The sequence below is a fragment of the Leptodactylus fuscus genome, chromosome 5, assembly GCF_031893055.1.
Source record: "Leptodactylus fuscus isolate aLepFus1 chromosome 5, aLepFus1.hap2, whole genome shotgun sequence".
In the NCBI taxonomy this organism is placed as follows: domain Eukaryota; kingdom Metazoa; phylum Chordata; class Amphibia; order Anura; family Leptodactylidae; genus Leptodactylus; species Leptodactylus fuscus.
The window spans coordinates 31,645,471-31,717,559 of NC_134269.1; the positions used below are offsets into that span (position 1 = coordinate 31,645,471).

Below are 72,089 nucleotides of genomic sequence, written 5' to 3' on the forward strand. Positions count from 1 at the left end.
CTTCATATTCAATCCTTTGATTCTGAAGGATGCTATGCTGCTGCCCAAAGGATCTAGAATCAGCTTTCTCCCATTATCAAATACACGCACACTCAGGCAAACCAACTACGAGGATGTCAGGGGAGCGAGAGATCAGTCGACAGCTACTTCATGTACAATGCATTGAGAAAGACTTGAGACTCACTTTTTTTCTTTCCACATTTGGTTATACCACATGGTTTGAAGAAATAGAATTGGGGCTTTTCTGATAACCCCTCAACCTCCGTCAGGTTGGATAGAGACTATCCATGGACAGCCATTTTCAGGTCTCTCCAGAGATGTTCGATTGGATTGAAGTTAGGGGGGCTCTGGCTGTACCACTCAAGAACATAAAAAGTCGTCCATAAGCCACTCCTATGTTGTTTTATCTGTGTTCTTAGGGACAGTGTCTTGTTTGGATGCTTTAAACTTTGGACCAGCAAGATGCTGCCACCATTATCTTCACTGTAGGTATGGTATTGGACAGATGATGAGCAGTGCTTGGTTTCCTTCCGTCATGACAATTAGAACGGACACCAAAGATTTTTTTTTTTTAATTAAAAAAAATAAATATATGAACGCTTGAGGGTCTGAAGCCTATCCAAAAGCACTGTATGTAGCCAGCGTTAGGAGTAAGAAGATCTACGATGTGGAGATAGATGGAGTCTTGTTGTACATACAGATGTTCATACACAGTCCAGACATCTTAATGTGACCAGCGCCTACTTTTGACAACGTTAATAACCAATCACAGAAGGCACGTGTCATCAGCCATCTGGGTGCACTCATCATTGTGGAAGGCTGGATGGATCAACACAAGTATGCATCTATCCTTGCGGTCCATGTTCACCCCTACATGCTATTTGTTTTTCCCTCAGGATGATGGCATCTACCAGCAGGACAATGTGACGTGTCATAAAGCTCGCAGTGTACGTGCGTGGTTCGAGGAGCACCAGGATGAGTTTACCGTACTCCCTTGGCCAGTAAATTCCCCGGACTTGAACCCAATTGAGAATCTGTGGGACCACCTCGATCAGGTTGTTCACGCCATGGATGCTCAACCGCGTAACCTAGCATAGCTGGCCACGGCACTGGAGTCGGCATGGCTCAACATCCCAGTGACCATCATCACAACATCCCCTCTCTTCCTGCACGTCTTGCAGCGGTCCGCTCTGCCAAAGGGGGTTATTCTGGATTTTGACAGGTGGTCACATTAATATGACTGGACTGTGTATTTACTGATATACAGTGTTGGCCAAAAGCATTGGCACCCCTGCAATTCTGTCAGATAATACTCAGTTTCTTCCAGAAAATGATTGCAAGCACAAACTCTTTGGTATTAATATCTTCATTTATTTTGCTTGCAATGAAAAAACACAAAAGAGAATGAAAAAAAAAAAAAAGTCAAATCATTGATCATTTTACACAAAACTCCAAAAATGGGCCAGACAGAAGTATTGGCCCCCTCAGCCTAATACTTGGTAGCACAACCTTTAGACACAATAACTGCGCACAACCGCTTCCGGTAACCAGCAATGAGTTTCTTACAAGGCTCTGCTGGAATTTTAGACCATTCTTCTTTGGCAAACTGCTCCAGGTCCCCCCTGAGATGTGAAGGGGGCCTTCTCCAAACTGCCATCAAGAGATCTCTCCACAGGTGTTCTATGGGATTCAGGGCTGGACTCATTGCTGCCACTTTACAAGTCTCCAGTGCTTTCTCTCACCACCATTTTCTAGTGCTGACCTGAAGTGTGTTTTGGGTCATTGTCCTGCTGGAAGACCCCTGACCTCTGAGGGAGACCCAGCTTTCTCACACTGGGCCCTACATTATGCTGCACAATGTGTTGGTAGTCTTCAGACTTCATAATGCCATGCACACGGTCAAGCAGTCCAGTGCCAGAGGCAGCAAAGCAACCCCAAAACATCAGGGACCCTCCGCCATGTCTGACTGTAGGGACCGTGTTCTTTTCTTTGAAGGCCTCTTTTTTTCCCCCTGTAAACTCTATGTTGATGCCTTTTCCTACTTTTGTCTCATCTGACCAGAGAACATTCTTCCAGAACGTTTTTGGCTTTCTCAGGTAAGTTTTGGCAAACTCCAGCCTGGCTTTTTTATGTCTCTGGGTAAGAAGTGGGGTCTTCCTGGGTCTCCTACCATACAGTCCCTTCTCATTCAGACGCTGACGGATAGTACGGGGTGACACTGTCGTACCCTCGGACTGCAGGGCAGCTTGAACTTGTTTGGATGTTAGTCGAGGTTCTTTATCCACCATCCGCACAATCTTGCGTTGAAATCTCTAGTCAGTGTTTCTTTTCCGTCCACATCTAGGGAGGTTAGCCACAGTGCCATGGGCTTTACACTTCTTGATGACACTGCGCACGGTAGACACAGGAACATTCAGGTCTTTGGAGATGGACTTGTAGCCTTGAGATTGCTCATGCTTCCTCACAATTTTGCTTCTCAAGTCCTCAGACAGTTCTTTGGTCTTCTTTCTTTTCTCCATGCTCAATGTGGTACACACAAGGACACAGGTTGAGTCAACTTTAATTCATTTCAACTGGCTGCAAGTGTGATTTAGTTATTGCCACCACCTGTTAGGTGCCTCAGATAAGTAACAGGTGCTGTTAATTACACAAATTAGACAAGCATCACATGGTTTTTCAAACAGTGCCAATATTTTTGTCCACCCCCTTTTTTATGTTTGCTGTGGAATTATATCCAATTTGGCTTTTTGACAATTCTTTTTGTAGGTTTCCATTGAAGACAAATTAAATGAAGATAATAATACCAAAGAATTTGTGATTGTAATCATTTTCTGGAAGAAACCGAGTATTATCTGACAGAATTGAAGGGGTGCCAATACTTTTGGCCAACACTGTATAGCATAAATATAGATATAATAACCCCTTTAGGATTGCAATCAGTTAGTTGCCACAAACTCACCAGGAACATCCTCTTTGTGCAGAAAGCTGTAGCAGGCCCCGTACACTGCAAAAGGACTATCTGCAGCTCCCTGTATAGCAAAGGAAAACCAGCAAAGAGAACATAGTGATATACAAACACCGCTTCCCTGCTCAGGTTTAGTAGGTTAACAAAAAGGTCAGATCCCCACTATTGGGGAACAGAGGCGCCCACTTCGTGCTCTATGCAGTGTATAGTACAGAGAACAGATGCACCTCTGAACAGCTGATTCGTGTATTTATGATGGGAAGATCCTTTAAGGAAGTAAACCGTTTTATCACCAAGGACACGAGAGATTCTTGTTTTATGCCGTCACTGAAGTATTTGCCATTTACATACATGAGGGCTTATGTTTTCCTCAAGACTAGTTGTGCATTTCTGAACTTATCCGGCCATCAGTCACATTTAGGATGTAAACACAGATAGGACATCCACACGTGATCGATGGGGATCCAACACCAGAGATCCGTGCAGATCAGCTGTGAAGAGGCCACGACACTTACCACAGCGATGGCCCATTCTTAGGACGGGGCATCAATACCATAACTCTAGACATCCTTGCCAAATTACTGGTTAAGCACTGAGACATCTTCAATGGTTCACACGGCTGCGTACACGTCATTGCAGCTGATCAGCGGATGTGTGACAGCCGACCCACCACCATTCTAATATTTAACCACTTTTTTTTTTTAAATACATTTTTATATCATGCTCAAAAACAAAAAATGTGCTCTATCCCCTTACGTGTTTTTTTCTTAAACTGGTCTGCCCAGTCATACGCATGAACTCCCACACATTTCCTTAAGTGTTGCTAGCACGGGTGCAAGGTAGAGAATCAGCACAGAGTAACATACAAACCATTCAAAAACGAAATTTTTAATGGGGTTCCTCCCCCTCATCATTGTGGAACATAAGTGCTCTCAGCTCGGCGGCGGCATCATCGTCATTACATGCAACCAAATCAATTCATACGCCGAAGCCATAATACATACAGCGCGGCTGCGGCAGACGAGTCCGAACAGAAAAAAGGCAAACGCAAAGTAATCCCCCTGGGATGTCTATGGCAAGTGCGGACACATACAGTGTCATCGTCCACTCAGGTCAGTACTCATCCAAGGTGTCTGCTCTAGGAATAGACAGGCCTCGCTCCTTCAGGGCCTGCACCTTCACCTTCTCGGCCTCCTGTTTGCTTTGCTGCTCCACACGCTGCTCCTCTAAGATCTCCTCGATGGAGACTTGAAGTAACTGTGTGTCGCTCTCCTTCTCCAGGTCCTGTAGGGACAGAAGTGTAGGGATTTACACCTGGCCTTTCTGTTAAAGGGGAACCCCTACAGGTCATGAGTCAAAGAAAAACTCAAGACAGTCCAACACTCAAAAGGAACAAATACCAAATCAGAGGTAAACTTCATGGTTACATACAGTCTCACTGGTTACCAATAACTTGCTTGGGCCTTGAAGCGTGTCACCGGACTGTAGACGTTTACCTCCATCCCTCATCAAAAACTGGGAATGGGGTGGTAGTGAACAAGTATGAGCACCACTCCATACCCTTCTATGGGGCTGATCGAGGTATCCAAGTACAGTACCACAGAAGTGAATGGAGCAGAGGTCATCCATGTACACTCCCAGTCCTGGGACCTTCATTCTTAGGCTTACTTGTTGTCTGCGCAATGGAACCTTTATTCCCTATCCGTAAAGAGATTGTATTAAAAGATCTAGATTTTACCTGGAAAAGATCACCAACTTTTCAGCTCAGTCTGTTTCATAGAGCATGTGATTTTAGACCAAAATGTGATGCACTTCAAATAAAAAGGGCTGCTGTTTTCTGCCTGTAATACCTCTCTAAAGTTCATGCCACTAGGTGTCTCACTTCCAGCCAACTTTCTGTTTACTGCCTGTTACTAGAGAAGGTCCATCCATAGTTATAAAAAAACACAAGACTGGCTCACAGCTTCTACACTGTACAAAAGCTGATCACAGATCAAAGTGGGTATATACAGTGCCTACAAGTAGTATTCAACCCCCTGCAGATTTAGCAGGTTTACACATTTGGAATTAACTTGGCATTGTGACATTTGGACTGTAGATCAGCCTGGAAGTGTGAAATGCACTGCAGCAAAAAAGAATGTTATTTCTTTGTTTAATTTTTTTTTTAAATTGTGAAAAGTTTATTCAGAGGGTCGTTTATTATTCAACCCCTCAAACCACCAGAATTCTGTTTGGTTCCCCTAAAGTATTAAGAAGTAGTTCAGGCACAAAGAACAATGAGCTTCACATGTTTGGATTAATTATCTCTTCTTCCAGCCTTTTCTGACTATTTAAGACCCTCCCCAAACTTGTGAACAGCACTCATACATGGTCAACATGGGAAAGACAAAGGAGCATTCCAAGGCCATCAGAGACAAGATCGTGGAGGGTCACAAGGCTGGCAAGGGGTACAAAACACTTTCCAAGGAGTTGGGCCTACCTGTCTCCACTGTTGGGAGCATCATCCGGAAGTGGAAGGCTTATGGAACTACTGTTAGCTTTCCACGGCCTGGACAGCCTTTGAAAGTTTCCTCCCGTGCCGAGGCCAGGCTTGTCCGAAGAGTCAAGGCTAACCCAAGGACAACAAGGAAGGAGCTCCGGGAAGATCTCATGGCAGTGGGGACATTGGTTTCAGTCAATACCATAAGTAACGTACTCCACCGCAATGGCCTCCGTTCCAGACGAGCCTGTAAGGTACCTTTACTTTCAAAGCGTCATGTCAAGGCTCAGCTACAGTTTGCTCATGATCACTTGGAGGACTCTGAGACAGACTGGTTCAAGGTTCTCTGGTCTGATGAGACCAAGATTGAGATCTTTGGTGCCAACCACACACGTGACGTTTGGAGACTGGATGGCACTGCATACAACCCCAAGAATACCATCCCTACAGTCAAGCATGGTGGTGGCAGCATCATGCTGTGGGGCTGCTTCTCAGCCAAGGGGCCTGGCCATCTGGTCCGCATTCATGGGAAGATGGATACCACGGCCTACCTGGAGATTTTGGCCAAGAACCTCCGCTCCTCCATCAAGGATCTTAAGATGGGTCGTCATTTCATCTTCCAACAAGACAACGACCCAAAGCACACAGCCAAGAAAACCAAGGCCTGGTTCAAGAGGGAAAAAATCAAGGTGTTGCAGTGGCCTAGTCAGTCTCCTGACCTTAACCCAATTGAAAACTTGTGGAAGGAGCTCAAGATTAAAGTCCACATGAGACACCCAAAGAACCTAGATAACTTGGAGAAGATCTGCATGGAGGAGTGGGCCAAGATAACTCCAGAGACCTGTGCCGGCCTGATCAGGTCTTATAAAAGACGATTATTAGCTGTAATTGCAAACAAGGGTTATTCCACAAAATATTAAACCTAGGGGTTGAATAATAATTGACCCACACTTTTATGTTTAAAATTTATTAAAATTTAACTGAGCAACATAACTTTTTGGTTTGTAAGATTTATGCATCTGTTAATAAATCCTGCTCTTGTTTGAAGGCTCTAACTTATTTGCATCTAATCAAACCTGCTAAATCTGCAGGGGGTTGAATACTACTTGTAGGCACTGTATATATGTCTGGCTAGCTGCTTGAGTTGTTGATGGGATGTTAGTCATAGGCAGTAAGGGGCTTTGCCTATTCAGGCTCATTTGTTTTCTGGGTTAGGGATCATATTAAGTTATATCATAGCCTGTACTTGCAGCCCAGTGTCCCTGGATCTCCTATATTATGGACATTTATTTGTTTGCCATTATATAGTTCTATCTGGCAGAATGACATGCAAGTAAACCAGTTACTACCAGTAGTAGTAGTAGTAATAGGGGGAAACAAAATGTGCTGCAGTCATAATGGGGCTATTAGTAACAGAAAATGTTAGCACACCATGTATGAAAGCTTATACAGCCAGAGAACAGACTGTCCTGCAAATATTACAACTTCTGATGAAAGCTCAGGTACCCTTTAAGGCCTTCACTATGAAAAATATGGCAAGAGATGACACAAAGCTGAAGCAACATCACTACTTACAGGGGTGGTTTTACACTATTTTCTTTAATGTATAACTCCCATTTTTTGCTAGTGTATTGGGGGTGTTTCGTGACCATTTATAACAATGTATTCTGTAATTTTCTCCCCAGCGACCCTCTAACTGAGCTGGGGAAAGTCCATACACATTTGTATTGCGAATATGCAAAGCTGAAGCATTCACCAAAGGGTATGGTAAGCTCAAATGGCTTTATCTCTGGTTTTATAACTCCTAGAAAAATGGTTTGGACATCACAAGAAAGAAGAGATCCTCAGCCATAATGTTATATGCAGCATGAGCTGATTTAGCTACAAATACAGAGAATTGTTGTATGATTATTATGAGCTGAATTAAGTTGAAATTCCCTTTTTTTTAAAAAAAAAAAAAAAAAAAAATTAGTAATGTCTCCGGTTCTAGTTCTCAAACCTTAAAGCTGAGAATCTTTCTTTTGATACCTGAACCATTTTTCTAGGTGATGTAAAACTGAATATATAGCCATACTTCTTGTATCCCAGCTCTACCCCACCACCAGTCATGACTGCAAGAGGGTGAAGCAGACTAAGTATAGCCCTTATACCATTTCTATAGGGTCACTGTGCAGAGTGTGACTGAGCATGTGTGTCCACGGCACTCCGCTCAGATGATGGACATACATTACTACACACTGAACACCAGGTGGTGCTGTACTATGCAGGTAGGGGTCATAATTAAATGGAGCAATTTTTCATGCAAGTAAATTGCAAATCCTCTTCAGATTTAGGAGTGGTGCAATAAACCTATTTAGGTGTAGTGTAATTTTTTTTTAGCCACATTGCTTACTTACTATTTCTCCAAGGAGGACCACATTTTCTCCTCGTACAACAAATATTCCCCTGGGAATATCTCCATATTTCTTCCCGACGTGTATCCTTTCCACAGTCTGGTGCAGGACAAGATTAGCTAAAGGGAGGTAAAAACACAGTAAGGATCAGACTGCCTATAGCCCCACATTTTGTACCTCAGCCTCTTACATAGTCCATGCCCACGTGCTGTACAAGAGCAGTTTTTAGAAAATCCTAGGTCCTCTCTATTTGACCGCCACTTATGTGCATGGGCTTCACCTGACAATGCAGTCTAGCCCCATTCATTATAACACTAGGCATGGCGCATGGACAAGGTGGTCCCATTCACAAGCTTTATGGGAGGATATTTAGCTGGAACAGTCATATTACCCATCAGCTTACCTGGCATGTTTGCTTTAGTAAATTTTTGCATACCATGATATTCTGGTATAGGATAATCTTATAATACAACTGGTCCTTTGTTACTCCTCCTGGAAGTGTATGAATAAACTGACAGAGGATACAGCTCCACTTTCATCACTGACGACCCAGATAAAGTATATAATCTGATTGGGAACAGACAAGGTCTCACGGTATGTTCATCCAGCTACTGTCATATAGAAATATCAGACATATCCACGGCTGCCCCTCTGAGGTCTCCCACTGATCCGCAGTCTGATACCTGGCAAATCCGGATGCATTCAATGGAGCGAACCCATGTGTGGTAACCCTTTGTAGGGTCTACTTCCAAATTGTAAGAAATTCCACAACTATATTAAGACGACACACAGTCATTGAAAACAATTCAGGGCAAAAAGTGCCAAAATCTGCATAAAACTGTGTTGTGTGAACATGCTCCTAAGACTGGGCACAACCACCACCTGTAGTGTAAAACAGACACACTCAGTCTGCAATCTGTAGAAAGTCACGCATACGTCACCAGGTATGAAGTAGGGCGGCTGGGCGATTACCACAATCGGGCATTTTCCCTGATTACAATTAATGGCATGCCTCTTATACCACACCCCTTTTACAGTCAGAGTATGTGCTGGGTCACAAAAAAACCCCCAAAACCTGAACCGGTAGAGCTGCTATTATACTGTGCAGTCTCTTCACACCCCAAAGTATAATGATCGGAGGCCCAGCAGAGGTGATCAAATATAAAGGATAGTGTTACTCACCTCTCCTGGGCTCTGGGGTTTCTGCCTCACGTCAGGGACCACTAAAGTCTGTGATTGGACTCAGTCACATGGGTCATGCGTCAAGACGCCACATTACAGTCCCTGACATCAGGTAGAAGTGCCAAAGAGAACAGGAAGCTGCACCAGAGCCTAGGAGAGGTGAGTAACTTATGTTTGATCACCTCCCTTGGGCCTCTGTTTACTATACTCGGGGGTCTGAAGAGAACCCCAAGTATAATAATAGCAGGTCCAAATGAAACTGCAGGTAGGACTTCACAAATATTGTAATAAGTGAACCAGAATAACAGACGTGAGCAACATCACACCTGTTAGGGCGGGTTCACACCAGCGCCCGATCTTCGTTTTGAGGTTTCCGTGTTCTGCCGACAGGAGACGGAAACCGGCATTCAGTGTCCGCCCATGAGCATCTCTCCATAGCAAAACAGTTTTGTATTTTTTTTTTTAACCGGGCACAGAGTCCTGCATGTCCAACTTTGTGTCCGGTTATAAAAAAAAAACAACAAAAAAACGGTTTCGCGGTGGAGACCAGAAGACGCTCACGGACAGACACTCTGCAAACCCTTTCAAATGAATGGGTTTGAAAAGTGACCACCGGTTTCAGTCTCCTGTCCAGTTTCTCGGGCAGAAGACGGAAACCTGAAAGCGGTGACCGGGCGCTGGTGTGAACCCGCCCTTGTCCGGGTTGATGGTCAGTTATTTTTCAATCAATTGCCTCAGACCTAGACAGAAAATTGAGAGGACATACATCATCTGATCGGCACGGTCACCTTCAGCATTTTGGGGTTTTATTTATCCAAACACGTGAGCACAATAGTGTATGCGACCAAGAGAAACCAGAGTGTCACCACCCACTTGGCTAATATACCCTAATCTTCATTGACAATGAAAGGGATTATATCTTTGGAACGGCTGAATAGATTCAGATAAACCAAACACCAAACCGCTCATTGATGATGGATGCCACCGGACTTTCCAGACCTGGTAACAGGTCATCTTTAAGTCTGAGGCTCCACATTGCTGAAACTCCGCTTTTTTTGTTGCAAATTTTTGAGCCAAAACCAAGACTAGCTACAAAAGGAATGGAAAATCTATATAAGCTCTTATACTTCTGCCTTCTGCTCAATCCACTCCTGGCTTTGGCTCAAACGGAAGCAAAATCTGCAACACAAAAAAGAAAAAAGAAAAAAAAAAGCTGCATTTCTGCAAAGTGGGGCTTTCACTTAAAGGGGATGTCCAGGCCTCTTTACAACTTACCAAGCCCCATTCCTAAGAAATCAGCGCTGTTAGGCAGATTAACATATTGAGTGCTGAAACTGTCAGGTGGGGGTTTCTGGGCTGGAGCAGACAGGGACCGCCCACTTGACAGTACATGGTATAATTAGCATATTGGGTGTTGATATTAACAACATATATTTCTCAGGAACGGCGGGGGCTAGAGAAAGAATTCCAAATGTGCCAGAATCAGTGGAGTGGGGTCTATTAAAGGACGCAAAGAGCTGGAGACGGTGGAAGGTCCTCTCTAATGGTACTTGTTATAAAGGCTTATGTAAAAATGCGGCATCCTCTGGAGAAGCCATCAGTGTGCAGGAGGCCATTTGCTTGTATAAATGGAGGGGGGGGGCTATTTGCATGACAAATGTTTCTGTTTTCTGTGAGAACAACAATTTCCCTACAGATATTTGACTAACAGCCAGATCACAGGAACAGCTTTCAAGTAAAGATGCCGCTCACGGTGACCAGGAAATAGTCGGGGCAGTGGTCATTCCAGGATATAGATATTGATGAACCAGATTGGTAGGGGTCTGACTCCTCTCAAACCCCCCACTGATCAGCTATCTGATAGCAGGAGCCATGGTGACAGGAGTAGCAATGTACAGCCCTATAGCGCCATACCGTGTATAGTGGTTGTTCCTGGTTACTGCACCCCCATTCAAGCGAGCCGCAGTAACAGGGTAAGGCCACTATATGGATGGTCAAGGCTCCCAATACTATTTAGTGCTCACATCCCCACTGATCTGACATTAGTCACCTATCCTAAGGCTAAACTAGGCATTCACACAACCGCAGGGCAAAAACATCCGATTCCTGTCCCCCATACAATAACATTACTCACCTCTCCTGGGCCCCAGCTTATGTCTCTGCTGTCTTCAACCCTCCTCAGTGACATAATAGACGTGGTTTACGTCGGCATTGTTATGTGTCGTGACACTGGTCTGACCGACGTGACATCTGTCATGTCATTGAAGAGGCCCAAAACCAGCAGGGAGTTGCATTGGAGCCCAGGGGAGGGGAGTAACCTTGTTTAGGTTTGTCACCTTCCCTGGGCCTCTGATCATTATACTCTAGGCTCTCAGAAGACCCCACAGTATAATAGCAGCAGTTTCAGTTTGGAAGTGACCGGTCCACACGGAAACACCAGGCGATCCTTGCAAGACTAATCTCATTAGGTTCACCTAACAAATAATCTTGCAGTGGGGCCTACTTGTCAATCTCTTTCGCTCCTTCATTTCTACTTCTGCCCTCCAGGGGGCCTCATGTGCTGCATATTGTTGCTGTTAGTGATCTAATAAGAGACTCACAGGGCCCCCTGGATGGCTGAATTGGAAGTGGCGGCGTCCAGGACCAGCACGGGGATTGGTATGTTAACAGGGCCTGCTGGAGTAATGGCCTAAAACAAAAAAAAAAAAACAACCAAACAGCAGCAGCCACAGTCAGCACCCGAGTGAGCCCCTCAAGAGCTTGGGGCCCCACACTCGCCCAGGTTCTGAAGGCGATGAACTTAGGATAGAAGTGCTTGACTTATGAATGCACAAAGTTTATTAAATATTGTGTGACATTTGGAGCAAACTACAGCCGCTTCTGTCCTTGGTGGTTTTCTAATAATTCACAACAGAGCAGTGTCTGGATTATGGAAAGAAAGGAATCACCTCACATTTTATAGCTCATCGTGAGGTCGCAAGTTGGAAACTTGTAGCAGGCACACTGCTGCCACCTAGTGAGAGTAAGATGCAGCACATGAGCTGGCCTTGTAAAAGCTGAATGACAGCGAGCAAGCAAAATATTTATTGCCTATCCCAGGCTTTCCAGGAAATGTACTCGAAAAAGAGCAGAACATAAATTAACCCCCTAATGACACCGGGTAGTTTGCACATTAAAGGGATCCTATCACTTAGACATGATTTTTTTCTAAGTACCACGTCCGAATAGCCTTAAGAAAGGCTATTCTTCTCCTACCTTTTGTCGTCTTCTCCGCACTGCCGTTTGCCTACAATCCCAGTTCTTATTGGTATGCTAATGAGCTCTCTCGCAGCACTGAGGACGTGCCCCAGCGCTCAGACAGCACTGGGGGCGTCCCCAATGCTGCAAGAGAACTCTCTCCAGTGCCGCCTCCTCCTATTCTTCAGCAGCGTCACCTTCAGCCTTCACCTTCAGCCACCTTCTTCCGGCGGTGGCTTGTAACTTCTAAGGCTTCGGGCCTTGGGCAGAGCAAACTGCACATGCCCACAGGCCACGAGAAAATGGCTGCTTGCACAGTATTGGAAGCGGCCATTTTCTCGTGGCCTGTGGGCATCTGCAGTCTGCTCTGCCCAAAGCCCGAGGTCTAGAAGTAAGAAGACGCCGCCGGAAGGAATGGCTTAACATGATGCTGCCAAAGAAGAGGAGGCGGCACTCGAGAGAGTTGTCTAGCAGCACTGGGGACGCCCCCCAGTGCTGTCTGAGCACCAGGGCCTGCCCCCAGTGCTGCGAGAGAGCTCATTAGCATACCGACAAAAACCGGGATGGTAGGCGAACGGCGGCACGGAGAAGACGAATAGCCTTTCTTAAGGCTAGCCCGACGTTGTACTTAGAAAAAAGTCATGTCTGAGTGATAGGATCCCTTTAAAGTTTGAAGACCTGTATCATATTTTCTCTCTCTGCCTTCCAAAGTTCACTTTTTATTTTTCTATTGACAGTTATGTGAGGGCTTATTTTTTGCGTGACGAGTTGTACTTTCATTTACCACCATTTTGGGGTACATATGTTTTGATAAGCTTTTCTTTACTTTTTTTTCAAGGGATCCATGTGAAATAATACAGAATTCTATTATAATTTTTTACATTTTGCTTTCACGCGTTCACTCTGCAATAATAATGACATGGCAGCTTGTTCGGGCAGTCTAAGATTACAGAAATACCAGATTTATATCCATAACTTACTGATCACTTTTTATTGATATTTTTTTGGGAAAATAAAGTGACTAAAATACATTTGCCTGCATGTGCATTGTGGTATATATTTTTTTATGGCGTTCACCAAATAGCGCTATGTTTAGGTGAACTTTTTTTTCCCCTCGAATCCCCAGTGCAATGGAGAACATCACATATAGGCCTTTTATAGGGGAATCCAAGGGGTGGCAGGAGGGGTTGCTATTGATCACGGCCTCCAGGGCCGATCTACCAAAACTCTGATAGGTGGTTCCGGCCCTTGGATGCCTAACAAAGTCGACTGTTGAAGGATTTTTCGAGTATAATCGTACATTGCAGCGGCCACATTTGGACAATCCCCATTCCCCTATACAGGTGGTTTGTTAAAGGGGTTGTCCCATAACAAGGATCCTACCTATACTGCTAGTTTATGTGGATATAAGACTTTTTCTAAATACATTGCTTTATCAAAACTGCTTTGTTTGGCTGCTATCTTAATTTATTCACTTCAGTGTTTACATGCGTTTCTATGACCACAGCGCCAGACCAGGGCTTATCTGCTCAGTCCCCCAGTGACATAGCTGCCTGCTCTCAGGGGGGGAGGGAAGGGCTGAGTGTTCGGCAGCAGCTGAGTTGTGTATGTCTCTGCCACAGACAAGTAATGGAGCTCCTCAGATAGGGGAGGGGGAGGTGAATTCTTATCTCCTGCTCTTCCACTTAGTCGGTTTAATTGAATTTGGCTGATAAGGGCTGAATATAAGAAGTCCGTTACCTCTATATGTATTACAAACTGACTCAAATCCAGCTCTGCTACATCAGCTTCATACTGTGGTAATTCATTTACAAGCAATCCCTCATTACTAACTGCAAACATAGCAGAGCAAGTGAATCCCTGCCCACCAATGTGCCGAGAAAACCAGGAAGTGAAGAGAGCAGACAGCCTGCAGGTTGGTGAACAAGCATGATGGGAATACCCCTTTAACCTGACCACATGACTTTGCTGACAACACCTTGACATGGCCATGATTGTTAATGGCAGAGTAGTACTAATAAAACTACGGTATTAACAGCAAAGACTTGCACGGTAGGATTCTGCCTACATGTGTGCATACCATTACCGTCATACTCAGACAGGGTCACCAACCTGCAGCCCTATAGCCATTGTACAACTACAACGTCCAGAGCATCTAAGAGCTCCTCTTTTTGGAGATTCCTGTTTAAAGGAAAGGAAAGCAACCAAGACGTGAAACTCACCAAACTGGTCAATGCTTCTCAAGTATCCAATAAGAGTTCTCCCATCTCTGAGTAGGACCAAATGTTTCTCTAAAACAAAAACAAAAAGTTATGGTCAAGACGGGACCGCCAAGTAACATGAAGCGGTCCGAGATCAAACCACCAGAATGACAGGTTCCCTTTAGGCCGAGGCCCAACACAGCTTTTTTTTGTTGCAGTTTTTTGAGCCAAAGCCAAGAATGGCAGCAAAAGCAATGAGAAATATCTAGGAAGTTCTTATACTTCTACTTACTCAATCCACTCCTGGCTTTGGCTCAAAAAACTGCAATACAAGTGGATACATAAAGCCGTACAAGGTTGCAATATCATATTTTCATATGACATATCACGTTTCATATGGTGAGACTGAGGTTATATTTCTAAGGACGGAATGGCGGTGTTTTATTATGATATTGCAACCTTGTATGGCTTTATGTATCCACTTGATTGTATTATTAGGAGTTCACTCTTTTGGCTATACTTGTTAGCATATAGATACATTTATATCACCACCTGTGTCCTTGTATCATGTTAATGTTTCTACTTCGCCATATGTGATGTATTACGGCAACATCGGCCAACCCCTTTCCTTGTTTGTTCCTTTTACTATTTTTGTCATGTCATTTTATCAATATCATTAATAAATTTATACTGTTTTATAATTGGTGGTTCTGTCTTTTGACTATGTAGTTTCTTGTTAGTATTGAATACACCATACAGATACGTTTGTAGCCTCCTAGCATCCGTGTACTTTTTTCTCCCCTGTGTTATGCAGCGGAGACAATGCCCGGAATTAGTGTCAGTATTAACCATACTGATAGCGGCGATCTGTTGCTATGACAGGCTCCCAGGCTTGTTCCCAACCGAGTTCTATTACTGGCAGCCCCCAATAGAGGTCTATGTACATTAACATACATTGCACAGTATTAGTGATCAACCCCATGGGATACAAGACCCCTTGGGGGGGGAGGGGTGTCTAAAAATAAAGTCAAAAAAGGGAAATATATAAATAAAAACAAAGAAATTTAAAAAGTTTAACCCCTTCTGGACCGCCCATAGACTAAACGGCCGGAAGGTGGTTGCCTTCTTCTGACAGGACGTACCGGTACGTCCAGTCAGAACACAGCAGCTGCACAGAGATTGTGCAGCTGCAGATACAGGGAGACTGCTGTAACTTCAGCCGGAGCTCCCAGAGAGGAGGCAGGGAAGGTTTATTCCCTCCCCTGCCTTCTCGATCGCTGTATATACAGCACTCAATGAGCACTGTATACACAGCTATGGGCGCTGCCGTGTGCAGCCGCCCTCTGACCCTGCAGTCACATGATCCGCCGGAGTCAGCATGTTACAAGAGCTGCTGGGTCCTACAGGACCCAGATCAGCTCTGTAAGTCTAAAAAACAGCATGCAGGGGGCTAATGTACCAGCCCCAGATACAGGGGAAATCAGCCACCCTAACAAAGGAAAAAGTGATCAGATGTCCTCAAAGGACTTTTATGACTTTATGGGGACACAATCTGAAAATAATAATAATAGGTTAAAAAATGTAAATAAAATAATCAAAAACATAATAAGCCAATAAACGCCATTATTAAAGGTTATAGCCCCACCCCCACATCATACAAAATAAAAATTACCATAACGGAGAGGAAAAACTATTTTATAAAGTTTTCAATAGCACTTTGTGTTAATGAAAAAAAAAAAAAAAAAAGAATGAAAGCCAGACAATTTCCCTCCTATTTTGTTTATATTTTCCCGTATATTTAAAAAAAAAAAATAAAAAAAAATTAAATCCTATTCGAAAATAAAGACAAAAATAAAGCCCTATGTGCCCCCTCCCCCCCAAAAAAGACACAAAAATTAGTTCAATGAGACATATGAGAAAAACGTTACAGCCCTCACTGAGCATACAAAAAACCCAAAAAACTAAAATGTGTCTGGTCCTGGGCGACAAATTGGCCCAGGACTGAAGTGGTTAAATCAGATATAACAATAAAGTCACGTTAGATATCCCTGTATCCAAAAATGACCAATCAATAAACTTATAGAAATATTTCCCCATATACAGAACACTAAAGTGGGAAAATAAAAATAAAGCCAAACTGAATTTATTTTTTTTTTTATCGTCCTTAGTCGTCAACCTTTGGCACTCCAACAACTCCCAGCAAGTATGTATACTGGGAGTCACAGCATCACAACATCTGGAGCACCGAAGGTTGTCGACCCCTGGGATAGGCCAGAAATATTACATTGGTGACGGGCTGACCTCTGTCCCTGGCTCAGATAGGCAGTTTGGGAGTATGTACAGTCCTCGTACTATATAGTGCACAGAGAAGGAAGCTGGTAGCTCTGTGCTCAGGGGCCGCTACTTCAGATCTGCTCCCCATTGATGGGACATAGGCCATAACAAAACATAAAAACAAAAAAACAAGATCTTAGTAGAGATGAGCGAACAGTGAAATATTTGAGATTCGATATTCATTCTCGATCGAATACCAATATAGTCTATGGGAAAAAAATGCTCGTTTCAGGGGAAACCACTATTCGACTAAAGGAGAGTCACCAAGTCCACGAGTAGCAGGAGGAGAGTATTTAGGAGGAGCGCTGTGCGGTTAAAGCGCATGGACCCAATTATAGTCTATGGGGTCTGTGCGCTTTAACTGCACAGCGCTTGCAGTTGCGCTGATAAAAAGTAAGCTCCCTCGTAACCGCAAGCTGCCAGCTCTTCCGACTAGCAAAGATGGGCCTGCTGCAAATCAACACTGGTTCTGCAGCAGGCTTGTCCTCGCTAGTCAGGAGAGCTGGCAGCTTGCGGTTACGAGGGAGCTTACTTTTTCTCATAGGAATGAATTGACCAGCATTGATTGGCCAGTGTACAGCATTTGGCCAATCAACGCTGGTTCTGCTGGAGGCTCGTCTGTGAGGAGGCAGAGTCTAAGATCAGACCACAATGGAGACAAAATGCGCCTCCCATTATTTTCCAAGGGAAGCGGAGATCAAAGCACGACGCCAAAAAATAAGTGTCTTACTCAATCTGGCCATAAATGCCTAAGCGGATTCAGCCACAGAACCTGCGGCACAAGACTCTTGGCTGATCAGTCGCAGTCATGTGACCTAATCAGCGGGTAAAAGCTGCAACGGAAAACAAGCTCTACTTTAGCTTTTCCCTGCGGGAAGAAAGAAGGGTGGAAAGTGGCGAGGAATCTGAGGTGTCCTGATCCATCTCCACAGCCGAGGACACTGCTCCATCCGTCCTGTAGAAGAAACTGGTCAGTGGTCACAGACGTACAGTTACATACTAATCGTTAAAGGGGTGTCAAACATATTTTAGTATTGTGGCAGGAGGCTGGGGACACACACTTACCGGTCCCCGATTCTACTGGGGCTGAGGCCAATCAAGGGCCTGACACCAGGACACAGAACATTACAGGTTAACGTCCCACTTCCTCTCCTTAGGTCTCTAATAGACTTTAGTGGTCACTCGTTGCAGGGACTTCACTGGAAAACTGCCAGGGCGCCACTGGTCTGGACCGCGGATTGTGTCCCCACCACCTTCCTCAGCCTCCTGCCACAATACTAAAATATCATGGACAACCCCTTTAAGAGGTCCAGCATCATGTATATGGGCACCATACTGCTAAAGGAAGACAGCACGATAATCGCCTACATCCATAGGGGGCAGCATAGAACCAAGCACTGTATAGGTCTGCTTCCCTACCCCTAAAATCACATCCAGCAGGGGGTGACAGCGAGCACAGGCAATAAGTCTGCTCATGGGAAAGAGGTCACTCCCATTATCCCAGGGTAAGACATGACAGACAACACAGACATAGGAGACAGGGCGAGGACCAAGCCTGCAGTGTAAGTTAGAAACTAGACTAAGACAGCCACAAGTTTGCTAATGGCAACTGCCCGACACAACATAGGACTCTATACTGACTGTCAATATCCTCTATGAGGCTGGCGGTCCCCGGCATATAATTCATTCTCTCTCCCGCCCCCTTTTTGGGGCAAATCCTCACACCGGACACCGCGTCAACAAGCCAACAGGAAATGTCGCCATTTTGGTTAAAAAATCACTTCCGGCACATTGGTCGCGGAATATAAACGTCACCATGACGTCATACTGTGTCAGTCCGTGGAGTGGGCGTGGTTACACAGCTGTCAGCTATTACTGCGCCGATTGGAGAGCAGGCACCAATGTGTCCTAAATGGGCGTGGTTAGTCTTTGACTCCTGATTGGCTAACAAAAATCCGAGTGGGCGCGGCCAGGAAATTATTTGCTAGAATACGCATGTGCAGCTTTTAAAGACACTGATTGGATAAAAGGAGCCTGACGCAACGCCATCCTTTACTCCTGATTGGCTAGAATACTTAGAAAGGACAAGCGAAGGCGGTAACTTATGGACGAAGTGACAGACAATTCTCCTTACTCTCTATTGGATATTTGAAACTGTAGTGGGCGTGTCACAAAGCGCACGCCCGAGTCTGATTGGTGGATGGTTATTCTCTCCCGGTGTGATTGGCGGACTGTCGGTTGCCATGCTGCATATTGCGCTTGCGCAGTACTAGTGCGTTTACGCGGCTGGTTGTATACTCAGCTACTTTCATGTCGACTACGCACAGACCCGGGGATGGCAGCGGATATTATCCAACCGGGGACGTGCTGGCTCGGCAGCGGCAGGGGGAGGCCGCCTCGGGCTGGGGCTCCGGGTATTATCCTCAGGAGACTGCAAGAAGCTGGGCCGGAGGCGGAGAGATGGGAGGGGCTAGCGGAGGCCAGGTATAGCTTGTGTCATCTACTACACTACACGTCATCTGGGGTCTATGTAGTCTGTTACTATACATGCACACCCCTATCCGATCCTGGGAAAGCTGGATGACCTCCATTATGGCTGCCAGGTCACACTAGCTTTCCCAGGCTCCTGAGCGGCACTGTACAAGCAAGAGACTTGTCCCTGATGACTTAAGGAAAGCTGGGTGACGGCCGATATGGCCACTGATATAATAACCCAGCTTTCCCAGGTTCCATAGAAGCCGGAGCACGTATTATTGCAGGACTGTGGCCGGTAATGGTGACATTTGTGGTTGTCAGGACCAGCCCTGGTCACGTCGGCTGCTTGTCACATGGCGGTGATGTGCTGCACCTTTATGTGACTGCTGGTGTGCCGAATATATGTAGGTGTCACCCCTGAGGCCAGCGATTGGCTGCAGCAGTCATATACATATACGGCGTGTCATTGTATCATGTGACCTGATATACATCTAGTGTCGTGTATTATAGCGGTACATTGTTATGTTTACTGCCCAGCTGGCAATGTATAGGCCCTGTAGTGTGACCACTACTATATTGTGAGTGCCTGATAGGGGTAGGTCAGGTGGCAGTGTAGGTATCCCGACCTCTGGGACCCCCACCCATTGTGAGAATAAGGAGCTATTAGTAAATGGTAAAACATTGTGTCCCTTTCCCAGTGGCGCCTGACCTGGCTGTGTATGGAACTGCAGCTAACCCCATTCTCCTAAATAGGGCTGTGTTACAGTTCTCTGGTCAGGGTGTTTTCAGACAGTCGCCTGCTTCTGGCTCAGTACACTGTGCAGAACACTGATGAATGAAGGTTTCCAAGTAAAAGATCCCCTCTAATCATTGATGGCCCGTCCTAAGGTGTCGGTTCTTTAAAAGGATTTTCCAGGCTAAATAATCAATAACCTATCCTATCCCTGTGACTGAATTGCAATCAGACCATGTGGAAGATGATGCCGCATAGCCTGCAAAGCGGAAGGAGCGCAAAGAGAGGCTGATCTGCAGGGATCCCTGATGTTGAACCACCAATCTTCAAAAACTCCAGGAAAACCTCTTTTAATAGAAAGTCTTGGAGAACTCCTTTAAATGGGTTGTCCAGTTTGTAATATTGATGGCTTATTCTTAGGTTAGGTCGTCAATATTAGATCTGTGAGAGTCCAACACCCTGGACCCCTGCAGATTTGTTCAGGCACAACGTGGCTCCTGGTAATATTTATGTGCCAGTTTAGGACCTGAGCCAGCACCATGTTTAAAGACCCCACTGTGCATGTACTGTCAATGTCAGGAAGGGGTTAAAGAGGAACTTTCACCTCCCCTGAGGTCTGAATAAATCATTATCTGGCAGTACCATTCCTCATATTGTAGGAACGTGACTGGCACTGACTGGAAGGTGTCAGAAGTCTGCAGAGGTGCCCTGGGCTAGTGATAGAGTTATCAGTTTATTCATAAATGTCCAAGAGGAACAACAGAGACCCAGCACAATAGTGTTATAAGAAAAGACAATTCAGATACAGTATTTCAGAGGATACATGGATTTACTAAAATAGACATGTCAGGAGAATTGATAAATCTTCCTTAGATTGTATGGACCTGTCATTCTGATAGGATAACATTTCATCCATAGTCTGTACTTGCAGATTCAGCTTAGCCCTATGCGATGCTATGTGATAGGCCATTAACTGTCGCTGCTCTGCCTCTGAGCGAGTCTAGGGTGGCTTTGATGGCTAATGTAGGTAGTACAGGTTGTCTCATTGGTCAGTGGGCATCCGAGCTTTTCCGATCCCTACAGGCTTACTGGTATTGCTTCTCCATTCTTATAATAGGCCATTGATTTATAATTCTTCTTCTGACTCCTGGGGCTGTCACCAACCAGCAGAGCCAAATATACTTTCACTCCTGCCTCTTCATAATTTGTCCATTCAAGCAGTCTGTGGCTTTGCTTGGGGCTGATGCTCGACCCATTCAGGTGAACTGCCTGAGCTGTAATACCAGCCACACCTGTATGTAGTGCTATCTGCATAAATGCTAAAGGAGCTGCTCTACTCCGAACCAATCCCTCTGACGATTCAGGAGTCGAACCCCACTAGTAATATATTTTCATTAACTATTACCCAGAAAAAGACAATGTAGGAAGTTGTGTTGTAGACTCTGTAGTCTGGTCCGCCCCTCTGGTGCAGCAGCTGTAGTCTGGTCCGCCCCTCTGCTGTGGCATCTGTAGTCTGGTCTGCCCCTCTGTTGTGGCAGCTGTAGTCTGGTCCACCCCTTTGCTGCAGCAGCTGTAGTCTGGTCTGCCCCTCTGTTGTGGCAGCTGTAGTCTGGACCGCCCCTTTGCTGCAGCAGCTGTAGTCTGGTCCGCCCCTCTGGTGCAGCAGCTGTAGTCTGGTCCACCCCTTTGCTGTGGCATCTGTAGTCTGGTCCACCCCTTTGCTGCAGCAGCTGTAGTCTGGTCTGCCCCTCTGTTGTGGCAGCTGTAGTCTGGACCGCCCCTTTGCTGCTTCAGCTGTAGTCTTGTCCGCCCCTCTGGTGCAGCAGCTGTAGTCTGGTCCACCCCTTTGCTGTGGCATCTGTAGTTTGGTCCACCCCTTTGCTGCAGCAGCTGTAGTCCGGTCCACCCCTCTGCTGCGGCAGCTGTAGTCTGGTCCACCCCTCTTCTGCGGCAGCTGTAGTCTGGTCCGCCCCTCTGCTGTGGCAGCTGTAGTCTGGTCCGCCCCTCTGCTGTGGCAGCTGTAGTCTGGTCCGCCCCTCTGCTGTGGCAGCTGTAGTCTGGTCCGCCCCTCTGCTGTGGCAGCTGTAGTCTGGTCCGCCCCTCTGCTGTGGCAGCTGTAGTCTGGTCCGCCCCTCTGCTGTGGCAGCTGTAGTCTGGTCCGCCCCTCTGCTGTGGCAGCTGTAGTCTGGTCCGCCCCTCTGCTGTGGCAGCTGCAGTCTGGTCCGCCCCTCTGCTGCGGCAGCTGCAGTCTGGTCCGCCCCTCTGCTGCGGCAGCTGCAGTCTGGTCCGCCCCTTTGCTGCGGCACCTGTAGTCTGGTCCGCCCCTTTGCTGCGGCACCTGTAGTCTGGTCCGCCCCTTTGCTGCGGCACCTGTAGTCTGGTCCGTCCCTTTGCTGCGACACCTGTAGTCTGGTCCGCCCCTTTGCTGCGACACCTGTAGTCTGGTCCGCCCCTTTGCTGCGACACCTGTAGTCTGGTCCGCCCCTTTGCTGCGACACCTGTAGTCTGGTCCGCCCCTTTGCTGCGACACCTGTAGTCTGGTCCGCCCCTTTGCTGCGACACCTGTAGTCTGGTCCGCCCCTTTGCTGCGACACCTGTAGTCTGGTCCGCCCCTTTGCTGCGACACCTGTAGTCTGGTCCGCCCCTTTGCTGCGACACCTGTAGTCTGGTCCGCCCCTTTGCTGTGGCAGCTGTAGTCTGGACCGCCCCCCATTGTAGCTCTTAAAGGGCTGTTAGGGAGATGTCTAAACTACATAACAATGCTGCTGAGCAGCCGCTTACTGATCTGTTTTTCCTCTGTGCTGCTGTTTTCTCCTGCTGCAGCAGTCAGTAAACAATGAAAGTACATCACTAATGTGTTATTTTAGGTCTACCAAGATAACCCGCTCTGTAAACCTTACAAACTGCCATGTGCAGCTTCCTGCTCAGAATACAACACATATAAAAAGATGCACATATGACACTTACACTTATCTGGAGTCGTCTCTGCCATCTAGCTATGAAGAACTTCCTTAGAGGCCGGCATGAGTCTTACATACAGGAAGTCTAATATGCAGGAAAACCCCGCACCCACCTAAAACCAGGGCCTTGCATTACACGTCCATGTACGTGACAAGCTAATAAAAGATGGAGGCAAGATGGTATTAGGTGCACACATACCCATACCGTAACATTAACAGCACCTGCCTAATAGTGCGCAGTCTTGTAAGATATGAGATCCAGTCTCCATAGAAAATACTTCTTTTTCCAGCACATGCCACAGGTACTGTGCTGGTTTAAGATCTGGGAAATGCGGGGGCCAAGTCATCACCTTGAAGCCTTTGTCATGTCCCTTACCATCAAACAGGACACCACAGCTTGATATGTATGGGGCTATATAGCTTCAGACCGGCTAAAGTGCCTCTGCTGACACCAAAAACCTCCTATAAGGGTCAGAACTGGACCATGGAGTAATGGAAGAAGGCAGCCTGGGCTGACAAGTCATGTATTCTTTAAGATCATTGGATGGTTGGGTTATATACAACTGGGGAAGAGATGACACCAAGATGTACAATGGAAAGAGGAAAAGCTGGTGGAGGTAGCGCCATGCTCTGGGGAACCTTGGGTAGATGCTCCTATCATATGTACTATCTACCTAAGCATTGCACATACCACGGTCCCTACATCATGGCAGTGGTCTATGTCAGCAGGATAATACCCCTGCCATACAACAGACATGAAAAAGAGATTAAAGGGGTTTTCTGGGTAAAAAAAAAAAGTTTAGCGTTTTTTTTTTTTGTTTTTTTTTTAGTCTTAGTGCTATTAATGGGTTAATAAATGCACCCATATACCTTTAGCAGTGTGGGTGTCTCTGGGAGCTCCTGGTATCTTCTGCTTTTGTTTACATGGTTCAGCTTCCTGCTATGTAGCTTCCACCTAGCTACCTCTCACTTCTCTCTCCCTCCTTTCCATACACCCCCTCCCTGTCTCTAGATAACCTGCCCACTACTAGCCCTTCCCTACCTACTCAGCTCAACCCCATTATATCATTGCCTCTCTTACTTCCTGCGTGACGGCCCACCCTTCTTTTCTGACCGCCGGCGCGTGCTATAGACCCAGCGCTGCTCTGTAGCCAACGGATCCACCTCTACTGCGCAGGTCTCTGAGGCGTCTCCCACACAGGTGGATTATCGGCTGCTCAGAGCAGCGCTGGGCCTATAGCATGTGCCGGCGGTCAGAAAACAGGGAGGAGCCGTCCCGCAGGAAGAAGATAGGTAAGTAGTAGAGATGAGCGAACACTGTTCGCATCAGCCGTTCCGAACAGCACGCTCCCATAGAAATGAATGGAAGCTTCCATTCATTTCTATGGGAGCGTGCTGTTCGGAACGGCTGATCCGAACAGTGTTCGCTCATCTCTAGTAAGTAGTAGTGGTCGCGTTCTGTTTCCTGAAACTGGGAAACGAATCGTTACTGGTTAACTGTCAAATGGTCCTGGGACGGTCACATGATACGGGCACATATACATTTTTGATCATTTGTTATTTAGAAAGTAGTTTCGGGGGGGGGGGGGGGTAGCTTAGTGTAGGGGTTTAATTTTATCCCGCACAACCCCTTTAAGATGGTGACTTTGCCTACAAATCTCATTCTGATTGAATATCTTTGGGATATGGAGTCTACCCCCCCCCCCTCACAATTTACAAGACTTAAAAGATTTGCTGCTGATGTCTTGGTGTCAGATATCACAAGACGCCATCAAAGAACTTGTGGAGTCCATGGCAGATCACAGCGGGATCTATATGATATTGGGCAGGTGGTTTTAGTGTCATGGATAATGTGTGTATACACTGGAGACTGTGCTCTATACACACCGGAGAACAGTCCTATTGTGCGTCATGTCTCATTACGTAAGATCACACAGTCATGACTTATTTACTTTGGAAGACATCTTAAGTATCCATGCTCTCGTGGTGACGCCATGGGCACTCCTTGTGCAGTTGTCTGGGCCTGCTCACACTTCTCCCACACGTGTGGTGAACGTCACTCCATGACTCAAAGGTTAATACCTGCAAGAAGGAGCCAGTAGACACTTGGTGTAGTGCGCTCCAGAGGTAAGGATGAGGACACGATCCTTCTGATATTAGTATTTGTAGTCCTGCGAGGCGCCGCACGTGTTACACCTCCTGTGTTATAGATAGTAATGGCTGCTGAGGCTTCTTGTATATTGTTACCTCTGTTTTATACACTTGGTTGTGGTTGATCTGCTTTAGGATTGCGATGACTTGGATATCTCTACATAGATGTGAGAATCTGTCATGGTTCTTAGCTTTACATGCTCTGATTATATGTTTGATGTAGCAGTCCAGGTGTCTTAGCATTCCTTAAGACTAGTGCATATGTCTGTAGTAGTGGACACTCCATCCTTATGGGTGTTTGGAGGCTACGCTATCCTTGTTTGGGTAGGGGGGGCGTATTACAGGAATTTATTTCTCTGGCTTATATAGCACTAACCTTAACATTGTCGTCACTCACCGGGGCAGATTTATTATGCCTTGTATGACATTGTCTGATCAGCTGGTTGAAGAGGATGTAGCATTCAGGTGGGAGCTGTCACCAAGCACAATGCTGTATATTATGTAGGGCTGAGCTTGGTATTGCAGCTCAGCCCCATTCATTTGAATGGAACTAGGCTGTTGCTCTATCCTCTAACCAAAACATGTGACGTCATCGGCTCAGGGAAGAGACTGCTGCACTCATCAGGACCACAACCTCTTAATACGGCTGATCTGTAGGGTCCTGGGGATTGAACACCCATCACATCTTGATGACCTAGCTTAAGGAACAATCAGTTGCATCACCAATGGTCTCCGTGTAGTCCAGGCCTCCATCTCTAAGGACCCCTTTCCCCAGCAATCTGCTGTAATCTGAGGGGAAACCTTGTCATGAGTGTTCAGTTTTTCTGCAGCGCCTGCACAGAAAAAATTAAGCATTACTCAGTTCACATTAATTGAATGGCGGCCTCCAGTGCATGAGACACTTTTAGCTGTAACTGAATGGAGGTACCCTTCTGTTAGCTCGGCACAGACAAGAGGCTGCGGCATTTGATGCCGGGCTCCCCCACGGTCACCTAGTCCTAAGGATAGGCCATCATAGGTCCTGGAAAATCCCTGTAATTCTTTGGTTGCTTTCTTTGTTCTCCGAGGCAGTGTCTGTTTGGACAGAGGTTTTTGGCAGATGCCGTCATTTCCTGCTATTAACCTGTTCTACAACCCCTTGGCAGAACCCGCTGTCTGAAGGATGAGCTCATTTCGTGGGTGCTGGTGCCAGCATGGTGTAGTATTACATGGCACCCAGTGTAACTCATGAGTCCTTTATCGGAAGAATCCTTCTCTGTTTGGGTTAATAGAGGAGACTGTGACATGGCTCCTGACTAGGACTCATCTGGAGCCACCAGTGATCGATGCAGCGTCCATAAGGACTGTTATTGTGCTGCTGTATAGGTGATGTATTCCACTCTGCTGTTATACTTCTGCAGATAGCCGGCTGTCGTGTTGCTGTTACTGTTGCTCTATGTACTTGCACATAATGGCAGACGCAGTCATGACTTCATGGTGAGATTTTCTCTTCTCTGTTACCAGTGGATAGGACACTCTTCAGATGAATGGTTAGGACTATGAGATGTCTCCTACAACGCCAATGTTAAAGGGTGGCCTTTCATCTAGAGAATGGGGATACCCAGCACTTCACATTTAGTTATTTGGGAGAGATGGAAATATGGCCAAGCCTTGTACTTGGATATCTGGGGTGGACCCATAGACGTTCAATGGTGTACGGTGGGAAGGTACTCCTGTTTTCATGAATGGGTCCCACCAGTCACAAAGAAAGTCTTCAACCTGTGTATAGGAGATAACCGTAAAAACCTGAGCCTGTTACTTTACTGTTTTATGACTTCCAAAATTGCTTCTAAAGCACTTTTACGCAGTTAGTGGCGCCACTGCAGGGATATTGCACACTTACTGCCAGGCCTGTTCATGATTGGGGGGGGGTACCATCAGGGGGACACTTGTGATCCACTTATTGTTATGACCCCCTCCTCACAAGCAGGTCGGACTCCCTGTCCAAAGCAGAGAGCTCCTTTAAAGACTTGTCAAGCCATCTAGGCCAGTTTTCTGGTGTAGGTGGGAGTTCATGCGCGGTATCTTCAGCATGTGGCCCTTCCCTGTGTAAAGATATACCACATCCTCCTTTCTGTGGTCGCCACTTCCCACGTATGTGAATGGGGACGGGACATATGTATTATAGAAGTTGTTTATGTCAGGTGCGGTCTGGCGTAGATTTCCTTTCTGGAATGAGTTTGTGCATCAGATTTATTAGGGGGAGCCACTTCATATTGCAGGAGTGCCTCGGCTGAGTCGGGGGCCTTTATTGAGACTGCGGTAGGAAATGCCAGTCTTAATAAATGCCTCCCATTGTGTAGTCGATCCAGCATTGTCGAGGCTAGAACTCCATCTTCCAGTGTTACCATAGTGGTGGGACAGCTGGCTTTAGTGTCCCTTCGTAGGCAGGTGTCCTACTATTATATTGTCTTATTTTTGCTGTATATTCTTATTCTGCCTTCACTACTCTGCCCTAGAGTTCTCCATATCCCGGTTACGATCCCAGCGGCTGGTCCTGTGCTGGTCAACCCCGTTCTCCCTATCCCCCCGCCTATACAGTTGCCGGTCAGGTATGTAAACTGAAAGTGTCTCATTGTATATTTTGGGGCAGTCATTGCTGGTACCTGTGAATATAAAATACTTTGCGATAGAAAATATTAAAAATTCTTGGTCTCCCAATAAATCTAGTGTAAAACTGTAAAGTAGGCAAGGGAAGAGGAGGGGGATGCAGCTGCAGTTTGTATGCTAAGAGAGGGATAGGAGGAAGAGTAATGTGGAGACATTTTGTTGGCCTTGAGTGCCGAGTATAGCATTGGCATTACACCATAAGGGTAACGTGGTATTTCTTTTCACAGGGGATGGAGCACTATACCAATGGTTCATATGGACCACCCTATAACCAATCTACAATGAACCCATCATACCCTGGTATTCACCCAGCAAACCCTTACTACCCAGCTCCCTCACAGCCTCATTATCCTGTTGATCCCTACAAGTCAGCCATGCAGCAAGGGCCTCCGCAAGCACCATCTCACTGGGGATACACCCAGCAAGGTTGTCACAACATTCCTCAGCAGCGTCCACCATTTCCTCAGTACTCTGCTCCGGTGAGTATTGGCTATTTTTAACATGGATAAGGCTGACATATTAGAACGTTAAGGAAACAGATCATAGTGCCATGCAAACTGGTGTGGCTGTATCTGGTACTGCAGTTCAGGCCAAGTAAACATGGACACACGTAGAACTTGACAAGTCTCCTTTGTGTTGCTGAAGGTGTCAGTGTTAGTATATGACCGGCTGGGGTTCACACCCTGACATAATGTATTGCATTATACAAAAAGATGTTATCATCATCATAATCAACCTTTCATCTTGGCTGGACATGCCCAGATAGGTTTGCCCTGAGATGAGCAACTTTTCAAAGTGATGTTATTTTGTGATATTCTGTCACAAGTTGTCTGTCCTGTACGTGTTGGTGTGGTCACCCAGTGGTGGTTTTGTGAATTGCAGCCTGTGGTTATATTACATTGAGTTGCTTTTGTAAGAATTTAGAGATCCTAACCAAATTGAGCTAAAGAGAGAGGGGGGGGGACAGCTTTACTCTTTGTGACTTGTGACCTTTACTCTGTACTGTACATGTCACAGCAGGGTCCCAGAGATGAGAGCTGGAATATGTATGGCGCTCCTAACCACTACCAGTGGCAGCCAGCACCACCACACAACCCAGATGGCACTCATTATATGGCTGGAGGAAGAGCACCCTGGCCAGGAGGAGATGTCCAGTCGCCGGTTTATGACGTAAAGGTAGGAAGGATTGACCTGAACTAAACAAATTTTAATATCGTGGCAAAATGACATTGTAAAACAGGAAAGAGAACAGATGTTTAGAATAATGGGGGCAAGTGACTATTTCATCTATGCCAGTTTTGGCGCATCTTTTGCGCACGGCCTGTATATGTGCTGAAGATACACCAGTTCCTGTCCCATTCACTAGGGTGGGACAGGGACAAGGAACGCCTTGGTCTTTTATGCCAGAAAGTCTAAAAAGGGTCTGTAAAATTGATGCCCTCTATTCACTCCTGATGATTGAAGGAGCCAGAGGTTTCACTGGAGTTGACATTTTAGTAGGATAAGACTAGAGATGAGCGAGTAGTATTCGATCGTATACCTCGCTCCCATAGGAATGCGTGTAAGCGGCAGAACACCAAGGGGTTAAGCGCATCAAATATTCACTATGTTTAACCCCTTGGTGTTCGGCCACTTACACGCATTCCTATTGAATACTACGCGCTCATCTCTAGAGAAGACCAGTCATGTCCCTTCGGTTGGGACCCAACATTCTACACAATTTTTAGCAACTGTGTCTGGTATTACAGCTCAGTCCCATTCATATTAGAACAAGCTGCAATACCAGGCACAGCCACTACATGATAGATGGCGCTGTGACTAAGTAATAGAGATGAGCGAACACTGTTCGGATCAGCCGTTCCGAACAGCACGCTCCCATAGAAATGAATGGAAGCACCTGGCACGTACACTTTGCTGGCGGCCGGACGCCGTGCCAGGTGCTTCCATTCATTTCTATGGGAGCGTGCTGTTCGGAACGGCTGATCCGAACAGTGTTCGCTCATCTCTAATAAGTAATAAAGGGGACTCTGCTATTGGTGGAGAGTTGGAACTAGGTCATGGGGTCATTGTGGTGATCTATATGGTCTAAGGTCTATAGTTTAATATTTCAATCTCTTTATTTTAGGATTCGCCTCAAAATCCTGGTTACAACCATCAGAGATCATACCCAGGCTACCCCCCAGATATCCCTCCATCTTGCCCACCTTCTGAGCCCAAGCCAAACCTTCCTCCACCCAACCCCCATTACAGCGCCTCTCCACAGATGTATAACAGGAAGGAGCCTACAAATCCAGAGCCGGCCCCTAGGCCCAAAGACGCCAACAATTCCCCGGCCGATCCCAGCTCCGCACATCCGGGAATACTGAAGATCAGCCAGGTGTTGGAAAGGGTGGTGGATCTGGAAAGGGAGGTGGATGAGTTTGTAGGGAGAAAGACTGACATGAGTTATCGGTGCTTAGAAGAGCTGTTGACCAAGGAATTACTAGAGCTAGATTCTGTAGAAACCGGCGGCCAGGACAGTATTCGGCAGACGCGGAAGGAAGCCGTGAGAAAACTGCAGTCTATCTTGGAGAGGCTCGAGAGGAAGGGACTGTGATGACCTCATGGGACGTCTACAGGAAAACCAGCTATGGCATCAGTCAGTGAGGGGACTGTCAAGAGTTCTCGAGGAATAGACGTTCTTGAAGATCTGAAGACTTAAAGATTGGATCAAAGAAAGGAGGCGATAAACACTCTCCGCAAGAGAGAGGCGGATTTTAAGAACGCGACAAAAAAACGCTGTCCTTTTTTTGGGGGTGGGATACTTTGCCACTAGGTGAACACGGCTCACACATGTACAGATCGGCCGCCATTTTTGAGTCGCTTTGAGGAATGTACAGAGATGACTTTATTTCCAAAAAAAACTTTTCGATCAAGGAAAAAAAAAAAAAAAGTTTTACGCGAAACCGGAGTTTTCCGTGAAGCTTTTTTGTTTATTTTTAGTAAATCAAGCCATTTGTGAATAAATGAGTTTTAATTATTTGAAGCCATTTTTGAGGTTTTTGCTGGTGACGGCACAGACTGCAGACCAACGTAAGACCGTTACGGGCATCTCCTTCGTGGTCCATTCTAATAAACCGGATCAGCCCTGTGACTTGGACCTTTTTGCTTTGGCCATAAAATCCCATCCGTGATTCTCTTTTTGGTGGACGAATGAAGGGAAATGGTCATTGGCACAAAAAACAAACAAAAATCTTGACTTCTCTTGTGCTCTTTGGTCCTAATCTAAAGGACTGTTTGGAGAAAGACTGGACATACTGGGAACCGAAAGGGATACCAAGAAAACGTTTCTAGGGTTTTTATTATGGGAATGTTATTTGGGATCAACGGGCCATAGATGTGAGACGTTTTATCTCAAAAGGAGCCACTTCTGTTAGTATCTGTGATCTAGTGTTGATCGCCATACAAAATGCTAGTTAAAGGGGTTAAACCATGAGTGATGAACGTCTATATAGGTGGGGGTCCATCCAATCGTGAGCAGTAATGTGCACGGTCAACCACGGACAATGGACCACTGTTCTCATAAGTGGTGGTGGGTAGAGATGAGCGAACACTGTTCGGATCAGCCGTTCCGAACAGCACGCTCCCATAGAAATGAATGGAAGCACTTGTGACGCTGACTTTGCCGGCGGTCGGTCGCCGTACCAGGTGCTTCCATTCATTTCTATGGGAGCGTGCTGTTCGGAACGGCTGATCCGAACAGTGTTCGCTCATCTCTAGTGGTGGGTCTCGGTGGTCAGATCCCCATTGATCAGACACTTCTATCTATCCTGTAGAAAGGAGATAAGTTTCACCCTTGGCACAACCTCTTTAGGCCGAGGCCCCACATTGCAGAAACGCAGCTTTTTTTTTTTTGTTGTGGTTTTTTGAGCCAGAGCCAAGAGTGGTTTCAAAAGGAATTGGAAATCTATAGGAAGTTCTTATACGTCTCCTTTCTGCTCAATCCACTCCTGGCTTTGGCTCAAAAAAATGCAGCAAAATCTGCAACAAAAAAACTCTGTTTCCACAACGTGGGGCCTCAGCCTTAAAGGGATTTTCCAGGAACCTATCCTATCCAACACCCGCTTCACCGTGGATCAGCTGATCGAAGCAGCAGCTTCCACTTCTCAGGCCATCTGACATCTTCATGAATTGATGGGGCCCATCACAGATTGGTCCTATTTGGCTGAATGGGCTGAGTTGCAATACCAAAAACGTCCACTATACAGATTTACAGCGCTGTGTTTGGCAAGTACTGCAGAGGCAGCAGCTCTCACCCGAACACTGCAACCTCTTCAACAGCTGATCAGCGGGGGCCCTGAGTATCAGACCCCTGCCCATTTTTATTTAGTGACCTAGGTCAACAATTAAGTCCTCTAAAACCCTTTAATGTCTCGTCTTCAGCCATTTTAAGCCTCACAGATAAGCGTTGATGGTTTGCTGCCTCCAGAGCCTAAAACGGAAATCGCATTACGCAAAAAACACATGGACATCACTGTATATTTTCACAGATGTTGGATTATTTTTTACGGTGTTCGTGTGCTGCATAAATGAGTTTCTCTTTGAGACTGTGTTTTACGTAATCTGGTTAATATGGCAGTATGAGGTGGAGACGGGTATGAAGACTGGAGGAAGCCACAGACCAATAATGTTGGATTTTAACTTGTCGCCAACACGAGAGGTGTTTGGCAGCTGTTTACTCCCCTCTCCCAACTGGATCCACTCCTGACCATGCCAAGCATGCATGTATAAGGGTGGCCTGGAGGAATAGCTGTCCGTCCATCTGCTACCTAGATATAAAGGAGAAGCGGCGTGTAATATAAGACGTGATGGCATTCCCCATCGCCGCTTGCTGTAGTACTCAGATCTTTCTAAGGGTGAATATAGGAGGTTACTTGCATCTTCGAGATGGAGAGTCTAATTTTAGGTTTAATGGTCCTATAGAAAGGACAACTCTGGTGTGGATTAGTTTTGGAATCATGATAGACTTAGTATTAAAGGGGTAGTCCAGGGACACATTGCACCTTTTCTCACAGTGACCATGGAGAGGCATAAGTGAGCACTGAAAAGTACGTTTGCCAAGGCGAGCCTATGGACCGTGCCCAGGCCCTAGTCTGATGAAATGGGCTTACCAGGGTTATCAGTTGATGACCTATTCTTAGTATGTCATCAGTTGAATGTGGGTGGGGCTGTGACACCCAGGCCCCTTTTCGATAATCTGTTTGAGGAGACCACAGCACTCGGATGAGCCCTCTGGCTTCTTTAGGATTTGCCAAGTGCATTGCTGTACATTGTATCTCCGCTCGACTCATTCTCTGGAATGGGACTCTGCTTTGATCAGGCCATGTGACCGCTAAATATGACATCACGTGGCCTGTAAAGCGGAAGTGGCGCCAATAGAGTGCTGCTACAGCTTCAAAAAGCTGATCAGTGAAGGTCCTGTGTTTTGGACCCGCTGATCTTCAATCGATGGCTTATCCTAGGAATAGGCTCATCAGTTTTTAAGCCCTTTAGACTGAGGCCCCTCGTTGTGCAGCTTTTTTTGTTGCAGATTTTGTTGTGGTTTTTTGAGCCAAAGCCAAGAATGGCTGCAATAGGAATAGGAAGTATTTCGACTGCTTAATCCACTCCTGGCTTTGGCTCAAAAACCGGTTAAAGCTGCGTTTCCCCAACGTGGGGCCTCAGCCTTAAAGAAGCCGTGTGCCGTACCTGCTGGGCATTGACTATACCGCCACATCTGCAGTCTCTTCACATGATGTTGGTGTGGGACTGTTAGCTGCGACAACCCCTTTAACAGGTTTCACACTGATACTGTATACGTAGTATCGTATGTGGGATTACAGCTGAGGATGTGGTTGCATTTGTTTACATAGGTACATTATTGGACGCCATAAGTAAGAGTGGGCTCCATGTTTTAGGTCCAACGTCATCTTGATAGCTGGACCCCCTCATGTTCTGGGGTCATCGCACACATTGATATGGCCTACTACATTCAATGACAGCCATTTTCTTCCTTCTCTATAGCTGTTCTTGTCCATGTCATGATCCCGAGTGACTTGGCAAACAGACCTTAGCGGATAAAAGCACTTGGTCAACGGCGGTGTCCCTTTGGTTTGGCCGTCCACTTCTTCTGAATGTGAGGGTCTTCTCACCCATTCTCCCACTATGACATGGTTACTGTAATGCGTTTCTCATGGCGGTGGTGGTATGTGATCCCTTTATTCAGTTACAGTATGGTTTCCACATAGTGGCGGTGGTCTCGATCGTGTTCCCAGGCTCCACCCGCTCTTGGCGCTATTATCTGCATACACTTATAACAACTAAGCTTTAAGATTTACAAGATAAAGTAGGAAAAGTTGCATTATGGGATTGAGCTATATACATTTCTGATTTTCAACATGGCGGTGTCAGTATAACCATCGGTGACTTGCTATTTCCTTTACTGTAAGGGGGGAGGGGGGTTATATCTGAAACAATTTTGCACTAGTGAGTGACTCCCATACAAATGGACTTTCCCTTTAAATGTCGAATTTTTCATCTTCAGCTAAGTTGGCCTCTCCACCAGATGTATGTATTTCTCAAGACCAGTGCGGATTCCTCCTATGAACAGGTCTGAACTCTGGGAATATTTAAGACAATCGTAATCTTATTCACAGGAGGGTCGAGATTATCCTGCCGGGATCTTACCAGTTATCTAATAGGTTTTTATTATCTCAGGAAAATGTCTGCGTTCTACGATGGATTGGTGTATGGAAAAAAAAAATGAACCGAATTTCTTCTAAATAATCCGTATGTATGGGGGCGGGGGGGGGAGAAGATATCCTTTAAATCACCATGGCAACAGGAAGGACTTGAAACGCACATCCAGCTGTCTTGGGGATGATCAGAGGTTTTACTATTTGCACTGCAGAAAACTGATCGCTATGTACAGTGACATGTATAGAATGAAGGCACTTGTCCAGTTTCCTAAATAAAGCCATATAGAAATATCATGGCCAGTTATTTTCTCTGCTTTGTATGGAAGTGACATGGAACCGCGTATGGTGGAGCTTTGCTCATTTTCAGGCAATGTAGATTTTATATATATATATATATATATATATATATATATATATATATATTTATTTATATATATATATATATTTATTTTTATTTTTTTATTTTTTGTGCAATGCATTGTTGCTCCAGTTGACTAAGTGGTGGACCATCCATTGATCAGCCAGGACATTAAAGCCACTGTTCTATGCAGTGAATGATATCGACTACTCCTAAGCCAGAGGGGAGAAAAACTTGAGGCGCAAATTCTTTTTCCATCTCCACCAGGTGAATAACCACCAAGGATCTCTGCGAGTGACAAAGACCAAATTTCTAGGTGGTGACTAAATTATTAAAGGGATCCTATCATTAAATCACAATTTTATTCTGCCTACCACATAGGAATAGCCTTAAGAAAGGCTATTGTTCTCCCACCTTTAGATGTTTTCTCCGTGCCGCCGTTCCGTAGAAATCCCAGTTTTCGTCGGTATGCAAATGAGTTCTCTCGCAGCACTGGGGGCGTCCCCAATGCTGCCAGAGAACTCTCCAGCACCGCCTCTATCTTCTTCAGGAACGTTCTGTTCACGCGTCTTCTTCCGGCGCAGGCAGTCAAACTTGTAGGCCTCGGGCAGAGCCGACTGCGCATGCCCGCAGCCACAAGAAAATGGTGTTTACTTACTGTATAAGCAGCCGCCTGCGCCGGGAGAAGACGCGTGAAGAGGAAGTTTCTGAAGAAGACAGAAGCGGCGATGGAGAGTTTTCTTGCAGCATTGGGGACGCCCACAGTGCTGCGAAACAGCTCATTTGCATACCAACGAAAATTGGGATTTCCACCGAACGGCGGCTTGGAGAAGACATCTAAAGGTAGGAGAAGAATAGCCTTTCTTAAGGTTATTTCTATGTGGTAGGCAGAATTGTGTTTTAATGATAGGATCCCTTTAAGATCATTGCAGATGATTGGGGTCAAGTAATGTGGTGGGACTTGTGGCTTGTTCCCAGCGGTTAATACCCACCTTAAAATGGTCCGACGCAGGACATCTAGTGGATCAGTGACAGGGTTATGGATGCCCAAGACTCGCTGATGTGAGGTGAAGACTAGGATGTCCAAGAGAAACAGATTGGTGAAAAGGTACAACTGGCTATGACTGAAAGATGTCACAACACAAAAGACATCACAGTTTGCTGTTTATGGGTCTGTATAGCCGTAGACCAGTAAGAGTACCCACACGGACCACTGGCTATCACCAAAGCGCATAAAATGGGTATGACATCATAAGAACTAGCTCAAGGAACAATGGAAGAAAGTGCTCTGAGAAATCGTATTCTCTTCTTATTGTGGGAGACAGTTGTGCATCACCCATTGGTGGAAGACATGGCACCACAATGCACTATACTGGGGTATACTGTGTTCTGATATACAGTAAACTTACCCTTAGTGACCAGTGCCAGGCAGCTGCTGCCAAGGCAAATAAAATTATGGGATGCATAGAAAAAGGTTTGAATAACATAGCTATATACCACTTAGAAGTATAGTAGCACATAGACGATTGAGCTCCATATAGTATATAAAAGGACATACTTGACCTAGAGCGAGAGTGCAGAGAAGGGCGACCAAGATTATTAGGGGAATAGCTGGATTGGAGGACAGAGACAGATTAACAGATTTGGACTTCAGATTAAAGGAAAGTTGTCTGAGGAGATAAAAATTTATTTGCCTTCCTCCGGACTGTAGGCTTATAGGTTGGCCTTGATGGACCTTTCTCTTCATCCACCCTCACCTACTATGTTACTATGACATGTGCCACCTTCCTAAAAAACTACAGAACAAGTGCCCCTGCCACACTGCAAAAAATTGTACAGAAATGGTTTGAGAATCTACTGGAAAACAAGTATCTGTAGGGTCACACTAGAGTTGCGTCTCCGTTGTTCTGGTCTGTCGGAGTCTGACAGGCCCCACTGACTATAATGGGGACCGTACTTTTTAAACTGAAACTGGCGGAGGAAAATGTCCTCCATGCTCGGCTTTTTCGGCCACCAATTTTCATAAGGACACTGACAGAATCTGCAATAGAGACATCAGCACAAATGTGAACATCGCCTTAAAGGACTTGAAATATCTGTGGATAACGTCTTGGTCCCAGATACAAAAGGACACCTTTAGGCCCCCCTGTTATGGCTACATGGTACTAAGAAGGTGCTTTTAGTTTATGATCGGCGTGTGCTATTCAATGGCTGAAGTGACTACCTATGAGAGAAAAGTCAGCCAATCTCTCCAATATTGTCTTGTGTATGGGGGGGGGGGGGATGTCTATAGATGTCTTAGATCTCTGAAACTTGGGGACTCTTTCTTTATCACATTCAGTGAGGGTCACAGTTTGACCCCCTACCTAGAAGTCCACACTTTTTTGGAGTTTTCTTTACTTCCTATGAATCGGCAGAAAAATCAGCATTTGTTGTAGAGTTCACATTTGTTATATTGAAATCTGCGGTGCGCGCATGTACAGGAGAAGGAATGTGTCATAACTGTGGTAGCCGGACCACTGGGACCCCCAACAATCAGGAGAATGGGCTCGATACTCCACCTGTGTCCTCCATGGAAATGAAGCGCTAGTATGCTTACATGATTGGCGGTCCATTCACTACTATGGGGCTACCGAGACTACAACCTCCGACACAATTTGCCAAGTGTGAATTTACTCTAAGGAGTTCTTGTGTGTCTCTGGCCTAACTAGCGGTGTATAAAATCAGTAGCCTGAAGTAACCTGCGCGAGCTCCTGTACATGAGATAAGTACTTGGTTATGGCGTGATTGCTTTATCGCACCTCGTGTTTTCTCATGCATGTTATAACAAAGAGCCAAATCTGCCAAGAACAGAGAAGGAAGGACACACCCAGCCGCACAATGAGTCACACACAGGCTTACAAGCAGAGATGTACTGGAGAAAACGCTGAGACATGTCCATTACAATTTATTATTTGCACCTTGTTTTTGTGCTTTTCTAGTTGTGTGCGCCTTTCCTCTCTGGTGTGTTTCCATCCACCGAATTTACTAAAAAAGAGTAATAAATCTTGTGCAAATTCACCGGCAGCTCAAAATGTGGTTCCATGACTATCAACATGACCACACCAGAGAGAGAGGATTGACCCCCTAGGGACTGGAAGCCTGACCCAATCATTTGTGGTGATCTTAACCCCTAGGACGGCGCTATTCTGGTTATTTATCTGATCCACCTGAGACGCCGTCACATTAAAGTCACACACCTGAGATTTATAGCTGCTCCTGTAGGAGTGTACAGGTTAGTCTTCTCTACACCGGGCTGACGAGATGCAATAACATCGAAACGGCCGTCCTCGGTTGAGAGACTATATCTGGTAATAATCCCAGCATCAATGCAAAACAAAGGCCTCTTGGAAGGTCGAGCATGATGTTAAAGGGAGCAGCCTCTATTGGGCCATATCACTGAGATTCTGTCTTCCTAATTACATCAGGGAAGACAGGCTTGCACATTCCAGTGAGCGCCCTCTATTGGTTTGCAACACTGAGGTACCTGACTTCCTAATTACATCATGGAAGACAGATTTGCATATTCTTCCCTGTAGGAGTAATAAGAGAGGCATCTCCTTGCTGAAGTTACTGTCCAGGAGATCCTGTGATAAGCGAAGCTTTTAGGACTTTTATCATCGCTTATCTACAATAAGGAACTCTTTATAGTGATGATCATAAAGTGAAAGACTTCTCATTTACTACTCGCTCCTCTGCCGGCCCCCACAATCACCTTCTTCCTTGTAGCGTGCTGAATTTCCCCATGGTGGGACTATTAAAGGATTGTCTTATTATTATTACTGAAGGTAGATCATTTTGCCAGCCGCTCAACCGGAAAGTTCCTCAGTTCTTCTCCCTAGATCCCAGGGAATTCCCTCTTGGAATGGATTATCTGTCAAACAGGTGGGATTTCAGTCTGACCTATCCTTTTCCCCCATTTTTTTCTGATCCCCAGGGTAATCTTAAAGATCTTGATTGCTCCTTTCTGGCTAAGGATATCTTGGTTCTCTCCCAGAAGGAGCCTGTCGCTGACAGACCCCATGGATCCTTCCATCCCTTTTGAATCCGGGTCCCATTTGTCATCCCAGCTCCAACCATCTTCATCTAACGGCCTGGAACTTGAAAGGTCATTATTAAGAATATTCGGAGAAAATCATTGAGACCCTTTTGAAGAGCAGGAAGCCAGTTACTTCTGGGATCTATGGTAAGACCTGCGTTAAGTTCTCAGAATTTGTAGGTAGTCCTCTGAGTGAGGTTCCAGAAGTTCAGATTCCATAGGTCCTGGATTCTCTCGAAAAGGGTTTGTCCACCAGCACAATCAAAGTACAGCAGAAAAAAAAACATATTAAGAGGTCTTCCCCTTGGAAATTGCCTGCCTCTGGGTGATGGTGTTCCTTATCAAACCGGAGTATCTCTCTTCCTGCTATGTAATGTACTGAGGAGGGAGATGTTCCACCTGTTTTATTTAGTAGGTTTCCTGTCCCTGGCGCAGATCATCTGCTGTCATGGGATCAGGAAAATACGATTACCGTAAGTAATTCCCCCCTTTTTTTACGCTGCCCCCGTACTGGCATTCACTTGTGCCTTGTAAAAAAACAAAAAAAAGTTGCACATAAATGTATCAGAAAATGTAACTTTAGATAACGTATGTCCGCTATCCCCGTCAAGTGAGCAAAGTGGCGAGTCTTGTGTAAAAGTCATGAAAATAGGGGCCAAAAAAGATAAATCCTGTGCCTACAACGTAAAGTATCAGAAACAGGTGTAAGTGAAGACTTGGTAAAGTCACCCTTAGAGTTGGGGTTTTCACTTTATTCCCAAATATTGAAGACTCAATGTAAATGGGGTGCAAGTACCTTAATGCAATGAGTGCTGTGTGCAGAGAGTGCAGTGTATTTCTGAGAAGCAGCTTCACACTGTTCTCCCCTGCTTCCTGTTTGTAAGAGCTGATGGGGAGAGAACAGACCGCCTGCAGTTATATCACATAGAAATACAATGAGATTCTTCAGGGTGAGTTAGGTGTCTAAATATCCCTGTCAACAATCTGCTTACAGCACTTATAAGTCAGAGCAGAGCCAATGCCGTGTGGGGAGACTATGTCATTTCTGTCTCATGATGGATAATGTTGGCTGTATTAGGGAAACCGTATCGAAGTAGAAGAAAGAGCCAAGATAACAGTCGACCCATAAATGGCACAGAAGCTAAAACAGGCGTTCACATTATCTACATAATAGATAATGGCTGACCATTGTTGTATTAACTATTGCACTGCATACTGGCATAGTGAGCTTGACTTCGCCTATGGACTCTCAGGCCCCGTTTACACGGGGCACGGGATGGCGTATTTTGGTCCTGATTTTGATGCGGGAAGCTGCGTGAGAATAGTACCAAAATGCGACTGTCGCAGCTTCCTGCTCCGGAGTAGGCCCAAATAAATGGGCAGAGTTCGAAGGGTGCTGCCGCGAGGCAAACACCGCGGCTGAGTCAGCCGCGCAATCCACCTGAAGAAACGGCAGCTTGCTTCTTTTTTCCGCTAGTGGGAACAAACCGGTAGCGGGAAAAAAGACCGCAAGCGGTCTGCATAGACCTCTATTGTGAGGGGGCGGATTTTGAGGAGGATTCAGCGCCAAAATCAACCCCCTCTTGACCCGTGTGAACGAGCCCTCATAGGTCCTGAATAGTGAGGAACGCCTTCTCCCTCTCCTGACAGTACTTGTCCATAGACAAGTACGGGGGTGGGGGGGGGGGGCGTTCCTCACTGCTCTCACAGCACAGCGTTATAGGCGAAACTGTGAGGAAGAGCGTTCCAGACTGACTGTCAGAAATGCCCTTCTGACAGTGAAGAGCTGCGGTGCTGGCGCCGATAGCCCTTCAACGGGGGCACAGAACGGGAAAGCCAATAATGCGCTGAATTCGGTGCACTGTCGGCTTTCTAGCAGTGTATTAAACCCAATTATCACCCCAAATGGTGAAAGGTCCTCTTTAAAGGGCATGGCCTATGCTGCAAGATTACTTTATAAAGGCATGGACCCAACACATAGGTAAAGTCTGATCTGTGACTGATTAAAGGGGTTTTCCTGCCCCAAATTGATTTTTCATACTGATAACCTATCCAGATAGGTCATCAGTATGTGATCGGCGGGGTTCTGACAGCCAGACCCTACACAGATCAGCTACTCCAGCAGCGTCTAAGTGCCAGAAGCTATAGCAGTGCGTGCAGGTTCTCCTGTTATAGTAATAGGAGTAGCACCGCACTTTACTGGGACCATCGAAATGGACGGGGCTGCTGCACCACTCTTATTACTTGAATAGAAGAGCCTGCACGCACACCCTGTCCTTGCCGTTTCTGGCGACCAGACAATGCTGCATCAGCTGATCTGTGCGGGGTCCAGGTGTCAGACCCCCCCCCACAGATCACATACTGATGACTTATTCTGTGTATAGGTCATCAGTATGAAAAATCAATTTGGGGCTTTACAACCCCTGCTCAGAGTTTTCAGACACAACCTTTAACCTTAGATACATTTACGTATTGGTCAGCATACTTAAGTATATCAGATTTTCAGTGCCAAATGGATTTTAACCCTTCAATTCTCGAACCAGCGGTGATAATCTTCCATGTATCTGACATATCAGAAGCTTTTTATGAGTTTCCTCTTTAGGCTTGGGCTATACAGCAACATATAATTTCAATATATCTCTATGGTGTAACTATCATGTGACAGTCACAGAAAATCCAAACTGCTAGATCACAGCTCTAACAAAAATTGTGCAACAATAAGTTGCTGACAAGTTGCATGACGTATGTCGCCACGTAGCCCTGTCTTTAGTCACCTCTGCTCTACCGACTCCTACACTACTTTATTTAGCCCGGCATTCTAGTGGAGGGAGGGACATAAACCTGTATGTGTAATGGTATGACTTCTCAAGGTGCTAAAAATATACCTTCCAGTCTATTGTTGGTGATGACATCACAGATTTTCTGTCGATCTGTCAACTGCACATTCATGCTCAATCTCCTGTTCCATAACATCTTAGTGCTCTACAAGATGGAGATCTGGTGACTGTGCAAACACTGGAGTAGATTGGTAACCTTGTCATAGCGGTAACACCAGCCAGACTTGTCTGTAGCTTGTAGAAGGTGTGTGTGTGTGTGTGTGTGTGTGCGTGCGTGCGTGCGTGCGTGTGTGTGTGTATATATATATATATATATATATATATATATATATATAAAAAATCTCCTGAAGTCTCTGACCCTAAGCTATATGGCCACCATAAATTGTTGACTTCACAAACCCCAGGAACTACCCTGTTTCTCCAAAAGTAAGACCTACCCCAAAAGTAAATCCTATCTAGATTTTCCATTTTTGCGGGGTTGGCTTGAATTATAAACCCTACTCCAAAAATAATCTCTAGCTAGTTTAATCCCTTCCCAACATCTGCAGTGCGATTACAGTCGAGGCCGGGTCCTTAAAGATAGTGGCTACCATTGCTACCATATCAAGTCTCCACTGCAATGTACAAAGAAGACCCGGAGTTAATGCCCGCGATCAGAGCGGACTGTTAAGTGTGACCTTCCCCATAGTCCCCAGAGCCGGCCTCAACCCCCTATACCTAATATACCGGGTCTCTGCTATAATGTACAGCGGAGACCCGGAATTAATACCCGCAACTCTGATCACTGGCATTGTTGAATATGCCAGTCCGTGACCTTCCCCCTTCAACCCCACCCCACAAAGTAGAGCACCTATCCCCTGTACCTTTCTAGGTGCAGGTGGACTTCTGTGCAGCGAGATCATGGGGGCTGACCTGTTCGTTTGACAGCCAGGAGCCTTATGAAGGCTCCCGGGCCTGTCATAGGAATATTACTATTAAGGCTAGTCTATGACCAGCCTCAATAATGTAGATAATCTCCCATAGACTGCAATATAACGTGTGACAATTGCAGGTTCAAGCTCCCTAGGAGGGTTTAATTGTAAAAAAATAAAAAAAATTAAAAAAAACCAAAACAACCAAAGTTCACTTTCACTAGAATACATATGAAAATAAAATATTAACATGAAACACATACACATTAGGTATCCCTGTGTCTGAAAATGCCCAGTCTACAAACTTCTAAAAATATTTTTCCTCTATGGTGAATGCCGCAGCGGGGGAAAAAATAAAATAAAAAGTGCCGAAAGTGCCGTTTTTTTTGTTGGTTCACCTTTGTCAAAAATTGAAATAAAAAGCGATTAAATGTGTGATTGTTGTTCATGGAAAAAATTAAGACCTGCCCTTAAAATAAGTCCTAGCCTTTTTTTCAGAGAAAAATAATTTCAGACCACAGCAGTCTCCATTGTGGTCCGATCTTAGACTCCGCCTCCTCACAGACGAGCCTCCGGCAGGACCAGCATTGTTTGGCGAATGCTGTACACTGGCCAATCAACACTGGTCTATTCATTCCTATGAGAAAGAGAGTCAGCTCCCTCATAACAGCAAGCTGCCAGCTCTCCCGACTAGCAAGGACGAGCCTGCGGCAAATCAATGCTGGTTCTGCAGCAGACTCATCCTTGCTAGTCGGAAGAGCTGGCAGCTTGCGGTTACGAGGGAGCTTACTTTTTTATCAACACAACTGCAAACGCTGTGCAGAAAAAGCACACGGACCCCATAAACTATAATGGGGTCCGTGCGCTTTAACTGTACAGCGCTCCTCCTAAACACTCTCCTCCTGCTACTCGTGGACTTGGTGACTCTCCTTTAGTCGAATAGTGGTTTCCCCTGAAACGAGCATTTTTTCCCATAGACTATAATGGGATTCGATATTCGATCAAGTAGTCGAATATTGAGGCTCTACTCGAAATGAATATCCAATCTCGAATATTTTATTGTTTGCTCATCTCTATTAGCAATGCCTAGGATTGAATGAATAGCAACCATCAAAATAGGTTGTGTCCTGGGGCAACACAGTGGGTCAGTGGTTAGCGCTGGAGTCCTGGGTTCAAATCCTGCCAGGAACAGCATATGCAAGGAGTTTGTATGTTCTCCCTGTGTTTGCGTGGATTTCCTCCCATTCTACAAAGACATACTGATGGACACACAATCTGTGTCCTTAAGGGGTTAAAAATAACTAGGATTGAAGAAATGGCAACCGTGCCAACTGGATAGCTCAAAGTCCACAGTAATACCCTATGATTCTGACTATGTGATCTCCTTTTACAACCATCACCTGTATATAGCAGATACCTTTTATGTGTATCCTGACTGTTCCTCTCTGGACTCCTTCTTCTCGCCGGCATTGACTCCTGGTATGAGGACAAGGATTGGTGGGGGGTAACTGAAGATGCTCTGCATGGGGACCACAAGGCTGTAGTTTTACCTCGCGTGGCTCGAGTATTCCCCTGTAGATGGTAATGTTCTGCTGCTGAATATGTTATATGTGTACGCCGTATTTTACAGTCACTGGGCAATGTATACGGTAGATGTGCTATTGGCTAATGGCGGCTTAGATTATGTGTATGGTATAATTGTACAGAATCACTTTATAGGCCCAGAATCTGCCTACTATTGTATTCAATGGGAGGCAGAGATCAAAGCAGGACGCTGAAATGATATGTATCCTGATCTTGCCGCAGATTCTGCGTCTGATCCTTCTAAGCCTAATCTCAGTGTGAAAGCTGCGGCGGAAAGCTGGTGGGGCAGTAAGTGGGGAGGCATGTAAGGGGAACGCTGAGGTAGAATTCTTCTTAAGGCTGAGGTCCCACATTGCAAAAATGTAGATTTTTAGCAAATTTTGCAGACTTTGCTGACCCAAAGTCAGAAGCGAATTAAACAGAAGGGAAACGTCTAAGAGCTTCATTTACGTTTTCCATTCCTTTTCAATCCACTCCACAGTCTATTGTGGAAAAAATTGTACTGTATGGGGGCCTCTGTGGAGTATATTGTACTATGTGGGGCCTCTGTGGAGTATATTGTACTATGTGGGGCCTCTGTGGAGTATATTGTACTATGTGGGGCCTCTGTGGAGTATATTGTACTGTGTGGGGGCCACTGTGGAGTATATTGTACTATGTGGGGTCACAGTGGAGTATATATTACTGTGTGGGGGCCACTGTGGATGATATTGTACTATTTTAGGGGGGCTACTGTGGAGCGCATTGTCCTGTGTGGGGGCCACTGTGGAGCAGATTGTACTGTGTGGGGGCCACTGTGAAACAGACTATACTGTGTGGGGGCCACTATGGAGAATATTGTACTGTATGGTGGCCACTGTGGAGCAGATTGTACTGTGTGGGGGCCTCTGTGGAGCAGATTGTACTGTGTGGGGGCTACTGTGGAGCAGATTGTACTGTGTGGGGGCTACTGTGGAGCAGATTGTACTGTGTGGGAGCTACTGTGGAGCAGATTGTACTGTGTGGGAGCCACTCTTGGACAAATTGCACGCATGAAGGCTACATACTGTGTGGAGGACACTGTGAAGCAGATTGTACTGTGTGGTGACCACTGTAGTTTGTATAATTGAAAACTCTGTAATGCCACATTCATACGATCGTATTTTGCCGTCCATAGCTGTCCGCAATTGTGGATCTGCAGTTGCGGACAGTTATGGACACATTCATTTCAATGGGGCCCTGCACACGTACTGTCTTTTTTGTTTTCAGACCGTAAAAAAATAGGAAATGTCATTACACATACAAATGCAAACATGGCAATAAAAAATGATCAAACATTCATACATACCAAACATTGGTACCAGTAAAAAAGTACAACTTGTCCTGCAAATAAAGAGCCCTGACATATCTCCATCAACACTACAGTAAGTTATAGGTATCAGAAATCAGTGATCTCAGGAAAATCCTTCATTTTCAATCTTTTTGTCCATCTCTAGTCATCAGTATGACAATTGAGTTTGGGGCCGGACAATCCCTTTAAGGATTGTCTCATTATATACATTCAAAAGAGAAGGATCACAGTCTATATTGATGAAATTCACACCTGATGGGTCAGGCTGGAATCTGTTCTATGAGCTGGACATTATGATACTTCATTTGTACCACAAACCAATTATAGATATTCTGTTACATGTGAACATGCCCCAATGCTTCTTTTGTATTTTTAGGATTATTCTCCTATAGAATTCTTCTCTATATTCTTTTATGATCTCAGTTGGCAAAAATATTAACAGGCAGTGTTTGTCATGTATACAGGTTACCTGCCGACAGCCGTCATGGACTATTCTGAAAAAAACTTGAATCAACCACAGACCACACAACCGAAAACACAAAGTAAATTTTATTTGCTCCATTTGGCGTTCTGCTTTATATCCGTTTTATTTAATAGTATGGCTATATTATTTCGAGAAGAATATGCAAATCTGTTTCCCAAGATGTAAATAGGGAAACAGTGCCTCTGTATGCTGCCCTCTAGTGGTAGCTCCCTTGAACACCATGCCCGACTTTCCCACAAGCTTTTGCTGCAATGATGCAGGATTTTTCCAAATCAGTATCCCAGCTGTGGACAGCGCTGTTTCGGTCTGATTGGATCTCATCAGCACAGTCTAGGGAGAAGTGACTTGGCAGAGGTGAGAGACTTCTAGACCAGGTTATGGGAATAATGTCACTATTTGAGGAGAGAGCACCTTGTCAGGTGTGTGGAATCTTATAAATTTTAGCTCCATTGTGGGGGGTTATGGGAAGAATATGCAAATCTGTTTCCCAAAATGTAAATAGGGAAACGGTGCCTCTGTATGCTGCCCCATAACCTGGTCTAGAAGTCTCTCACCTCTGCCAAGTCAGTTCTAATCAGGAGCGAGATGCCGGTGTACTGTATCGGCATCCCGTTGCCATTAGCCATGCGGAAAAGTCACATGGTGGAAACCCATTACCCTAAATTTGTATGCCGTGTACCACAAAAAATTTATTTGAATAACCAAAGAAGAAAGAACTGCAAAGTTTCAGGTTTCTCATATCCAGAAATTCTGTTCTCTTTAGATGACGTTAACGTGTTCGCGCAGCAGCCAGGTATGTGATATTTGTTATATTAACTTACATGGAAAAGTAATGATGACTATACTAAGGGGTTAAATCTATGACAACTTCATTTCTATAATATCGCAGTATACAATTATAGAAAGTACTAACCCGATCCCTCAATGGACTACGTAGCAGGGGCATACACAAGGGGGCAGATTCATGTTAATGACATCCCCTTGCTGATGGTCTCCCGATTGATGATTCATAAGAATGGTGGCCTGGTAACCAGTGAGCACTTCCATTAGTAGTGATGGACGCACTTAAGGGTAAGTTCACACAGAGATTTTTGGTTAGGATTTTGAGGCCGTATTGTTTTTTCCGGGAGCCGGCTTGTTCCAGCTCCCGGAAAAAGAAGCAAGATGCTCATTCAGGTGGAGTCGCCTCGTGTTTTGGCCTGAAGACACTCCCTCCTCCAGACTAGGCCCATTCATTGTACCTAATTTGGAGCAGAGTGCGCGACTGGGTGCCTAAGGGTAAGTTCACAGGGAGGCCGCCTCAGGTTCCAATTCAAAAACTGGGTAGCCACAACTGAAAGCCGATGCACTGCATCACATGAGAAGCAATGATAGGGAAGGAAGCCGCGCACTCTGCTCCGGATTAGGCCCAATGAATGGGCCTAGTCCGGAGGAGGGAGTGTCTTCAGGCTGAAATGCGAGGTGACTCGGCCTGAGGAATGAGCACCTCGCTTCTTTTTTCCAGGAGCCAGAAGAAAAGGCTCCCAGATAAAAAGACCTGAGCGGCTCCCATTAATTTCAATGGGAGCCGTCTTTTTGGTCAGGGTTTTGAGGTGAATACGGCCTCAAAACCCTGACCAAAAAACTTTGTGTGAACTTACCCTAAGGGAGCCTTCACACAGAGTTTACGCTCCGCTCATTCAGATGCGTAAACACATGTCAAAGTGACCGCTGTAAAATACAATCCTATTGACTTCAATGTGTGCCGGTTTTACGCGCGCTACACATTGAAATCAATCAGAGGCTTTTAAACCCATTGATTTCAATGTGTAGCGCATGTAAGACCGGCACCCATTGAAGTCTATGGGATTGTGTTTTACAGCGGTCACTTTGACACCTGTTTACGCGTCTGAATGAGTGGAGTGTAAACGCCGTGTGAAGGCTCCCTAAGGGCCCCTTCACACGATGTAACGTTCCGCTCATTTTGTCCATTTTACACATGTAAAAATACACGTGTAAACTGTAGTAAGCCATTGAATTCAATGGCTTACGCGCGTATTTTTGCAAACGCAAAATTACGTGAACTCAATGGCTTACTACATTTTACACTTGTACTTTTACACGTGTAAGGGCGTGTTCACATGATGTAACGCTCCACTCATTTTGTCCATTTAAAAATACACGTACAATGGACAAAATGAGCGGAGTGTTACATCATGTGAACGCGCCCTAAGTGTTGCCAAGGGAGCCCAGGAGTGAGGGTTGAGTCTTGAGTGTGATGGTTTGAATCAGGTGTGTTGTGGATCCAGCAGGTGGCGCTGACCGGCCTCCTGGAATATTAGCTGTGCGGTCTAGCAGGCGTCATATTCGGAGCCTCTGTATTTTTGGGTGTTGCATTCTTGACCTAGAGGCTGACTCTGCCCCTCCTATATACAGCCCTAGCCCACCTGGTATTACGTAGATACAGCAGGGGCCTCTACTAACAGTACCAGGAAGCAGCGCCATCTACTGGATCCATGGCGGACCAGGCAGCACCTGATTTTACCCACATCACTTCAATCCATAATATTGCTCCCCTTCCCCCTTGTATATTCCCCTGGTTGCACAGGTGACATTTGCCAACAGTCTCATCTTTTTTGAGCATTTTTTGTTAAACCTTATAGATCTGGGTGAACTGCATTTGGGCTGTTGCTGTGAAGGCCTGTGACCTGTGCAATGACATCATGGGTCCCCAACAAGAAAAAGTGACCTGCTCAGAGGACATGATCTAATAGTGATCCATGACCAGCAGACATTAGATGGGAGTTATCTGAGCAATGCTGGGAGGACACACATCATGATACATTACATGAAATGTTATTACACCTTTAGGGAGCTTTCACGCGGAGTTACGCTTCGCTCATTGCATGTGTATTTCTTACTCATTTATATTCATGAGAGTGGGTGTTACCTTCCATCTTGTAGCTATGTAAGGAGATTTCTAAAATGGTCTACTCTAACCGCACCCATGCACCCAAAATATAAGACTATGATGTCAGTAGAGTGTTAACCCCATGTCTGCTAGAGAATATTGTAAATATATAATATTTAACACTCATTCAGACACATAAACACGTGTCAAAGTGACTGCTGTAAAACAGAATCCCATAGACTTCAATGTGTGCTGGTCTTATGCGCGCTACACATTGAAATCAATGGGAGGCTTTTAAACCCATTGATTTCAATGTGTAGCGTGTGTCAGCCGGCACCCATTGAAGTCAATGGGATCTGTTTTGAAGCGCTCGCTCTGACATGTGTTTACGTGTCTAAATGAGCAGCGTGGGAACGGGGCCAAACATGTATAGATAGTACTCAGGAGAACATATGTCACACTTTCAGAAAATCTCGTCTGTTCCCTTTAGATGGACGTGACGCTGTCAAGGAGCAGCCAGGTAAGGGATATATTTTCATCAATAATGTATATACAGTATTAATATATTTCTTCATAATTCTACAGACAGAACATCGATGATGAATAAACTATGAGACGAGTCAGATCTGAGAATATTTCAATTCTTTAGTACAGTTAGAATAGTCATACATAGCAAATAATGATCGGCCTGAATGTGGCTAATCGATGGGGTGATCATGGATTGATGGTTGGTTCACGGATCAATTGTTGGATCATGCATGGATCATGGATCGCTGGTGTAGTCATTCAGATGAATAGTCCCAGCAAAATAATCAATTAAATTACATGATGAGGGGGGTATTTTACAAAAAAAAAAAAGAATTCTGAGTCTGTGCAAAATGGTGAATGATCCTGTAAAACTTTAACTACTTCAGGACCGGATAATTTTTTCTGGTTTAGGTTTGGACACATTTTTTGTTTTTTTTTGGAACATGCAGTTTTGAGGGGAAAAGAGTCTATATTCCACATTTTTTCCAAGTTTTTTTTTTTTTTTTTATAGACCAAAGTGCTACAAAAAAAAAACCTTTAAATAGTTTTTGATAGTGTTTTGTCACCTCGGGCAGGACTAGAACCCTGATGTGGGCATGATAGTGGAGTTATTTTTTTTATTCTACTTTTTCATTTTTTTTGCCTTTTTATATTTTTATATATACTGTATATATACACATTGTGTCCCACATAAAGTCATAATAGAGTTTCAGGGTTCATTCTAAAATGAATTTTTTGCTGATTTTCCCTATAACTACGGCTGATACATTAGCCCCAATTACGGGAGAAATGTAGACATTGCGACCAGACATTCACAGTAATTTTAGAACCTGTCCCCTGTAGAAATGGCCAGAATCCCAGAGTTAAAGAGGACCTTTCATCAGATCGGGCACAGGCAGTTCCATATACTGCTGGAAAGCTGACAGTGCGCTGAATTCATCGCACTATTGGCTTTCCCGATCTGTGCCCCAGGTAAAGAACTATCGGTCCCGGTACTGTAGCGCTTTACAGTCAGAAGGGCGTTTCTGACAGTCAGTCAGGTATGTCCTTCTCCACAGCAGCGCCTATCGTGCTGTACAGTGTGAGCGGGGAGGAACGCCCCCTCCCTCCGCTCACAGCGCTGGTCCATAGACGAGTATTATCAGGAGGGGAGGGGGCGTTCCTCCCTGCTCACACTGTACAGCGTGACAGTCAGGAACGCCCTTCTGACTGTAAAGAGCTACGGTACCGGTACCAGCACCGATAGCGCTTTACCCGGGGCACAGATCTGGAAAGCCGACAGTGCGCTGAATTCAGCAGACTGTCGGCTTCCCAGCAGTATATAGAACTGCCTGTGCCCAAATCGGTGAAAGGTCCTCTTTAAGTGCAATGTTTTTGCCCACCTTTAAGCAAACAGTAAAAAACTGCAGCAAAATCTGCAACAAAAAAAAGTTGTTTTTCCACAACGTGGGGCCTCATCCTTACAGTTGATGTTTTTGCTGCCACTCGCCTGTAGACTTCAGTGCGCCAGGGCCTAGGCTTCTTCTAAAGTTGTGGGTGGAACATACAGCAATAACTGACATGTTGTAGGTTCAGCTCGGATCAATCTGCACTGTGAGACTTTATTACACTGAATACTGATTAATGTGAACTTGACATAACGTCATAATGGTTATTCTTCATCTTTTTATCAGATACCCCCAAAGCACAGCAATCCCAGCAAACCCAATATACTGCATGTAAGTATCTTTGTAATGGCTTCTGGGTTCCTACAGGCCGGTAAAGGTGAAAGAATGAAGCATATGAGTCTATTCCTGAGTCACCCAGCAAACCTGAGAAACAGGGCTGTATTACCTAAAATGTGAATGCAGTCGTAGGAAAAATGTCAGAACACTCTGGTGGATGCAGAAGTGTCCCCGCACCTATTCACTTCTATAGGAACGTCAGAGAAAGCACAGTACTCGACTATCGCCGACGCTCACAAATGTAGTGAATGGGAGAGAGATTCGGCTAACTTTTCTGATTTCAGGATTATGGGAAATATATGCAAATATGTTTCCCAAGATGTAAATAGGGAAACACTGCCTCTGTATGCTGCCCTCTATGGGAAGCTCCCTTGAACATCATGCCCGACTTTCCAACAAGCCTTTATTGCAATGATGCGGGATTTTGCCAAGTCAGTATCATCCCAGCTGTAGACGGTGCTGTTTCGACCTGATTGGATCTCATCAGCACAGCCTAGGGAGAACTGACTCCTGCATCATTGCAATAAAGGCTTGTTGGAAAGTCAAGCATGATGTTCAAGGGAGCTTCCCATAGAGGGCAGTGTTTCCCTATTTACATCTTGGGAAACATATTTGTATATTCATCCCATAACCCCCCACAGTGGAGCGAAAACAGCTTTGTAAGACTCCAAACACCTACAAGGTGGTCTCTCCCTAAGGTGTGACAATATCCCCATACTCTGATTTCAGGATTGGCAGTCAAACCCCCACTGAACAACAATTTATCCTTGTTCATATGGATAGATATGTTTTATAACTCCTCTAATTAAAGGGGTGTACCTATTTAGAGGCAGGTCATAGGACTCCTTGGGGATTGTGGTAGGGTGAGGCTTAGCACTAGACTGCTTCAGCTGTATGCCATGGACGTCATAGAATCCAGAGTGGAATTGGCATATTGCAGGCCTCCTAATACTACCCTTTATAGCCCCCACATAGTATATTGCCCCCTTACTGTGACTCAGTATGTGTTCTGTGTGTGGTTCCATGTAATTGCTTGGTGGCTAACACCACCCTGCATAGATAGGCCTACCCTCTATTAGCCATCTGGCTCACAAATACAGGGGTATCCTTATAAGAAAGACTAAATAATAGAATTCTTGGTCTTTGTGTATAGAAAGCGTGGAAACATCTGATTCTTATTTTATCTACATGATTCAGGGCTATGCTGTACAGGCTGGCCGGACTGTGACGGCTGTGATGGCTGTGACGGCTGTGATGGCTGTGATGGCTGTGACGGTTGTGAGGACTGTGATGGAGACTCATTGGAGTAAGTTGATAAAAGTAACGTACTGTATTAACTGTTATGGACATAGTCAATTTTCTTTCCATTAACTTTTTTTTAATTTCTTCAATGAAATAGCCATTGAGGTATTTTTTTTCTAGAAAAGTTGTATTTCAGATGATACAATTGAAGTTCACATGTATTGATTTGTTTAGTTCTCATTCAATATGTCATAGATTTCTGAATTTCATTTTTTCACTGTGCCATAAAAATAAGATTTCTTATGATTACGGTGATGCTGATTGAGCGCTGTATACACAACGATCGAGAAGGCAGGGGAGATAATAAACCTTCCCTGCCTTCTCTCTGGGAGCTCCGGCTGAAGATACAGCCGGCTCCCAGTGAAAGCAGCTGCGCGATCTCCATCCAGCTGCTGTGTTCTGACTGGATGTACCGGTACATCCTGTCAGATCAAGGCAACCACTTCCTGGATGTTTATACTCTAAGGGCGGTCCGGAAGTGGTTAACTTAAAAAAAAAATTTAATTTTATTTAAATTTTTTTTTCACTTGATTGCTTCAACAATATACTGCAATGCTTCTGCATTGCAGTATATTGTACTTTTGTAGCAGATGCCTAACGGACCATGTTTCTGGGTCAAATAAGAATCATGACAACCTGGAGGCCATTGTTAGGCCTTTAGCTGATGGCACCCTCTTTTCTAACCACTTAGATGCTATCAGGGATTTTGGGCTATTTTGCACCTGTAGCCAGGTCAATTTTCAATTTCTGACATTTACAAAGAAAAAAAAAATTGTTGCACTATATTAGCCAGTAGATGTAAAAGATAAAAATGTAGCGTCTTCACTATCGACTACTGAAGACTCAATTTTCATTCTCTTGACATGCACAAATAAAACCTAAATTACAAAAAAAAAATAAAAAAAAAATTCTCCACCATACACATTTTTCCGACACCAGGCACACTGTTAAAATGCACATACGCAACGTCACGCAAATATGGATGATTTTTCATTAAAAATGCTGATAAGCCACAGGACAGACATATGGGTAAAATCTCAGATTCCATCAGTAAGATGAGTTGTTGGCCGGCACCCTGCATCAAAAATTCTGGGTCAGCACCTGTGCCAGCATCAGTACAGCGCAGTAATAGTAAATCAGGAATTGTATAGTTGTATAAAGGATCTTTCACCAACTCCAGTTCTTTTTAGCTGCTGCTCCACTGTTTTCGGCACAGTTGAAATTTTTTCTCTAGGCCCCACCATTATGGAGTAATTGGTTCAGTTAGTTTCGGAACAATCATACTCTATACCGTCAGGTGGGAGGTGTTAGGCAGGAGCAGACACACAGGCACCGCCTCCCTGACAGAAGAGAGCATAATTGTGCTAGAACTAACAGTAAAGCTGAGTTCACACGGAGTTTTTTGGACTGTATTTTGAAGCGGAATCAGCCGCGGAATCAGCCTCAGAATCCGCCTCCAAAAAACACCTCCCATTGACTTTAATGGGAGCTGTTCGTTTCTTTTTTCCCGCTAGCGTTTTTTTCCCGCTCATGGAAAACAGAAGCGAGCTCAATGTGGATTCTGTGGCTGAATCCACCGCAGCGTCCGCGGCGCTAGATTCCCTCCCGACTAAGCCCATTCATTTGGACCTAATCCAGAGCGGAATGCCACGACTGGATGCCGGTGCAGTGCACCGGCATCCAGTCGCGGCTAGCCATGGGAGACATTTTGTGGAACCGGATTCTGAAGCAGCATCCGCATCAAAACCCGGTCCAATAAACTCCGTGTGAACTCAGCTTAACCGTTCCTTGGGAATAGTGACTGCTAGAGACAAATGTGTAAATGGAACAAAAACAGTGGAGCAGGAGCGCCAGAAATGGAGACCTGACATCAATGCCTGCAATCTCATCCTACTCTGATCATGGACATTAGCCCTTTAGATGCCTCAATCAGTGTACTGTATTAGTTATCAGATACCCTGGGGTTCAAGATCAATACATCAGCTACCCTCCATCATAGATGGGCCTACCCACCCGTACTCCTGATACAAGTAGTGTACAGATCACAGCTAGCAATAAACCGTGAAAATCAGTGCAGGATTTCACAGAAAGGAGCCAAAATTTGTTCATAAAATATACTAAAAAATGCTGAAATACTGCCAGGAAATTAAAGATGTTGGAAAGTTTAGTTACACTTTAAACTGTCTTAACTTCAATATCTGAATCTCTTTTAGTCTTTGTTGTTGCTTGTAACCCAACGAGGATACCAACCTGACTGTGAGCTGTGCGGCATACATAATCCATTGGCCTGGAAGAAAGACTGATATTCCAGAAGAATTGGTGGATCTCCCATTACAATCCATTCTCGGAACTCTGATGTCTGAGACATTTGTGTATTGAGTGTTTGATGTGTCTAGGTGATAATTTAATAAATGGCTCCCATATATTAAAGAATCTTTATACATATTATTCATTTCCCTGAAATAGTCTCTGGCAAAGACTGAATGGTGACCGCCATGAAAAAGTAAGGTGCCCATCTGTTTCTTGGCATTTCACACATCCTTCATCTTGTCTTGACTCACCTGCTTTGTTATGACTTAACCTGTGAACTACATCTGGGTCACTTACTCTGTGTTAGGATTCAGATGCAAGGTAAGAAACGTGCTGGTCTTCAGGAGAACAGCAGCAGAAATGGGATTCTGTATTTAGGATTATCACCCATATGCTTCCTAATGTGCATTCTTTTACACTCAACATTGAAATTGCAAGACTAAGAAAGAAAACTCTTGGAAAAATGGAAATCACAAGATGGTTAGACATGATAATAATATGAGAATGATAAAAAATGTGGAAACAAAATATTCAAAACAACATAATTTAATCAGTATTGAGTATGAGCGTTATGTGCGGGAATACTTGCACTTACACGCCTGGCATGCTATCAATGCGGTTACTAATAGTTGGAGATTATGCCTAGAGATTGGCAAATCGATTTGTTCCAAGTTGGGTTCAAGTTCATCCCGAATATTAGTAGTTTTTTAAATTTTATAAGACCTGAACTCAACTTGGCTGCTTTTGGCGCATGCGCAGCTGAAGCCGGGGAGTGTACACTTTGCTTCAATGCACATCTTATTAAGAAATCTTCATCATTGTTAGAAATGATTTAGAACACTAAACAAGTAGGTTTTAGGGGTCTTCCACATTTGGAGGCGGATTCCACTCAGCACCATGTCCCATCCAGAATCTGCTTCCTGTTGTTTTCAAAGGGAGGCAGTGATGGACACTTCTTATTTTACAGGACTCTGCTTGATCTTGCTGCAGATTCTGCGGCTCTTTCAGATGCCAAACCCATGGCACGAGGCTGAGGCGGGTTAGTCCAAGGCCGAAAACTAAAGCCATGCGTTCCGGATCCACAGAGTCTTAATTTGGAGAAGAATTTGAGGCGGAAGACCTTGCTCAGCATGAATGGCCCCTTACAGTCCATGCCTTCCTTTATGCTGGTTAAAGTGGTTTTCCCATCTTATAAAGCAATGGCAAATGCCTTTATTATCAGTAGGGGACTGACCTCTGGGATTCCCAATGATCCTGAGAAGAAATTGGGATCTAAGAAACTTTGTCAGATTTTGTCACAGTATCCGTATAGTTTCCTGCAATTTTTTCTTACTATAGTACTGCAGTGTAAAGTAATGTGGATAGAGATAATTGTAGTAATATTGGAGTCTCTGATAGGAACCAGAACTAAAAACCAAAGGAAAGTAGACAGAAATGAATAATTTGAAGTACTCAACAGGCATGGAGATAGGTAGGTAACTATCAGGGACGTATTTAAAATTTCACTTTTATTGATATGTATTAAAAGCTATACTTAGTACAAAACAACATAACAAAAATGTGGTATAAAATACCCCAAAATTCACAAAGGTAATGATTATGTGCAACCACCTAGCCTGTGGGGGAGTGGGACACACCGTCCTCCACAATCGTTTATTTACCCCACTAGTGTTACACTTCTTATCTTTGTTGTGGATAATGGGATCAAGAGCAGGGCTGGAAAAACGTGTGCTATAGCCGCCTTTGTTATCTATAGAGTACTGCAGGCAAATAACTCCACTGCTTTAGATTTTTCCTTCCCATAAGCTGGAGCTACAGTTAGTAATTCATTTTGTTAAAGCACTGAAGCTCTCTGCTGTGCATTAAAATGCCTACAAAAGAGGACTTGTTAGCAGGCTGGTATACAGAGTAACCGGATAGTAACACCTATCTATAGGCTAAAGTGATTATCCAGGTAGAGCTGCTCTGCTGCAGATAAATCACAAGCAGCTCAGACAGCTCAATTCCCCTTGCCTGCTTTAGGGCTAAAACAATAGCCGAGATTATCTTAACCTTTGCCTGACACGTTACATAATACTAACACTCTCCCTGTCAGCATGAATCATCAGAGGCTTTTGTTGTGCACAGGAGATTAACTGACCACTATCTAAATCACATTAGCGTCTTATAATATAACTCCCGTTCCCCCCATGGCATTGATGTTTAGCCAACATGTTACTATCCGGTTACCCTGTATACCAGCCTGCTAACAAGTCCTCTTTTGTAGGCATTTTAATGCACAGCAGAGAGCTTCAGTGTTTTAACAAAATGAATTACTAACTGTAGCTCCAGCTTATGGGAAGGAAAAATCTATAGCAGTGGAGTTATTTGCCAGCCAGTACTCTATAGATAACAAAGGTGGCTATAGCACACGTTTTTTCCAGCCCTGCTCTTGATCCCATTATCCACAACAAAGATAAGAAGTGTAACAATAGTGGGGTAAATAAACGATTGTGGAGGACGGTGTGTCCCACTCCCCCACAGGCTAGGTGGTTGCACATAATCATTACCTTTGTGAATTTTGGGGTATTTTATACCACATTTTTGTTATGTTGTCTTGTACTAAGTATAGCTTTTAATACATATCAATAAAAGTGAAATTTTAAATACGTTCCTGATAGTTACCTACCTATCTCCATTTTTTGTTTATTAACTGGGCACGTAGCATTGGTTATCTCTACTTTAATTTTTGAACTCAACAGGCATGGACATAAAATAGAATGAAAGTAGGAGTTGATATGGAAGTGACTAATGACTGCTGTGTCTGTTCCTTTATAGGGATAACCTATGAATACAGGTCAAAACAGAAACATCTGTAGCCACCCGCCACTATACCAGATTCCTGTGTCTTGGTACAGTCCAGTGGTGAGCTTAGAGAGACCTCCTCTTAGGAAACAATTTTGCCCTCTGTGTGGTCTGCCCTGTGCCGAAAGATGGAGAACACTGCCCCCAGTGGCCAGGCTGTGCACCTTCCAGGTTGTTTCTCTATTAATCTCACTCCGTTCTGTTTTGGTTATAGAAAAAAAATTAGAAAAAGGTAGAAAGGTAGATAGAGCTGCAAATTTTTTTGTGTTAAGCCATACCCTAGCCTATCCTTTATCCCTTCTGTCCCCTCCTTTTCCTACCCTTTGTGCCGAACATAATAATAGTGCCCTTAATGTAGAACACACAATGATTAAGTGCCTGCTAATTCCCATCACACATTATAATGTCTCCATATAGTGCTTCCATATAGTGCAATGCCACCTTAGTAGTGTCATACAATTAGAGATGAGCGAACACTGTTCGGCTCAGCCATTCCGAACAGCTTGCTCCCATAGAAATGAATGGAAGCACCTGTGATGCCGGCCGGCAAAGTGTACGTGCCAGGTGCTTCCATTCATTTCTATGGGAGCGTGCTGTTTGGAACGGCTGATCCGAACAGTGTTCGCTCATCTCTACATACAATCTAATGTCCCCTAAGTGGCCCTCTGTAAAATGTCCCCTCAGTGGCCCCACATGATATAATGACCCTTCAGTGACCCCCTATGTAATTTATTGTCCTCTCAAGTAGCTCCCACATAATATAATATCTCCTCAAGTGGCTCTTACATAATATATTTCCACAAGTGGCCCTCACATCCTATCACGTCCCCTCAAGTGGCCCTCACATCCTATAACGTCCCCTCAAGTGGCATAACTTAACGTCCATTCAATCAATATAATACCTACAAAAAAAGGTTATGCTCACCTAACTGCATTCCGAAGGAGCTGCCTGTAGGCTCTGGCTGTAGTGATGTCTCTGGCTCGGCGTTCATCTAACCTACGTGCCATAGACATCACCTTTTGTGGCCTGAATGGTGGAGCAGGGAGCTGATAGCTCTATGCTCCACCATTTTATTCAACTTTATCTGCATCCTAAGGATGCAGATAGAGTTGTAATGAGGACAGGCAGAGCACCCGAAATGTAGGACAATCCTGCTCGGTCTGGGTCAGCTGAGGTGCCCCTCACCCATCACCACTATAGGCCATATGGTTAAAGTGCCCATGATATATACCATTATAAGAGAATTATGATCTGCTGGCCAGTTACTGTTTGGCCATAGTCACACAATAAATCTACTATTTATCTGGTCACTGTGTGGCAGTACACTATTAATGTACTTTTTACAATTTTTCTATTATTTTGTGTGACACTACTCATACCCTGACACAAAATACAATATTTATCTCGACACTGCGCAGTATTATCTGGAGTATTTTTGTACTATCTCTATACTTTTCAATATTTCTAATACATACAGACTTGTAACCCTCATGTTTATAGTATAGGGATACTCCCAGGCCCTTACACACTTCTAGAAAATGGAATAACTGGTTTATGGCTTTATGTACTGATATTATACAGATACTATCTAAGTACCTACAATAAATATATTTCTTATTACACCTGTGTGGAGTTGTCTGGTATCCATCACAATACAGTTTCATTTTCCTACATATAAATTTCTGCAAAAAACAAAACAGCCGCGACTGCTTCACCCCAAGTGTGAGAAGGAGTACTATCAGAGGTGCTTCCTCCCAACCGCGGTCAGGCTGTACAATCAACATCAGGCTAAGCGAAGATCACTCCACACAGAGAACTAAATGATCCTGAAGTCTTCCTTTACTTCCTAGTTGCTATGACTCCTAGTATGTATCTGCTATAGTCTTGTATGTGTCTTTCTTGCAGTATATTACTGTATTATCCATACTGATGTAACACACTGAATTTCCCCATAGTGGGAATATTAAAGGATTATCTTATTTTATCTTATCTTATGTTTCCTAGTGTCTGTTTCCCATTCTACAATCTTTCCAGAACCTTTGGCCATTTTCCTCTGGTGTTATGTGGATTTGGGGAATTTTAAAATTGATAGTTACCTAATAGATGAGGTTGGTGAAGACAAAGGTTCATCAAGTCCAAGCTATAACCCTACAGTGTTGATCCAGAGGAAGGCGAAAAACCCATGAGGCTTATGCCAATTGCCTCATATCAGGGGTAAAAAGTTCCTTCTCGACTCCAATCTGGCAATTGGCAAAAAACCCTGGATCAACACGTCCTGAACAGAATCTAGAACCCATAACCTGTAATATTGTTCTGTTTGAGAAAGTCATCCAGGACCTCTTTGAACTTGTTCAATGAATCCACCATCACCACTTCCTGGAGCAGTGAGTTCCATATCTCTGTCATGGACTAAGTAATATACAATTTCTAGCAGATAATTAACACATTCCCGTGCCATCAGAAAATACAACTGTGATAGAGATGATACATAGCTCTGCCGTGGAGTAAGTCATTAGCATATAGTAATAGATGATTCCTAGCTGATTATTAACACATCTCGGGGCTTCACAAAATACAAGAGAAGATAAAGGATTCAATGATTATATTGAGGATCTCTCCTCCAAGCAGGACTGGTAAGTATATACTGTATATTTGTATCTACAACTATTTTTTCCCTGTTTTAGGCTGAGGCCCCACATTGCAGAAACGTAGCTATTTTTGCTGTTGCAGATTTTGCAGCAGTTTTTCAGCCAAAGCCACAAGTGGATTGAGCAGAAGGGACAAGTATAAGAACTTCCCAGATATTTCCCATTCCTTTTGTAACCACTCTTGGCTTTGGCTAAAAAAAAAACTGCCACAAAAAAAGATGTGTTTCCATAACGTTGGGCCTCACTCTTAGGCTAAGGGCCCACGTTGCGGAAAGGTAGCTTTTTTGTTGCAGAATCTGTTGTGGCTTTTTGAGCCGAAGCCAAGAAGGTCTACAAAAGGAATGGGAAACCTTTATACTTCTCCCTTCTGCTCAATCTACTTCTGGCTTTGGCTCAAAAAAACGCAGCAAAATCTGCAACAAAAAAATCTGCGTTTCCACAACGTGGGGCTTTAGCCTTAAAGAGTATTTCTATACTTTGAGTAGGTGTAAATTTAGGGTGAGGGTCAGCAGTGTCTCATGAGTTATCAATTATTATGCTGTTTAGTGAGATCTATTACATTGTTGCAATAGCATTTTAAAAATTCCGTGAGGTTTTTTGGGTTTTTTTTTTACATACATTTTTTGGGGACTTCATGGCCATGTTGTGTACGTTGAAGTGGAACATGCCCTATAACTTATATCTAATAATTTAGAATGAGCTCAACCCGCTTTACCCCTGTCCGATGTCTTTCTATGTCATGCCATTTATTGTTGGTAATTTTTTGAACATGACGCTGAAAGTTTTTGCACCTTGTTTCTTTAAAAATGTAATAAACATATAGGTAAAAAAAAAAAGAGCCCAACTCCTAAGATCTCATCTGTCCCTAAATAGAAGATCCCATATCCTAGTTCCTGGTGGAGTGGACGATGCTCAACATCATAGACCAAGGGGTCAACAATCTTGTGCCCTGTGGCTGCTGTAAAACTACAACGCCCAAGATACTCTTTCACTTTTATGGGAGTTCCAAGAACAGCAGTTGTAGTAGTTGTAGTTCGGAGGGTTGAAGGTTGCTGGAAGATAGTGTACAGAAATAGTTGACTTATATATCGCCATAAAACCAATTTCATCCCTTTAATGCTTCCCTTATTATATCTATAGGGAATGCGCTCATTATTCCGCAACTAAAATTAACAAGTTGCATTTTTCACTTGAATTTAATGGCCTTACTCCATTGTTTACCATGAATAACTTAGGTAGAGTTCTTATTTCTAAGACCAATTTTTGGCAGTGGACATATAAGTCAGTACCTCCTTTGGGTAAGTTCACAAATGTCCATTGCTCTGTCATAGAAATAGACATTAAGAAATGCAGATGGGTCCCACTCCATTGGGTGTCCGTTTACATTCTTCCCATAAAAAAATTTCTTCAATCATTGTTTTTACTTTGCTGATGGATCTATTGCGTTACAAAAATAAACAAACAGGACGGATGGAAGTGTCCATCATGTTTTTTACATTATAATCATTGCAAATGGTCGCAGACAGAGCTCAAGTTTTCGTCTAGAGGGATCTAAAAATGGTGGAAACCCGCCCCAAATCTTCCTCAGGATGGTAATAGACATGTTATTTTGCTTTTCTATTGCAGATACCACAGAATAACTGGCAATAATGCAGAACAACGTAATAGAGTCACAACCAACAGAATTTAATAACAAAGGTAATTTTTCTAAAAAAACGCAAAAAGAGTGGCAGAAGTGGCTGTGATACTGGTGGACCAATACATCATATTAGTTCATCTACTGTAGATGGGGGGGTTAATTTTTTATAGTATTATTATTATTATTATTATTAAAGGGGTTGTCCCATCTCAAGGATCCTATCTGTAGTTATGTAAATTGAAGACTTTTCCTAAATATATTGCTTTAGAAATGCTGCTTTGTTTGCCTGCTATGTGACCTTATTCCTCCCATTGTTCACACAGCGTTGCTGTAACCACGGACCTGGGAGACAGGACAAATGACATCACTTACTCAGTGCAGGACAATCCGTTCAGCTAATTGCTCTTTGCTAAAAGCTCAGCTAAAGCTGAGTCTGTTATCTCTCTATGTAAACACACAGATAACACTGAGCCCATCGTGTACAAGAATCTGCAGATTATCTGACCTGTAGAAGTGTTCTATGTCCCATAAAGGAGGGAGAGAAATACAGGAAGTGAGAAGCTGACACTGCCGGCAGCCTGCTGATACACTGAGATGGGAGAACCCCTTTAATATTATTATTTTTACGTATCGTGTAATTTTTTTTTTTTTTTTAATGATTTCCTCTGTACCTGAAGCTGATATATACAGTCCCAGTTACAGGAGGAATACAGCCTCCTATTCTGTTCTCCACAGCTGATCTGAACCCCTCTAGGAGTTCCTGTCTCTCTAGTGGTCATGTGACCGGCGGGTCAGAGGGGAGCCACATCATGGCGACTCTCATAGAACTCATTAATAAACCCTCCCTGCCTTCCCTATGGGTTGTTCGGCTGTAGTAGGGTCCTTGTAGGGTTAGTAGAGGATCTTCCGGACATATAAAGTTTATGGGTGGTCCAGGAATAGTTAAAAACTTCTTCAAGGAATGCCCCAAAAAATCTATAGCCTTCCCTGAAGAGCCAATAGCTTCTGTCAGAGCCTATCTAAATTCATAAAGGTGGATTGTTGTTCCCAGGGTGCTGATTGCTAGAGGGGTACCATGTCCTAGTTGCCCCCCACATACGCCTTTGTCCATATCGATGATACATAACCAGATATGTTGTTCAAACCAGTGTCACAACTTCAGGCCATATTAACCAAAATGGACTATACAGCGAAGAACTGTGGTGGCTAGGCTCTTCATAAAGCTGATGGTGGGACACGTGGATAGAAGCTATTTCTTAGCTCTCCACCATGGGGACTGACAATCAGGGCCGCCGATAGGGCAGTACTACCGCTACTGGCGTCAGGGGCCCGGCCAAATTGAAAAATTGGGGGGGCCCAGCCCCTGGCGCCAGGGCTGGATTGGGGGACGGGGACCGATCGGGGCCCTGACATTTCGATCGGGCCCCCTGCAGTGCCCACTGCCCAGGCCCCAGGTCAGAGGAGGTTGTTTAAGCCAGTGTGCCGGGTGTGCCGCGGGGAAAGTTCCCCAAACGCGTGCCAAGATTGGCACGGGAGACCTACTGTACATTGCAGGCACAGCAGCCAGTCCCTGCTTGTAAATGTAGACGGAGCGTCCTTTCAGTGCTCTGCTAGAGCTCAGGTGTAGGACACGCCCCCTTCTCTCCCTGCCCACCAATCAGAGATGAGCCTCTCACTGCACAGGATAAGGGACCTGCTGCTACATGTGAGGAGGAGCTCCTGCCGTCTGCAGCCCTGAATAGGAGAGGAGGAGAGGAAGCTGAACAAAGTGAAAGTAAAAGAAAACACCAGGTTAGTAACTATTCTTATTAATATCAGGCATTTGGGGTTATTAATTTAGTTTTAGTAACTCCATGTGCCTCACATTAATAGCAGTTAACCCCATCATGTCCCTCATATTAACCCCTGTGGCTCACATAAGAGTTAATAACATGTGTGACATATGGGGGTACTATATAATGAAGATATTTACTTAATTATTACCTCCATATGTCTCACATATCAGTGTCCCTTATGTAAAGCACACAGGGGGTTAATATGAGGGACATGATGGGGTTCACTGCTATTAATATGAGGCACATTGAGTTGTAACCTGTAACATACATGACCAAACTTTTTATACACAACTGTGGATATAAGTACAGACCTATACATTTCTAAGGACCCATATATACAGCCATTCTTTTTGTGGCTGTGTATCTGGGCCAAATTGAAGAGCTGAAAATTATAGAGCAGGTCCTATATCTGTCCTATACATTCCCTATATCTGTCCTATACATCACCTATATCTGTCCTATACGTACCCTGTATCTGTCCTATATATACCCTATATCTGTCTGCATTTGTGGCCCTGTCAATTAATTTTTAATGTTTATATCAGTGAAAACCACATGCGTGCCACTTGTATGCAGGAGGCGTAAGGCTGAGGCCCCACGTTGCATAAACGCAGCGTTTTTGCTGCAGTTTATTTCAACCAAAGATTCAACCATTTAGAATCTATATTATTAACTATATGTATAATATGTACTGTTTTAGTGTCATTTTGTGCCATTTTGGTTGGTGGTGTGCCCCGGGATTTTTGAAGTGTAAAAAGTGTGCTGCGGCTCAAAAAAGGTTGAAAATCACTGGTTTAATGGGGGGGGGGGGGCAGACACTTAGGCTGTATGGGGCCCCAAAATTCCTGATGGCGGCCCTGCTGACAATAACTTTATTTTACAATCAGTCATCAAATCGCATACCTACATGGGACTGTGACTATATAAACTGGATTAGGGTGCAATAAATATTACACATATACCCGACAGTACAAAGGTGCAACATATAATAAAGGCACAGCTCCTATACACTACACACTAATACATTACAGCCACATTCTAATAAAACTACACATGCCAATCTACATCAAGCGGGGGCTGAGGGATGGGGCAGAGGTCCTGAGTCTTGTTACTGGGGCCCCCTGAGACTGATGGTGCCTGATGGTTTAAAGCTATAGACCCCTCAACATTTCCTCCCTGGGAAGCTGTGGTGCCCCCCACCCATCACCAGAAAATGTGCAATATGCATTAAACCAAAATTTGACTGGTGCAAAAGTCTGGGCACCTGAACAGAAAAGTGACATTAATATTTAGTAGATCCTCCTTTTGCCTCTAGTCGCTTCCTGTAGCTTTTAATCAGTTCCTGGATGAAGGGATTTTGGACCATTCCTCTTTACAAAACAATTCAAGTTCAGTTAAGTTTGATGGTGGCCGAGCATGGACAGCCCGCTTCAAATCCTCCCACAGATGTTCAATGATATTCAGGTCTGGGGACTGGGATGGCCATTCCAGAACATTGTCATTGTTCCTCTGCATGAATGCCTGAGTTGATTTGGAGCGGTGTTTTGGATCATTGTCTTGCTGGAAATATCCATCCCCGGCGTAACTTCAACTTCGTCCCTGATTCTTGAATTATTAAATTATATTATAATATTATAAATATTAAATTATTCTCAAGAATCTGCTGATACTGAGTGGAATCCATGCGACCCTCAACTTTAACAAGATTCCCGGTGCCGACATTGGACACACAGCCCCAAAGCATGATGGAACCTCCACCAAATTTTACAGTGGGTAGCAAGTGTTTTTCTTGGAATGCTGTTTTTTTTGGACGCCATGCATAACACCTTTTTGTATGACCAAACAACTCAATCTTTGTTTCATCAGTCCACAGGACCTTCTTCCAAAATGAAGCTGGCTTGTCCAAATGTGCTTTTGCATACCTCAGGCGACTCTGTTCGTGGCGTGCTTGCAGAAACGGCATCTTTCTCCCATACAGCTTCTCCTTGTGCAAAGTGCGCTGTATTGTTGACCGGTGCACAGTGACACCATCTGCAGCAAGATGATGCTGCAGCTCTTTGGAGGTGGTCTGTGGATTGTCCTTGACTGTTCTCACCATTCTTCTTCTCTGCCTTCCTGATATTTTTCTTGGCCTGCCACTTCTGGGCTTAACAAGAACTGTCCCTGTGGTCTTCCATTTCCTTACTATGTTCCTCACAGTGGAAACTAACAGGTTAAATCTCTGAGACAACGTTTTGTATCCTTCCCCTGAACAACTATGCTGAACAATCTTTGTTTTCAGATCATTTGAGAGTTGTTTTGAGTAGCCCATGATGCCACTCTTCAGAGGAGATTCAAATAGGAGAACAACTTGCCATCGGCCACCTTAAATACCTTTTCTCATGATTGGATACACCTGGCTATGAAGTTCAAAGCTCCGTGAGGTTACAAAACCAATTTTGTGCTTCAGTAAGTCAGTAAAAAGTAGTTAGGAGTATTCAAATCAATAAAATGATAAGGGTACCAAAATTTTTGCACCAGTCAAATTTTGGTTTAATGCATATTGCACATTTTCTGTTAGTACAATAAACCTCATTTCAATCCTGAAATATTACTGTGTCCATCAGTTATTAGATATATCAAACTGCAATGGCTGCTGCAAACACCAAAATATTTAGAACTAAAAATGATTAAGATTAATAGGGGTGCCCAAACTTTTTCATAGGACTGTAGGTCTCCAATGTTTTACTCAGTGGAGACCTTGCAGTAGACTCTCTTATCATGGTCATTTTAGTTGCTCCGTAGCCCCTGATCTCCCTCCATACTTATCCCCAGTCCTAGGCCTCACCTCTCACTTTCCAGTACTTCTCCCATGTATCAAGAGTCCAGTTTCCATGACAGCTTCTGAGGGTTCTTAGGCCTGTCAACTATTGAGTCTTGCCTGTGGCAAGCCTCAATAATTATACAGTGATTCTCCTGTGTTTCAATCTATGGTACAAACAGTCTGATTACAGGTTGAAGTTCCCTAAGGCCTGGTTCACATCTGCATTTGGTATTCCATTCGGGGAGTCTGCTTGGGGATGCCCCTGAACAGCATTGACAAGTGGTGAGCTTGTCGAAGCACACGGACCCCATAGACTATAATGGGGTCCGTGTGTTTTCCATGCGGTGTCTGCAGTCATGCGGAGAGGAAAGTAGTTCATGAAGTACTTTTCATGACAGCACGCGACAAACACATGGACCCCATTACAGTTTATGGGGTCCATGTGCTTTCATAAGCTCACCGCTTGTCTATGTTTTTTGTATTCTTTTTGGAAACCCTATCCACTTAAAAAATGGTTACCCGAAGACCCCATGGGGTCTGCCAGACAGAGAAGTCCTGCTTGGAATGGGGGACAGAGTCTCCAAACACTAATGTTCATGCATGTTCCTAAACAATAAAAAAATAATAATTATTCAGTATACTGTTTATGAATCTTTTTTTGTCTTTAAGGGAATGAGGGTATGGAAGAGAACATGAAAGAGGATGGCGGTGGTAGGACTTTGTTGGTTTTGTATTTGTACAATATACTGTATATGACATTATAATGGAGACTGCTAAGAGTAGATGATGTATCTAAGTCATGTAAATATCTTACTTTGTAGTATGAGGGAAGTTCAATGTATTCTCAGTATAGGCATGAAGGAAAAAGCTGAAAATTTTGAATAAATTTTATTTTTCAATGTAGTCCCCCATAACCATGCTTGTTTGATCTGGAAACTAACTTTTCAATACCGTCCGTCGGACGCCGATGAGCTGAATACATAGGCGATTAAAGCAGGAGTTGTCACAGCTCAGGTCCTGCTTTATCGCTGCGGTCTAGATTCTGCATTTGTAGGTGCGATGTGATGACGTCACATCGGGCCTACAACTATGTGAGTGGAGTGAGAGGTGGGGGAGGGTTGGAAGGTGAGTGTAAGTGTTTGTTTTGTGTTAAACATTAAGGTGGAACATAATGAAGGGGGCCCATGAAACTGGGGGGCAAATGATGGGGGGGGAGAACAGAATGACACTGGGGCAGATGAAGGGGGTGGAGAACGGCATGACACTGGGGCAGATGAAGGGGGGGGTGGGAACGGCATGACACTGGGGCAGATGAAGGGGGGAGAACGGAATGACACTGGGGCAGATGAAGGGGGGAGAACGGTATGACACTGGGGCAGATGAAGGGGGGAGAACGGCATGAAACTTGGGACAGAGATGGAGGGGGGACATGAAACTGGGGGCAGAGGAAGGGTGTATATGAAACTGGGGGAGAGATGGAGGGGGGCATATAATTTACTGGTAACTGTAGGAGGATTATACTGTGTGGGAGCACATGAAAAATGAATGAGAATGGGCAGAGTCAACATAAAAGTGGGTGGAGCTAAATTTTGTCCCTCTTTCTACTCTTCAAAAGTTAGGAGGTATAGTGTAGTTGACGCCGCCCTCCTACGTGACATCACTCGCTTCGTCTGACCGCAGCAGCACGCAGTCTCCCGACTCCTGCCTCCTCCACAAGGGGGCCCACTGAGGCTCTGTCACCCAAGGGCCTTTAAAAACCTGGAGCTGGCCCTGGTAATACTGTATATATTCCACCCGAGTACTACGTTGTAGAGATGGGAGGGATGAATTGAGAATTCTGTTACACTTAATAGCAGTAATTCAATATATAATAAAATAAAACGCTATCTTACTATAGTCCATATAATCCTACTGTAATCCATAGACATCAATTCACATTCAAAAACCTCATTAACTATTTTTCACTTTTTTCCCCAGAGAATGAATCAAATAAATGCTGCTGTAAAGAAAAAATGTGCGGTATATGTAAGTGTCCGGGTTATGTAAGAATAACATTCTGAGATTCATTGACATAGCTGGAGTACAGAGTAAGTGAATATACTCACAGAGCAGATAGATAGACAGGATATACTCACAGCATGGATAAATAGAATAATGTGTGACTGGGAGAAGATTATATGTCACCTTGTCGATCCACAAGGGAAGGGTAAACATTAGAGATGAGCGAACACTAAAATGTTCGAGGTTCGAAATTCGATTCGAACAGCCGCTCAATGTTCGTGTGTTCGAACGGGTTTCGAACCCCATTATAGTCTATGGGGAACAGATACTCGTTAAGGGGGAAACCCAAATCCGTGTCTGGAGGGTCACCAAGTCCACTATGACACCCCAGGAAATGATGCCAACACCTCTGGAATGACACTGGGACAGCAGGGGAAGCATGTCTGGGGGCATCTAACACACCAAAGACCCTCTATTACCCCAACATCACAGCCTAACAACTACACACTTTACACACTCAATACCACCTCTCTGACAGTAGGAAAACACCTTGAAACATGTGTATTTGGCACTTGCAGTGAGGAGAGCTTGTCACCAGCAGTGAATTTGGCCCTTGTAGTAAGTTGAGGTTGGCACCAACATTTGTTTTGAAAATCAGGGTGGATTGAGCCTCTAACCAGCAGAGTTTGGGCAAATTCATGGTGGAGGGAGCCTCTAAAAACCCCAGTTTGGACCAATTCATGGTGGAGGGAGACTCTAAAAACCCCAGTTTGGACCAATTCATGGTGGAGGGAGACTCTAAAAACCCCAGTTTGGACCAATTCATGGTGGAGGGAGCCTCTAAAAACCCCAGTTTGGACCAATTCATGGTGGAGGGAGCCTCTAACCAGCCCAGTTTGGACCAATTAATGGTGGAGGGAGCCTCTAAACAGCCAAGTTTTGGGAAATTCATGGTGGAGGGAGCCTCTAACCAGCCCAGTTTGGACCAATTCATGGTGGAGGGAGCCTCTAACCAGCCCAGTTTGGACCAATTCATGGTGGAGGGAGCCTCTAAACAGCCCAGTTTGGGCAAATTCATGGTGGAGGGAGCCTCTAAAAAACCCAGTTTGGACCAATTCATGGTGGAGGGAGCCTCTAATTAGCCCAGTTTGGACCAATTAATGGTGGAGGGAGCCTCTAACCAGCCCAGTTTGGACCAATTAATGGTGGAGGGAGCCTCTAACCACCCCAGTTTGGGCAAATTCATGGTGGAGGGAGCCTCTAACCAGCCCAGTTTGGACCAATTAATGGTGGAGGGAGCCTCTAAACAGCCAAGTTTTGGGAAATTCATGGTGGAGGGAGCCTCTAACCAGCCCAGTTTGGACCAATTCATGGTGGAGGGAGCCTCTAAACAGCCCAGTTTGGGCAAATTCATGGTGGAGGGAGCCTCTAAACAGCCCAGTTTGGGCAAATTCATGGTGGAGGGAGCCTCTAACCAGCCCAGTTTGGACCAATTAATGGTGGAGGGAGCCTCTAAACAGCCAAGTTTTGGGAAATTCAAGGTGGAGGGAGCCTCTAACCAGCCCAGTTTGGACCAATTAATGGTGGAGGGAGCCTCTAACCACCCCAGTTTGGACCAATTCATGGTGGAGGGAGCCTCTAACCACCCCAGTTTGGACCAATTCATGGTGGAGGGAGCCTCTAAACAGCCCAGTTTGGGCAAATTCATGGTGGAGGGAGCCTCTAACCAGCCCAGTTTGGACCAATTAATGGTGGAGGGAGCCTCTAAACAGCCCAGTTTGGGCAAATTCATGGTGGAGGGAGCCTCTAACCAGCCCAGTTTGGACCAATTAATGGTGGAGGGAGCCTCTAAACAGCCAAGTTTTGGGAAATTCATGGTGGAGGGAGCCTCTAACCAGCCCAGTTTGGACCAATTAATGGTGGAGGGAGCCTCTAACCACCCCAGTTTGGGCAAATTCATGGTGGAGGGAGCCTCTAACCAGCCCAGTTTGGACCAATTAATGGTGGAGGGAGCCTCTAAACAGCCCAGTTTGGGCAAATTCATGGTGGAGGGAGCCTCTAAACAGCCAAGTTTTGGGAAATTCATGGTGGAGGGAGCCTCTAACCAGCCCAGTTTGGACCAATTCATGGTGGAGGGAGCCTCTAAACAGCCCAGTTTGGGCAAATTCATGGTGGAGGGAGCCTCTAAAAAACCCAGTTTGGACCAATTCATGGTGGAGGGAGCCTCTAATTAGCCCAGTTTGGACCAATTAATTGTGGAGGGAGCCTCTAACCAGCCCAGTTTGGACCAATTAATGGTGGAGGGAGCCTCTAACCACCCCAGTTTGGGCAAATTCATGGTGGAGGGAGCCTCTAACCAGCCCAGTTTGGACCAATTAATGGTGGAGGGAGCCTCTAACCAGCCCAGTTTGGACCAATTAATGGTGGAGGGAGCCTCTAACCACCCCAGTTTGGACCAATTCATGGTGGAGGGAGCCTCTAACCAGCCCAGTTTGGACCAATTCATGGTGGAGGGAGCCTCTAAACAGCCCAGTTTGGGCAAATTCATGGTGGAGGGAGCCTCTAAAAAACCCAGTTTGGACCAATTCATGGTGGAGGGAGCCTCTAATTAGCCCAGTTTGGACCAATTAATTGTGGAGGGAGCCTCTAACCAGCCCAGTTTGGACCAATTAATGGTGGAGGGAGCCTCTAAAAAACCCAGTTTGGACCAATTCATGGTGGAGGGAGCCTCTAAACAGCCCAGTTTGGGCAAATTCATGGTGGAGGGAGCCTCTAACCAGCCCAGTTTGGACCAATTAATGGTGGAGGGAGCCTCTAAACAGCCAAGTTTTGGGAAATTCATGGTGGAGGGAGCCTCTAACCAGCCCAGTTTGGACCAATTAATGGTGGAGGGAGCCTCTAACCAGCCCAGTTTGGACCAATTAATGGTGGAGGGAGCCTCTAACCAGCCCAGTTTGGACCAATTAATGGTGGAGGGAGCCTCTAAACAGCCAAGTTTTGGGAAATTCATGGTGGAGGGAGCCTCTAACCAGCCCAGTTTGGACCAATTCATGGTGGAGGGAGCCTCTAAACAGCCCAGTTTGGGCAAATTCATGGTGGAGGGAGCCTCTAAAAAACCCAGTTTGGACCAATTCATGGTGGAGGGAGCCTCTAATTAGCCCAGTTTGGACCAATTAATTGTGGAGGGAGCCTCTAACCAGCCCAGTTTGGACCAATTAATGGTGGAGGGAGCCTCTAACCACCCCAGTTTGGGCAAATTCATGGTGGAGGGAGCCTCTAACCAGCCCAGTTTGGACCAATTCATGGTGGAGGGAGCCTCTAACCAGCCCAGTTTGGACCAATTCATGGTGGAGGGAGCCTCTAAACAGCCCAGTTTGGGCAAATTCATGGTGGAGGGAGCCTCTAAAAAACCCAGTTTGGACCAATTCATGGTGGAGGGAGCCTCTAATTAGCCCAGTTTGGACCAATTAATTGTGGAGGGAGCCTCTAACCAGCCCAGTTTGGACC

The 72,089-nt window shown here is 44.8% G+C and overlaps 2 protein-coding genes and 1 non-coding gene across 4 annotated transcripts; 2 read left to right on the plus strand and 1 right to left on the minus strand.

The window, feature by feature from the left end:
* Nucleotides 1-3,837: 3,837 nt before the first annotated feature.
* Nucleotides 3,838-18,586, minus strand: LSM1 (LSM1 homolog, mRNA degradation associated). The gene is made up of 4 exons (XM_075272889.1): nucleotides 18,433-18,586; nucleotides 14,479-14,547; nucleotides 7,841-7,956; nucleotides 3,838-4,249 (listed from the first exon to the last, which is right to left on the minus strand). The coding sequence occupies exons 1-4, from the start codon at nucleotides 18,476-18,478 to the stop codon at nucleotides 4,079-4,081; spliced, it is 402 nt and encodes a 133-aa protein (XP_075128990.1). The 5' UTR covers nucleotides 18,479-18,586; the 3' UTR covers nucleotides 3,838-4,078.
* A 464-nt stretch (nucleotides 18,587-19,050) lies between these two features.
* On the plus strand, nucleotides 19,051-30,991 carry BAG4 (BAG cochaperone 4). Of its 2 annotated transcripts, none has more exons than XM_075272771.1 (5): nucleotides 19,051-19,275; nucleotides 27,609-27,701; nucleotides 27,987-28,238; nucleotides 28,777-28,935; nucleotides 29,885-30,991. In XM_075272771.1, the coding sequence occupies exons 1-5, from the start codon at nucleotides 19,102-19,104 to the stop codon at nucleotides 30,353-30,355; spliced, it is 1,149 nt and encodes a 382-aa protein (XP_075128872.1). In that variant the 5' UTR covers nucleotides 19,051-19,101; the 3' UTR covers nucleotides 30,356-30,991. The 2 variants fall into 2 exon arrangements, with proteins under 2 accessions (XP_075128872.1, XP_075128873.1); XM_075272772.1 differs by having other exon boundaries at nucleotides 28,780-28,935.
* A 26,681-nt stretch (nucleotides 30,992-57,672) lies between these two features.
* On the plus strand, nucleotides 57,673-57,796 carry LOC142205416 (small nucleolar RNA SNORA65). The gene has a single exon (XR_012716422.1). It is a non-coding gene; the product is annotated as a small nucleolar RNA SNORA65 (small nucleolar RNA).
* The last annotated feature ends 14,293 nt before the right edge of the window (nucleotides 57,797-72,089 follow it).

Coding starts and splice junctions, on each gene's coding strand:
- BAG4 (XM_075272771.1), top strand. CDS start 19,102: ATGTCGACTACGCACAGACCCGGGGATGGCAGCGGATATTATCCAACC. Junction 27,702..27,986: donor CCTATACAGTTGCCGGTCAG/GTATGTAAACTG, acceptor TTCTTTTCACAG/GGGATGGAGCACTATACCAA. Junction 28,936..29,884: donor CGCCGGTTTATGACGTAAAG/GTAGGAAGGATT, acceptor TCTTTATTTTAG/GATTCGCCTCAAAATCCTGG.
- LSM1 (XM_075272889.1), bottom strand. CDS start 18,478: ATGAATTATATGCCGGGGACCGCCAGCCTCATAGAGGATATTGACA. Junction 7,957..14,478: donor GAGAAGCATTGACCAGTTTG/GTGAGTTTCACG, acceptor ACCTCCCTTTAG/CTAATCTTGTCCTGCACCAG. Junction 4,250..7,840: donor TGGTCCTCCTTGGAGAAATA/GTAAGTAAGCAA, acceptor CTGTCCCTACAG/GACCTGGAGAAGGAGAGCGA.